Source organism: Coregonus lavaretus (assembly GCF_964263955.1).
Source record: "Coregonus lavaretus genome assembly, chromosome: 19".
Taxonomy (NCBI): Eukaryota; Metazoa; Chordata; class Actinopteri; order Salmoniformes; family Salmonidae; genus Coregonus; species Coregonus lavaretus.
The window spans coordinates 41,102,904-41,174,992 of NC_140006.1; the positions used below are offsets into that span (position 1 = coordinate 41,102,904).

At 42.9% G+C, this 72,089-nt stretch overlaps 2 protein-coding genes across 2 annotated transcripts; both read left to right on the forward strand.

Moving 5' to 3' along the window:
* Positions 1-812: 812 nt before the first annotated feature.
* Positions 813-32,790, forward strand: LOC311146223 (RNA-binding Raly-like protein; the record flags this gene model as incomplete). Its single annotated transcript, XM_084182731.1, has 7 exons — positions 813-1,068; positions 30,626-30,704; positions 31,492-31,536; positions 31,656-31,879; positions 32,156-32,269; positions 32,372-32,508; positions 32,758-32,790. 7 exons carry the CDS (start codon positions 813-815, stop codon positions 32,788-32,790), a joined length of 888 nt encoding a protein of 295 aa, XP_084038857.1.
* A 9,710-nt stretch (positions 32,791-42,500) lies between these two features.
* On the forward strand, positions 42,501-44,480 carry LOC311146732 (piggyBac transposable element-derived protein 3-like). The gene is made up of 2 exons (XM_084183293.1): positions 42,501-42,622; positions 42,795-44,480. The coding sequence occupies exons 1-2, from the start codon at positions 42,553-42,555 to the stop codon at positions 44,345-44,347; spliced, it is 1,623 nt and encodes a 540-aa protein (XP_084039419.1). The 5' UTR covers positions 42,501-42,552; the 3' UTR covers positions 44,348-44,480.
* Positions 44,481-72,089: the final 27,609 nt, after the last annotated feature.

A 72,089-nucleotide genomic window follows, 5' to 3' on the forward strand; every position in this document is an offset into this window, starting at 1 on the left:
TAGGAGTACCTATGATGAAAATTACAGGCCTCTCTCATCTTTTTAAGTGGGAGAACTTGCACAATTGGTGGCTGACTAAATACTTTTTTCCCCCACTGTAGATCACGTATTGCAAACAAATAATCTGAACGTACAAAACTCCACACATATTTGGGAATTTCTGTGCATCCTTGATAATCGCTAATCAATATCTAAAAAACAGCACACGTTTTTTTCCACGAACCTGCACATCATCATCTTCTGTCTGAGGGGTTATGTCAGGGGAAACAGTGTTGTAGTAGTCTAGTATGTGGTGCAGGAATAATGACAAGCGAACCTGGGGAGCTTTGTGTTCACATTGCCCCAAAATAGGGAACCGGACCACATAATTCAAGCGAACCGAACTCAGACCACCTCTCGAGATGGTCTCGGTTCGGTTCACTTCAGGGGCCTCTTTTGAGGGGTCTGAGTTCCTTTGGAGTGTTCACACTGCACAAACAATTAAGCGAACCGCACTGAGTTTACAAAAATTGGCTGAAAGGGACCAAGTGTGAAAACACCCTCAAATACTTGAAAGTATGGTGTTTTGTGAGAGCTTGCTTGGGTGAGCTTAGATTTCCAATGTATTCATCATGGCAAATAAACTTGAAACACTTTAACTTGACAGTATCTGGCCCTGGCTTCTCTTTTCTCTTACTTCAGCACGGTGTGGTAGGATGACTGGAAAGACTCTCTCTCTCTCTCTCCCCCCCCCCCCTCCCCCTCCCCCTCCCCCCCTCCACACTCTGACGTCTCTTCTCTCCCCCTCGGTCAGTAGGTCAGGGTACAGTAGGATGACTGGTAAGACTCCCACCAGCAACGTGACCAACAAGAATGACCCGCGTTCCCTCAACTCCAGAGTCTTCATCGGCAACCTCAACACGGCGGCGGTCACCAAGGCCGACATCGAAGCCCTCTTCGCCAAGTACGGCAGGATCGTGGGCTGCTCCGTCCACAAGGGCTTTGCCTTCGTCCAGTACGGCAGCGAGAGGAACGCACGAGTGGCTGTAGCAAGGGAGAACGCCAGGGTCGTCGCTGGACAGCCCTTGGGTAACTTTTTTTTTGGGGGGGGAGGGCAGATAGGGGTGTGTGCTCATGGATTGCAGGCAAGGAACATGTTAGGTCTATATTGTGGTAAGAAGACAACTATTAAGCTGTTGTTGATATCACGTCAGTGATTGTACTGTGCTTTTCTTCAGCTGTTCTACTAAGTGCCTTTCAATTGGACTCACTGTCGAGGCATCTTGAATAGTTGAATGAATCATTAGTTCCAAAGGACAAGCTATTTCTGAATGGATCCACTGATGCAGACTACAAGAGAGGCATACAGTACATTGAATCAAGTGCTCATATGAGTGGCGATTTTAGCATTTAAATCTTGGTGTGGCAAACTCCCCACATATTTTTTTTTTTTATCCATGCCAGCAAAACCACTACACAACACAACAAAACACTAAACAATACATGAATTGCACTATAATGGTGACAAATGGTGCCCACAAACTGTTAGGGCCTACATAAAGCTTTCTTTTCTTTACCATGGAGTGAATCCTTACCACTACTACACCTGGCTATCAGCAGAGCCTTGTCTGGCAGCGAAACAGTTAATTCAGCCTCATTTACTGCCTTTTTAAAAAACATAGCTCATATGGCTGACTTACTTAAACAAATGTTGGTTTCTACTGACAATTGAGATGTACAAACTATGGCATAAGGGGACGACGAGCGGATAAGAGGCAATCCGTAATTTCGATTAAGACATTAATGAGCGAGCTAGGACGGACTTAGTCAATATAACTATTTGTTCAGCACTTTTGAAATGTTCAGCGACAGAATTCAGAACATAGACCGTTCTTATAGTGTTCTCCCTGTACACCAAGTCAGAACCGTAGGATAAATAAAGGGGGCATATAAGCAGACAATGAAAGCTCTTACAATATTCGATTATTACATTTCTCTAAACAGGCTATAGGCTACATGTGCACCACCAAGTCAGAACAGTAGGCTAAATTATGAGGAGGAAAGGGACCAAATTATTAGGGTGAAGCACATCAGCTACTAACAGCTTACTACACAACATACACTTAGTATTACTTTCTTAGCTACAGTATATATACACAGTGAGGGAAAAAAAAGTATTTGATCCCCTGCTGATTTTGTACGTTTGCCCACTGACAATGAAATGATCAGTCTATAATTTTAATGGTAGGTTTATTTGAACAGTGAGAGACAGAATAACAACAAAAAAATCCAGAAAAACACATGTCAAAAATGTTATACATTGATTTGCATTTTAAGGAGGGAAATAAGTATATGACCCCTCTGCAAAACATGACTTAGTACTTGGTGGCAAAACCCTTGTTGGCAATCACAGAGGTCAGACGTTTCTTGTAGTTGGCCACCAGGTTTTCACACATCTCAGGAGGGATTTTGTCCCACTCTTCTTTGCAGATATTCTCCAAGTCATTAAGGTTTCGAGACTGACGTTTGGCAACTCGAACCTTCAGCTCCCTCCACAGATTTCCTATGGGATTAAGGTCTGGAGACTGGCTAGGCCACACCAGGACCTTAATGTGCTTCTTCTTGAGGCTCCTTTGTTGCTTTGGCCATGTGTTTTGGGTCATTGTCATGCTGGAATACCCATCCACGACCCATTTTCAATGCTCTGGCTGAGGGAAGGAGGTTCTCACCCAAGATTTGACGGTACATGGCCCCGTCCATCGTCCCTTTGATGCGGTGAAGTTGTCCTGTCCCCTTAGCAGAAAAACACCCCCAAAGCATAATGTTTCCACCTCCATGTTTGACGTTGGGGATGGTGTTCTTGGGGTCATAGGCAGCATTCCTCCTCCTCCAAACACGGCAAGTTGAGTTGATGCCAAAGAGCTCCATTTTGGTCTCATCTGACCACAGCACTTTCACCCAGTTCTCCTCTGAATCATTCAGATGTTCATTGGCAAACTTCAGACGGGCCTGTATATGTGCTTTCTTGAGCAGGGGGACCTTGCGGGCGCTGCAGAATTTCAGTCCTTCATGGTGTAGTGCGTTACCAATTGTTTCTTGGTGAATATGGTCCCAGCTGCCTTGAGATCATTGACAAGATCCTCCCGTGTAGTTCTGGGCTGATTCCTCACCGTTCTCATGATCATTGCAACTCCACGAGGTGAGATCTTGCATGGAGCCCCAAGCCGAGGGAGATTGACAGTTATTTTGTGTTTCTTTCATTTGCGAATAATCGCACCAACTGTTGTCACCTTCTCACCAAGCTGCTTGGCGATGGTCTTGTAGCCCATTCCAGCCTTGTGTAGGTCTACAATCTTGTCCCTGACATCCTTGGAGAGCTCTTTGGTCTTGGCCATGGTGGAGAGTTTGGAATCTGATTGATTGATTGCTTCTGTGGACAGGTGTATTTTATACAGGTAACAAACTGAGATTAGGAACACTCCCTTTAAGAGTGTGCTCCTAATCTCAGCTCGTTACCTGTATAAAAGACACCTGGGAGCCAGAAATCTTTCTGATTGAGAGGGGGTCAAATACTTATTTCCCTCATTAAAATGCAAATCAATTTATAACATTTTTGACATGCGTTTTTCAAGATTTTTTTGTTGTTATTCTGTCTCTCACTGTTCAAATAAACCTACCATAAAAACTATAGACTGATCATTTCTTTGTCAGTGGGTAAACGTACAAAATAAGCAGGGGATCAAATACTTTTTTCCCTCAATGTATCTCCCTGACATATTACATCATTTATGCAGCAGCATACAAGACATTTTTGGACTCACCTTGTTGTGCTGTGCTCACTTGAACAGGAAGGTGGAGCGGCGGTCCTTCGTGGGCAGAGTTTGTCATGAAACTTTGTCATCAAAGTCTGGCATTCTCTGGATTTATGGTGCTTTCAAGACAACTGGGAACTCTGAGAAAAGGTTGAATCATGATGTCAGTGATCTTCAGGTGGGAGCTCTAGAAAGAGGCCTGAGTTCCCGACTTGGAATTCCGAGTTGGATGACTGTTCAAAACGTATTTCCCCAGTCGGAGCTCGTTTTATTCTGAGATCTTCCAGTTCCGAGTTTCCAGTTGTTTTGAATGCAGCAGAAGTCATGCTGGATTGACAGCATGGCCAATGTATTCAACCTTTTCTGGCCCATGGCATGTGAATGTTTATCCTTTTAAGCTTAGAAAAGAGACCCTTAAACCCACATTTGGACCACACACCCACTCCACAGAATAGCAGGGTAGTGATTGCTTTGCAACTAGAGAACATTACCAACCCCTACGCCCTGTATTTTCCGCTGGCTGCCCCTCCACCACAGAAAGCACTGAGCCAGGCTAAAACACCTGTATTTTGGAGCTGCCTTACTCAAGAAAACAAAAAAGATACCATGTTTCTATGCGGCTTTATTAACACAATGATTTAATTTTTTACATTGTTTGCAAACTGATATGTGACACCTATTAATGGCACAATTACATGGGACTGTCTCTTTACGTAGTCATATACAGTGGGGAGAACAAGTATTTGATACACTGCCGATTTTGCAGGTTTTCCTACTTACAAAGCATGTAGAGGTCTGTAATTTTTATCATAGGTACACTTCAACTGTGAGAGACGGAATCTAAAACAAAAATCCAGAAAATCACATTGTATGATTTTTAAGTAATTCATTTGCAATTTATTGCATGATATAACACATATGGAATCATGTAGTAACCAAAAAAGTGTTAAGCAAATTAAAATAGATTTTATATTTGAGATTCTTCAAATAGCCACCCTTTGCCTTGATGACAGCTTTGCACACCCTTGGCATTCTCTTAACCAGCTTCATGAGGTAGTCACCTGGAATGCATTTCAATTAACACGTGTGCCTTGTTAAAAGTTAATTTGTGGAATTTATTTCCTTCTTAATGCATTTGAGCCAATCAGTTGTGTTATGACAAGGTAGGGGTGGTATACAGAAGATACCCATATTTGGTAAAAGACCAAGTCCATATTATGGCAAGAACAGCTCAAATAGGCAAAGAGAAACGACAGTCCATCATTACTTTAAGGTATGAAGGTCAGTCAATAAGGAAAATGTAAAGTACTTTGAACGTTTCTTCAAGTGCAGTCGCAAAAACCATCAAGCGCTATGATGAAACTGGCTCTCATGAGGACCGCCACAGGAAAGGAAGACCCAAAGTTACCTCTGCTGCAGAGGATAAGTTCATTAGACTTACCAGCCTCAGAAATTGCAGCCCAAATAAATGCTTCACAGAGTTCAAGTAACAGACACATCTCAACATCAACTGTTCAGAGGAGACTGTGTGAATCAGGCCTTCATGGTCAAATTTCTGCAAAGAAACCACTACTAAAGGCCACCAATAAGAAGAAGAAACCTGCTTGGGCCAAGAAACACGAGCAATGGACATTAGACCGGTGGAAATCTGTCCTTTGGTCTGATGAGTCCAAATTTGAGATTTTTGGTTCCAACCCGCCGTGTGTTTGTGAGACACAGAGTAGGTGAACGGATGATCTGCCAAGAGTGTGCAAAGCTGTCAAACTCCAAACATTTATCATAAAGGGCCATTTGAGCTACAGCATTATTAGCCTTGTAGTCATTTAAAAGCACAATCTCTCGTTTCAACAACCTGACCCCTGCTCCATTGTTTGGTAAGCTGAGGGATGAGGCTGGGGAAATGTATGCAACCACACTTTTACATATGGAGATATGGTACAGTATATAATTTGAAATTAACAGCAGAAAATATCCCAGATTGTGTATTTAATAAATCTCTGAATGAGAAGAGCACTATGGCCCATCACTGAACTTTAAATCTGGAATCCTTCATGGTGAAGCAGCCATGTCCGTTTGTGAGATTAAAACAACAAAGAAGCTACTGCAAACAACAAACACAGTGTTTTCCCCCTCTAACATCATCGCATGTGTGACAGAAGAGCCCAATATGTACAGATTGTTGTATTACCATGCTGCACGACGCTCCTCAGCTCGGCAACTAAACAATAACAACAGCGGTGGGGCGGCCAGTGGCGCTGTCTCCTCCTGCTGGGGATTCCATCTTTAAACTTGCAGACACACTGCACCCTACCACTAACATAACACTATGGCTTCAGATAGATGGTAAGCAGGATATCAGCTGCGACCTTCTGGACTCTAGTTCATATTTAATAAGAGAAGAGGACTAGACAGGTTTTCAAATTTTTCATGGAGGAAGCTGGGAGCTAATCAATAAGTAATATGGTGAAGATTTATTGTAGAGAGAGAGAGCCCAGAAGTATATGGTTTAATGCAGGGATGTGACAAATGGAAAACAAATAGTTACAAATTAAACAGCCATTTTGTTTGCAGAAAATAACATTTCGTGGTCCTCTGTAGCTCAGCTGGTAGAGCACGGCGCTTGTAACGCCAAGGTAGTGGGTTCGATCCCCGGGACCACCCATACACAAAAATATATGCACGCATGACTGTAAGTCACTTTGGATAAAAGCGTCTGCTAAATGGCATATTATTATTATTATTATTATTATAAAATTCCACATAAAATCCTATTGCGTGGTATGACCACTAGAGGGCAGTGATGTTCTACCGCAGTCAGACAATAGGCATAATCTGGAATCTGTTTCTGGCAGGTAAATTTATGCCCCGAAGACAACCGTTGAAGACAACCGTTAATTTACGTTAACTCTTGTGTCCCTCCCATTTGTTATGTGCATTAGCGGCTAACAACTAAAAAGTAACGTAGCCAGGTGATCTCTGTTCTTCTCCCTCTACACACATGCGTGCTGCGCACCTCCCATTAGACAGAAATGACTGCCTATAAAGACGTATCTAACTGATGGGATGCGCTAACAAAACTGTAGACGAGCTACATTCCTTGCCAAATCACGACAGGTTTCTCACAAATTCTAAATGGGACTGGTTGATTTGAAGTAGGGTTGTACAGTGTGTTCCAACCACGAGCTGCAGTTTGGAATACTAAATGTGTCTCGTCTGTTTTAGGCTTTTTTTGCGAACTGCGCAGCTGTAGTGTGCCATTTAGAATAGGTTACAACCCCCCCTAAACCTAGGCAGGTTCCAGACTGAAATATGCAACAAAAACATTGTTTTGATGAAGTCAGATTGCGTGTTCATTAGTCTATAGGGGCCTACTTTCTTTCATGTTTATCAAAAGCCTGCACACCAAGTTTAAGCTCACAAATCAAACACAGGGCAAAAGATACTCACATTTTGTGTGCGTTATCTACTGGTTAGAAAGGAAATAATTTTTTGCTTTCTAGTGCTGTTCAACTGTATGTCTCAACTCCCTGCTCAGAACACCGGAAGAATAATCACTGAATTATCACAGAATAATCACTGTGAATCACTGTAGTAATGTTTGTTTATGTGTCAATTAATCCCGTAAGGGATGGGTTGCCAACTGGCGATTTGACACAAAAATAAAATGTAATCTATTCATTCATAAAGGGAATAACACCCTGTTAAAACGGGAGTGAACGGTGAACAGTGATATTGATGAGAGAGACCAACTTTCCAACTGTTAGCGATGATGACGTGCAGAGCGCTTTATATCTGGCAAATCATTTGAAAGATGCTGCATATCCCCTCTTACTAATTTTACAGCATTGTTGAGTTAGGTAGGCCTATTTGTTTAAAAAAATCCCTTTATGATGATGATGATCGCGACCTGTTAGTGGTCGTTTTGTGATAACTGCACTTTGATGTGAATTTTTTTGGAGCAAAAAAACCACAGGGATATTTTCTTACTGTTAAGGTTAACATTCTGTTTAAACGTTTTAACTTTCACACCCCTCGTTTAATTTAACCATAAGATGGTCTCTGATAGAGGCGCCGCTTTAGATTACAGGTAAAACTGTCCCAGCGACCGTTAGAGGACAGAAATGACCAATAGGAGGCAGGGAAAATCCAAACAGACACACGACAAACAGGAAGAGGAGACTAGTGGTAGTAATAGTGGATTAGTGACCCACTAACACACGGTTAGGAAGTCCAGGGTGGAGGCTTGGCCTTGGAGGAAGGGTCCAGTGGTGAGTTGTGTTGAGGTGGTGCAGGGTTCTTCTGACCTGTTGTCTCTCTGGACTTCTACCTCCAACTAAAGAACAGACTGTGTTGGGGGGGGGGGGGGTTGAGAGCCCCACCAGGTACAGCCTGTGATTGGCTGACCAGGTCACATGACTCCAGGGGAGCGTGTTCCGGAAGGGCCCTTGGCAACCCCCTAGCAATGGAGTAGCCAAGGACAGAGATGTGAAACCAGGGGATGGTAGCCTCTGCTGGGGACTGAGTCCTAAAGTTTGTCTCTAACTCCCAGGGCCAGAGAGGGTTTTACACTAATCCTCTATACTTCCACTTCTCGCATCTGTCATCTCCTCATCCATCTCCTCATCCAAACACACAGATGTACAGTTGTAGAAGTTGGAAAGGGTTAAAAAAAAGAGCAAAGCTGCAAGAATAAATAGCAGATGCAGAGCACGACATTTTCCCATATCACAAAGGATGTGTGTGTGTGTGTGTGTGTAAGTGCTTATGTGTGTGATACTGCTGTGGGCCAGCAGGTAAGGAGAAGCTTGAATGCTTGAGTGAATTTAATAGCCATATGAGAGACGGAGCTCAGGCTTTCTATTCATTCACTCAGGTTAATTTCACCGGCTCCGTTTCCATCACAATGACTATAAGTGGCATATGCAAATAAAATACACACTCAATCATGCTGGGGGAGCTAACAGGAAAGGAGAATATTTTGATCCAGATAAAGATATCTACCAACTCCCGATGGGAGTTTGGCTGTGGGAGTGAGTTCTGTTGATAACATTTCCTTGACTTGAGTTGATTTGTTGACAAAATGTCTGTCTGGATTTCTGTCCTAAATACGTAGTGGATCATCCTGAACAAAGAAATAGTAAATGCTCTGGGGATGTTAATGTATTGACTTGGGTTCAAATAGTACTTGTTTTCTTTTTAAATGATTTGTGCATTTGATTGAGCCAGGTGGGTTAGTATACTGAACAAATATATAAACGCAACAAGTAAAGTGCTGGTCCCATGTTTCATGAGCTAAAATAAACAAATGAATATATATTTTATATTTGAGAATCTTCAAATAGCCACCCTTTGCCTTTATGACAGCTTTGCACACTCTTGGCATTCTCTCAACCAGCTTCACCTGGAATGCTTTTCCAACAGTATTGAAGGAGTTCCCACATATGCTGAGCACTTGTTAGCTGCTTTTCCTTCAATCTGCGGTCCGACTCATCCCAAACCATCTCAATTGGGTTGAGGTCGGGGGATTGTGGAAGCCAGGTCATTGATGCAGCACTCCATCACTCTCCTTCTTGGTAAAATAGCCCTTACACAGCCTGGACGTGTGTTGGGTCATTGTCCTGTTGAAAAACAAATTATAGTTCCACTAAGCCCAAACCAGATGGGATGGTGTTTCACTGTAGAATGCTGTGGTAGCCATGCTGGTTAAGTGTGCCTTGAATTCTAAATAAAACACAGACAGTGTCACCAGCAAAGCACCCCCACCCCAAAACACCTCCTCCTCCATGCTTTACGGTGGGAAATACACATGCGAGATCATCCATTCACCCACACCGCGTCTCATAAAGACATGGCGGTTGGAACCAAAAATCTCAAATTTGGACTCCAGACCAAAGGACACATTTCCAGCGGTGTAATGTCCATTGCTCGTGTTTCTTGCAGGTCTCTTGTTCTTATTGGTGTCCTTTACTAGTGGTTTCTTTGCAGCAATTCGACAATGAAGGCCTGATTCACACAGTCCCCTCTGAACAGTTAATGTTGAGATGTCTCTGTTACTTGAACTCTGAAAAATGTATTTGGCCTGCAATTTCTGAGGCTGGTAACTCTAATGAACTTATCCTCTGCAGCAGAGGTAACTCTGGGTCTTCCATTCCTGTCGCGGTCCTCATGAGAGCCAGTTTCATCATAGCGCTTGAGGGTTTTTGTGACTGCACTTGAAGAAACTTTCAAAGTTCTTGAAATGTTCCGAATTGACTGACCTTCATGTCTTAAAGTAATGATGGACTGTCGTTTCTCTTTGCTTATTTGAGCTGGTCTTTTACCAAATGCATTAAGAAGGAAATCAATTCCACAAATTAACTTTTAACAAGGCACACCTGTTAATTGTTAAATGCATTCCATTCCATGAAGCTGGTTGAGAGAATGCCAAGAGTGTGCAAAGCTGTCATCAAGGCAAAGGGTGGCTATTTGAAGATTTTTTAAACTATTTTTGGGTTACTACATGATTCCATATGTGTTATTTCATAGTTTTGATGTCTTCACTATTATTCTACAATGTAGAAAATAGTAAAAATAAAGAAAAACCCTGGAATGAGTACGTGTGTCCAAACTTTTGACTGATACTGTATGTTAAATATACTTATTTAGGAAAAGTCAAGGACGGAGGAGGGCATGACTTTAAAATGGCAGAAATACTTGAATTCTAAATTAATATTGAGTCTAAACGACTCACTTAAAAAAAAAAAACCTGCTCTTTGAACCCAGGTCTGATTGGAGTATGAGGTAAGATGGTGGTTGGTTTTGGTCATTTATTTCTGAAACCCAGAGGTTTTCAGCTTGCCTTGTGCCATTCTGAGACAGGAGAGGAGAGCTCTCTCTAGTGGTGCTTGAGCGCCTCCCTGTGTCTGATATTAGAACTACAGTACAGGATTGTGCATTGATTCTTCTGTATGGTTTGGATGTAGGTTAGAATGCATTTCAAGTGTATTGTCCTGATTGAGGTTTGTATATGTATGTTTTTAACAAACACATTTCCAGCGACTTATGCTGGTTTGGCAGTAATTTATAGCACTTTGAATCTTGAACCAGACCAGAGAAAGTATAATAATTGTATGCATATTCTTTCAACCCTTGCATATGTAATCATGAAAATGTTACTTAAATAGTTCTCTGCATCCGTAAGATCAAGTTGATAGTTATTATTCTGGATAACATACATTTTAATTAATTGTAATTTAAATACGTCGTTTAAAATCAATAGGAAGATAATATAGTATCTATCTCTACAAGTCAGTCCACTCTGACATGGTGAATGATTTTTAGTATTACTGATTTTACAGTTATATACTAGCCTGGTCCCAGATCTGTTTGTGCTGTTTTGCCATATAAATTATACAGCACAAACAGATCTGGAACCAGACTACAGTTATACTTACATAAGTGGACTGCACTTTCCTAATGTGAACACTAGGTGGTGCTAACGGAGTAGTTATGGAGGCTACAACAGCACTGGTCTCAGTTGTGAAGCACATCTTCAAATCAAATCAAATCAAATCAAATTTTATTGGTCACATGCGCCGAATACAACAGGTGCAGACATTACAGTGAAATGCTTACTTACAGCCCTTAACCAACAGTGCATTTATTTTAAACAAAAAAAGTAAGAATAAAACAACAACAAAAAAAGTGTTTAGAAAAAAAACAGCAGAAGTAAAATAAAGTGACAGTAGGGAGGCTATATATACAGTAAAATAAAGTGACAGTAGGGAGGCTATATATACAGGGGGGTACCGTTGCAGAGTCAATGTGCGGGGGCACCGGCTAGTTGAGGTAGTTGAGGTAATATGTACATGTGGGTAGAGTTAAAGTGACTATGCATAAATACTTACTTAACAGAGTAGCAGCAGCGTAAAAAGGATGGGGTGGGGGGGCAGTGCAAATAGTCCGGGTAGCCATGATTAGCTGTTCAGGAGTCTTATGGCTTGGGGGTAGAAGCTGTTGAGAAGTCTTTTGGACCTAGACTTGGCACTCCGGTACCGCTTGCCGTGCGGTAGCAGAGAGAACAGTCTATGACTAGGGTGGCTGGAGTCTTTGACAATTTTGAGGGCCTTCCTCTGACACCGCCTGGTATAGAGGTTCTGGATGGCAGGGAGCTTTGCCCCAGTGATGTACTGGGCCGTACGCACTACCCTCTGTAGTGCCTTGCGGTCAGAGGCCAAGCAGTTGCCATACCAGGCGGTGATGCAACCAGTCAGGATGCTCTCGATGGTGCAGCTGTATAATTTTTTGAGGATCTGAGGACCCATGCCAAATCTTTTTAGTCTCCTGAGGGGGAATAGGCTTTGTCGTGCCCTCTTCACGACTGTCTTGGTGTGTTTGGACCATGATAGTTCGTTGGTGATGTGGACACCAAGGAACTTGAAGCTCTCAACCTGTTCCACTACAGCCCCGTCGATGAGAATGGGGGCGTGCTCAGTCCTCTTTTTTTTCCTGTAGTCCACAATCATCTCCTTTGTCTTGGTCACGTTGAGGGAGAGGTTGTTGTCCTGGCACCACACGGCCAGATCTCTGACCTCCTCCCTATAGGCTGACTCATCGTTGTCGGTGATCAGGCCTACCACTGTTGTGTCGTCGGCAAACTTAATGATGGTGTTGGAGTCGTGCCTGGCCATGCAGTCATGGGTGAACAGAGAGTACAGGAGGGGACTGAGCACGCACCCCTGAGGGGCCCCCGTGTTGAGGATCAGTGTGGCAGATGTGTTGTTACCTACCCTTACCACCTGGGGGCGGCCCGTCAGGAAGTCCAGGATCCAGTTGCAGAGGGAGGTGTTTAGTCCCAGGATCCTTAGCTTAGTGATGAGCTTAGAGGGCACTATGGTGTTGAATGCTGAGCTGTAGTCAATGAATAGCATTCTCACGTAGGTGTTCCTCTTGTCCAGGTGGGAAAGGGCAGTGTGGAGTGCGATAGAGATTGCATCATCTGTGGATCTGTTGGGGCGGTATGCAAATTGGAGTGGGTCTAGGGTTTCTGGGATTATGCTGTTGATGTGAGCCATGACCAGTCTTTCAAAGCACTTCATGGCTACAGACGTCAGTGCTACGGGTCGGTAGTCATTTAGGCAGGTTATCTTAGAGTTCTTGGGCACGGGGACTATGGTGGTCTGCTTGAAACATGTTGGTATTACAGACTCAGTCAGGGACATGTTGAAAATGTCAGTGGAGACACTTGCCAGTTGGTCAGCACATGCTCGGAGTACACGTCCTGGTAATCCGTCTGGCCCTGCGGCCTTGTGAATGTTGACCTGCTTAAAAGTCTTACTCACATCGGCTACGGAGAGCGTGATCACATAGTCGTCCGGAACAGCTGGTGCTCTCATGCATGCTTCAGTGTTGCTTGCCTCGAAGCGAGCATAGAAGTGGTTTAGCTCGTCTGGTAGGCTTGTGTCACTGGGCAGCTCGCGGCTGTGCTTCCCTTTGTAGTCTGTAATAGTTTTCAAGCCCTGCCACATCCGACGAGCGTCAGAGCCAGTGTAGTATGATTCAATCTTAGACCTGTATTGACTCTTTGCCTGTTTGATGGTTCGTCGGAGGTCATAGCGGGATTTCTTATAAGCGTCCGGGTTAGAGTCCCGTTCCTTGAAAGCGGCAGCTCTACCCTTTAGCTCAGTGCGGATGTTTCCTGTAATCCATGGCTTCTGGTTGGGGTATGTACGTACGGTCACTGTGGGGACGACATCATCGATGCACTTATTGATGAAGCCAGTGACTGATGTGGTGTACTCCTCAATGCTGTCTGAAGAATCCCGGAACATTCAACAGCTTCATGTTATGTTCCTGAGAAGGAATCGTGATATCTTGTATTCTTACTTTATAGCTGGAATCCTTCATTGTGAAACTGCCACGTCTGTTTGAGATATTACAACAACAAAGAAGTTACTGCAAACAACAAGTTTATTTTTATTTTTCTACCTCTGACATCATTACACCCGCGGTAGAACAGCAGAAGATGTACTGCAATTTCTTTCACTGCGTTGTGCGACGCTCCTCACCTCCGCTTTGTCAACAAAACACAGCAGACTCCATCTTTAACTGTAACTCAACTGAATCTCATGTTGTTGTGAATGAGGTGGATTCCCCAGTCTGCAGTATTAGTGTTATAATGCATCTGATAATATTTAAGGTATCCTCTCTTAAAATGTATAGAAAGATTAGAAATGTATCGGTCTAGGGGGGGAAAACGTTTGTGCAATGATGCATGAATGTCAGGATAGTCTAACTGAAAAGTGATGCTACTTCAAGAGAATACACATTGACAGGGGTAAAGTCAGTGGGCTATTGAAAGAGAAGGTGAGCCTCTTTTCTTGTGTGGAAAAAAGGGTCAGACAATGAAGAAGTATTTCCTTTCCTTTCATTCAGGAGAGAGAGAGAGAGAGAGAGCGAGAGAGAGACAGAGGGAGAGAGAGAGAGAGAAAGAGAGAGAGAGAGAGAGAGAGAGAGAGAGAATAGATAGAACAGCAGCTGCTGAAAAAATGAGCTCCTACAAATATTGACATTTACATGGTTTTTAGAGTGAAGTACATCGGAATGAAAAACAATAGAAAACTGCAAGACTGAATAAGAGACAAAACAAGCAACAAACAAAAGAAAGGCTTTTGAAAAAGTAACTATTTTTTATAAAATTGTACAGTTCTCTTAGCTAGCTGAATTGTTTACCAGTTGCTAAGCAGTTGCTAGGGACTCTCCTGGAAGAAGCTAGCTAGCTAACAAAGAATATCTACATTTACATTTTAGTCATTTAGCAGACGCTCTTATCCAGAGCGACTTACAGTTAGTGAGTGCATACATTATTTTTAAAATTTTTCATACTGGCCCCCCGTGGGAATCGAACCCACAACCCTGGCATGGCAAACGCCATGCTCTACCAACTGAGCTACATCCCTGCCGGCCATTCCCTCCCCTACCCTGGATGACGCTGGGCCAATTGTGCGCCACCCCATGGGTCTCCCGGTCGCGAACCAGGATCTCTAGTGGCACAGCTAGCACTGCGATGCACAAAATAAGGACAGAAGACAAAGGACATCAAAGTAAAACAGTCCTCTAAAAGACACAAGAGAGAATAATACAAGAACCAACGCTTCTAACATTGTGTACAGCGTTGCTATGGAAATTGTTTACCCACCAGACATCCAGACGGAGAAAGCTAAGAAAAGTTTCAAAGGTTTGATGATGGGACAGAACCATGAATGCCTGTTTCCAGATCTTACCAGTTGCAAAACAAGAGCAAATTTTATATTTAATACCAAACGAGGGCACATATGGAAAAGGGTTATTTGCAACAATTTCCCTTTCTCAAAAAAGAGAGGCATCAGCCAAGGATGTCAGATCCGCATTTTTTAAGAAGCTGACCAGAGCAACATGTATCCCCAATGGTGGAACAAGCTCCCCCACGACGCCAGGACAGCAGAGTCACTGACCACCTTCCATTATATAAAAAAAAAGGTGGTTGTCCCACTGGCTATCCTAAGTTGAATGCACCAATTTGTAAGTCACTAAATGACTTAAATGTTAAATGTATCAAACAGTAAACGTATATAATAATGGAACTGTATTGATACAAGGCAATGATTCAAGCCTCCAGGCTTTTGAGAATATGTTTGCTACCCTAAAAGGAGAAGCTGAACTCATCTAAGAAACTGAGGAAAAGATCAAGGAGGGAGATGGAGAAAAGCAGGCCCCAACGGTCTCTGTGACCCAGCAAGAAGCCCTCAGTGTCCCTCTACCTACCTCACCTGCAGCAGACAAAGCCAAGGACATGCCTACGACACCAAGAACACCTGCTATGCAACTTTTCCACAACAGCCTCTCTCTCGTCGAAGCAGAGGTCACAGAACTCAGAGAGAACAAGCTTCAAGAGGAGGACACTGTCCAGAAACTAAAAGAAGAGATTAAACAGTTCAGGGAGGAGAGCAGAGCATCTATTACTAAATTATAAAGCAGAACGGACAAACTGAGTCAGACAAATGATGACCTCAGAGACCATCTGAGCACAACAAGAAAGGAGCTAGAACAAAGAGAGAGGTACATTGACCCCATCAACCAGCAGCTAGTCAATATGTCCTCTGCATGTCGAGAACATGTCCACCAGCCTGGTACAACACAAGCAGAACCTGAGACCAGCATGGCCTCCACCACACAGCCTGATGACACTGCACCCGCCTACCAGTCTGCTCCAGCCCAGATCAGCCAACCAGCGTCCCAGTCTGCTCTAGCCCAGGTCAGCCTACCTGCTTCCCAGTCTGCTCCAGCACAGTGTGCTCCAGCCCAGGTCAACCTACCAGCCTCCCAGTCTGCTCCAGCCCAGGTCAGCCAACCAGCCACCCAGTCTGCTCCAGCCCAGGTCAGCCAACCAGCCTCCCAGTCTTCTCCAGCCCAGGTCAGCCAACCAGCCTCCCAGTCTGCTCCAGCCCGGGTCAGCCAACCAGCCACCCAGTCTGCTCCAGCCCAGGTCAGCCAACCAGCCTCCCAGTCTGCTCCAGCCCAGGTCAGAATACCAGTCTCCCAGTCTGCTCCACCCAGACAGTCACCCACAACTGCAATCCTTATTGATTCAAATAGGAAGTTGTTAGTCCAGGAAAGATTATTCCCTAGACACCAGGTGTATAAATTCTGGTGTCCTACAACCGACAATGCAATGCAGCTACTCAGTCAGACCAGGATTGACACCCCCGCCAACATCATCATCCACACTGGCACAAACAACCTTCATGCCAAAGGTGAAAATGTATCTGGGGCAGTGAGAAGAGTGGCAGAACGGGCACAGGCTATGTTCCCAACAACCAATATAGTTGTGTCCACCCTCCTACCAAGAATATACTTCCCAGGAAAGTTGATCGGAAAAATGAACAGATCACTGTGGACTGTGCCTCACTGCTCAACGTCAGAACGGCTCACCACCCCACTCTGACATGTGAACATTTATACGATAATGTACATCTTGATCAGGACAGTATCAGAACCTTTGCCAAGGACCTAAAGGATGCAACACTTGGCAGGGACCCACACACCCATCACCCCAGCAACAGAGCCCCCCCCCCCGCCCCACCTTCTGAAACAACAGTACCCCCACCATCCCCAGGAGAGAAGAGCCAGACACGGCTTATTACAGCACAGCTCTACAAGACCAGGCCCAACACAGCACAGACCACTAATCCAGGGTCGGGCAGAACACTGTCCTTCAGAGAAGTACACCACATGATGCAGTCCACACCATGTATCATTCAGATCATCAGCCTACATATGCTGAGGTAACCTCTGGCAAAAGACACCTAGAACAATCAGAGAGAGGAGAGGTGCTCCAACTACTGCATCTAATATGCAGAATATCCAGGGCCTGTACTCTTCACATTTTGTTTATAAAACAACAAATCCAGAATTGATTAAAAACATCAAGGGACAGGACATCATAATCCTACTGGAAACATGGTGTCGTGGAGACATAGATACTCAGTGTCCCTCAGGCTATAGAGAAAGTTTACTACCATCAATCAAATGTTAAATGGGGCCGAGACTCAGGAGGAATCATCATTTGGCATAAGCAGGACTTAGCACTGAATGAAATGAAAAAAGGTACTAATCACATTTGGCTAAAACTGAACAAAGTTACAATCTATTGTGACAATGATGTATACATATGTGCAGCTTATGCTCCTCCTTCAGATTCATCATATTATGATTATCAGTTTTTAGACAATCTCCATACAGAAATCATTCAATTTCAGGCAGAGGGTAAAGTGCTTCTTTGTGGAGATTTCAATGCAAGAACAGGTTCTGAGCCTGACTACACTGATGCGGGAGGTAACCACCACATATTTGGACACCCCTCCTTGTACAGTAGCCTAATTATAAATAATAGAAACAGTCCTGACCAAATACTGAACAAAAATGGGAAGGAGTTAGTGCATCTCTGCCGAGCCTTAGGCCTATACATGCTTAATGGTAGAATCAGAGGGGACTCTTTAGGTCAGTTTACTTACTGCTCAGCTCTTGGGACAAGTGTAGTCGATTATGCCATCACTGACATTGACCCCTCCTCCATTAGTGCATTCACTGTCAGACCACAGACACCATTGTCAGATCACAGTCAGATCAACGTGTTTCTGAAGAAATTAACCGGCAATACTCATTCAAAAAAACAGCCCAATAAACTCTACAGCATGAACCAATCGTACAGATGGGCTCAAAACAGTGCAGAGAGATTCATAGAAACATTGAACTCAAATGAAATGATGAACTCTATACAGTTTTTCAATAACTCACAATACCAAAACAATAAAGAAGGTGTCAATTCGGCTACTCAAAACATCAATTACATTTTCCAAAAAGCAGCATCGAAAGCAAATTTGAGAAAACCAAAGAAATGCAACATCAGAAACAAAAAACAAAATGTTTCTGAAAAATGGTTTGATAACGAATGTAAAACAATTAGAAAACACCTAAGACAAATGTCAAATGAAAAACATAAGCAGCAAAACAACCCAGATCTACGCTATGAATACTTTGAAACTCTGAAACAGTATAAACATACACTGAAATGCAAGAAATTGAATTATACCAACAAGACACTTGATGAAATTGAAAGTGCAATTGACCAAAATCAGTTCTGGGACATGTGGAACAATTTAAGCACGACAAAGCCACAAGAATTAGCCATACAAGATGAAGGAATTTGGAAAACTTATTTTGATAATCTATACAAAAACATCCCACAAAAAGACTTACAACAGAACCAATTAGAAATTCAAGAAAAATTTAACATCCTTGAATCAGTCATTAAAAACAACCTAAATCAATTAGATTACCCAATAACCCAACAAGAACTAAATGAAAAGCTCAAATCTATAAAATCAAAGAAGGCTTGTGGTCTAGATAACATCAGAAATTAAATGTTGAAAAACAGCACACCTGAGTTGCAAAATGCTATGCTTAAATTGTTCAACATAGTTTTAACTTCTGGCTGCTTCCCTGATGTCTGGAACCAGGGGCTCATCTCCCCTGTCCACAAAAGTGGAGACAAATCAGACCCCAATAATTACAGGGGAATTTGCGTAAACAGCAACTTGGAAAAGGTTTGTAGCATTTTGAATTCAAGAATTCAAACCTTTCTTCAAGAAAAAAATGTAATAAGTAAATGTCAAATTGGCTTTCTCCCTAACCATCACACTACTGACCATATATACACCTTACACACACTAATTAATAAACACGTCCACCAAAAAAAAGAGGGCAAAATCTTCGCTTGCTTTATTGAAAAAGCATTTGATTCTATTTGGCACGAAGGGCTATTCTACAAAATTCTCCAAAGTGGGCTTGGTGGTAAGGTGTATGACGTAATAAAATGTATGTACACAGAAAACAAGTGTGCAATAAAAATCAAAAACCAAAGAACATAATTATTTTCACAACGTCGAGATGTGAGACAAGGCTGCAGTTTGAGTCCAAATCTTTTCAACATTTATATAAATGAATTAGCAGACATGTTGGACCATTCTCCAGCCCCAGGACTCACACTATTTGACACAGAGGTAAAATACCTGCTATATGCTGATGACTTGGTACTTCTATCACCAACCAAAGAAGGTCTTCAACAGAACCTTAACATTCTAGAGCAATATTGCCATAATTGGGCCCTGGCAGTAAAAAAAAAAAAAACTAAAATCATGATTCTCCAAAAAAATAACATGTCAGAAACCCAAATATAAATTCCCTGAACAACACCATAATTAAACACACAAAAAATTCCACATACCTTGGTCTGACCATATCTGCATCGGGAAACTTTAATATGGCAGTGATTGCACTCAAAGAAAAAGCCTGCAGAGCATTGTATGCAATAAAAATTAGAATTTGGACCAAAATATTTGACAGTGTAATCCTACCAATAGCTCTTTACGGAAGTGAGGTTTGGGGGCCACTCAATAAACTGGACTTTAAAATGTGGGATAAATATTCAATTGAAGCCCTACATGCAGAATTCTGTTGGAAAATTCTACAAGTCCAGAGAAATACACCAACTAATGCATGTAGGGCAGAATTGGGCCGCTTTCCAAATTTTGGCTACATCTAAATTCAAATCCAAATTCAAGTCTGCATTTTAAAGCACTTCAAACCTAAGAGCTGAGCACAGAAACGAGCCCTCTCAGTCAGCTGGTGTTGGACCTAACCAACCAAGCTGACACCAGCACTGCTTCAAAAGAAGGAATTCCAATGAACAAAATCATGAACCAATCAAAGGACTCATACTTACAACATTGGAAAAACGAAACAAAATCCCAAAGCCGACTAAATTGCTATCTGACCCTAAACAGAGAATATTAATTGACTGATTATCTCTACTCTGTCCGAGATACGAAGCAGAGACAGATCCTTACCAAGTACAGGCTCAGAGACCATCAATTGGCAATAGAAACCGGCAGACATAAAAAGACATGGCTACCCAAAGAAGAGCGTATATGTGGTCACTGCACGACAGGGGAGGTAGAAACAGAAATGCACTTTCTCCTTTACTGTGAGAAATATTCCTCACAAAGAGATTCATTATTCACAGAAATGACTACATTTATTCCAAATTGTAACTTATTAAACCCAGAGGAAAAACGGGCGAAGGAGCAACGGCTCCTCTTGCAGCCAAATTTGTATTTGCCTGCCATAGCCTGAGGGACACTGAATAATAACATCTGCATAGTAAATATTAACTTACTTATTATTATTGTTATTGCTATTATTGTTATTACCATTATTATTGTTTATCATTCCAAATAGTAGTGGTATGGGTGGTAATGGTAATGATGGCAGTTTAATGATGGTGGTTGTAGTAGTGGTAGTAATGATGATGGTACTTGTAGTACTGATGTAATGGTGAAGATGACCATTATTTAGTTATAAGTTAGTTATAGTTTCATTTTCCATATTTATATTTTTATATTTATTACATTTCTACTATTGACTGTTACCATTTTATTGTTATTATTTTTGTATTTAATTTTGATTATTATTTACTACCATCTTATATTATTATTTGTTATTGTTTATAATTGTATTATTGTATACATTGTTGCTTTGGCAATATTGACACAATGTTTTTCATGCCAATAAAGCAGCTTGAATTTGAATTTGAGAGAGAGAGAGAGAGAGAGAGAGAGAGACAGAGGTTCTATCTGCAGCAGGATTCAATGTTCTTTCTGTGTGATGCTGAAATGAGCCTGGATTTGAATCAATTGCAATTTGGAAAATGTGACAGTTATTAGTAGGTAGAGATGGTCTCGATACACTGGGTACACTGAGTCTCCAAAGGTGTGGTTTGGGTATAGTCGGTTTCAAGGGGTCTGATCGTGGTCTGAAACTGGGTCTTGAGAGCTCTAGACAACTACAGACATGTGACCACCTTCTATTGAAGACCTTTGTTGGATGGTGTGACCGCTCCTACTTGGAACTGACTGTTAAGAAAACCAAGCATATGGCTATTGACGTCGACCAAGCATATGGCTATTGACTTCTACCAAGCATATGGCTATTGACTTCTACCAAGCATATGGCTATTGACTTCTACCAAGCATATGGCTATTGACTTCTACCAAGCATATGGCTATTGACTTCTACCAAGCATATGGCTATTGACTTCTACCAAGCATATGGCTATTGACTTCTACCAAGCATATGGCTATTGACTTCTACCAAGCATATGGCTATTGACTTCTACCAAGCATATGGCTATTGACTTCTACCAAGCATATGGCTATTGACTTCTGGAGGAGCTCACTGCCACCAATGAAGAATCTTATCAATGGTGAGCCAGTGGAGACCGTTGATCAGTACAAATATCTTGGCATTTTCCTTGACAGTACAACTACGTTTTTAGGCCGATGTGGATGCTCTCTGTGCAAAGGAAAATCGGCGCTTGTTCTTCCTGAGGAATGTCTGCAGTTTCAGAGTGGATAAGACGCTGACGACCATTTTCTACAGATTGTTCATTGAATCCATTTTAACATCCAACATGATCTGCTGGTTCGTTAATATAGACCTAAAGAGTAAGAACAGGTAACAGGTAGCAGTATCAGACACGATCCATTCTGAGGGACTCCCAGAATCCCCTGTTTGATTAATTTATTTTCCCTCAGAGCGCAGATACAGGCTCCGTAGGTTTAAAACTAGGTCACAACTCTCCTGCTGCTATCAGCAGTAGTACTGTTTAGGTACAGACTGACCCTTTTCATGTCTGGTTTAGAGGTCTACATTTTCTTTCTCTGAACACTATTCAGTTTTGATTTCTATTTGCCATATATTTTTCAACTGTTGTTTCTACACATTGTTTCTACAGATTGGAAATTGAAAATATTTTTTGGGGCTAAAAGTATTATTATATTATTGATCGATTGACAATGACTTTTCAGATCACCCAGTAGTGCTATGTGCAGGGTTAGCTCCAGGTAAATATTGCAATTCTTCAGCCATTCCTGGACCTGTGACCAAAAACAAGCTACATATGGACAGTACCAAAACAAATGATCTAATGATTCTGTCTCTTCGCAGCAAAATCTGCAGAGCTGGGATGGTTGTATCCCCCATATATATAACATTCTATTGGTTGCAAGAATTTTCTATAATAATTTAAAATGAAAAACTAAGTTTTGTATCCGGCGTCGTTTTGTGTATCAGTTCATAAGCCATGTGTCATAGAATCGGTACATCGAAAATCTCTTCCCAACTATTTTGAAATCTATATGGCACAGCTGTCAATGTTTTGGTCCTTAAATGAAACTGGTATACTTTTTTATTTATCACAGTTTTCTTTAACCAATTTCGGTCTTTAATTCAGGGCCGACAGACAAGTTCCTTACTTTCTCCCCCTTCCACTTGCCTCTTCCATTTTTGCGGTAATTCTGCAATTAGTTGGTTGTAATTTTGGGTAGAGCAGACATTTCCATATATTTTTGTTAGCTGCATATGTGACATAACTCCACTGGTCCTATTTATGTTATCATTTACAAATATTATACAGATTTTTAAAATCAATGAGTATATTTGAGTCTAACCATAATATTTGTTGTAATATTTGTTCTGTCTTTTCTGGTGGATTAAACAGAAATTGCAACCAACTTTCTATGGCTTGTTTAAAAAAAAGCTATTTTTAGGAGATTATTTCATTTTCAAATAACCGAAAGTGAGAGGTTGTAATCTGAAAACAGGGGAAAAGGCCATTCTTGAACATGATCTAGATCCTCTATGAGGCTGTGGAGTGATCCAAATTGTGGATTTAAAAGAAAACATGAATCATCAGTGTACAATGACACCTTTGTTTTTAAGCCCTGGATTTCTAGCCCCTTAATATTATTGTTGGATCTGATTTTAATAGCTAACATTTCGATAGCCATAATAAAAAGATATGCTGATAGTGGAAAACCTTGTTTTACTCCTCTTGACAGTTAAACATTTTCTGAGAAGTAGCCATTATTTACTATTTTACACGTAGGGTTACTATACATAACTTTAACCCATTGTAAAAGAGATTCTCAAAAATTTAAATATTCCAGGTATTTATATATACGTTCCTGTCATAGTTTATCAAAAGCCTTTTCAAAGTCAGCTATGAATAACAGGCTTGGTTTCCCATATTTTTCATAGTGTTCTATTGTTTCCAGTACTTGTCTTATATTATATCCAATGTATCGTCCATTTTTTAAATGGACTGGATCTTTATATTTACCACTTGGATCCTGTTTCAGTAATAATTAAATCAGATCTTCTTGTTGAGTATCTGATAATCTACCATTTATATAGGAGTGGTTAAGACATGCTAATAATGGTCCTCTGAGTACATCAAAAAAGGTTTGGTATACCTCAACTGGTATGCCACCCAGCTCTGGAACTGGTATGCCACCCAGCTCTGGAGTTTTCCCGGACTTTAGTCTTTAATTGCATCCAGAAGTTCCTCCTCTGTAATTTCACCTTCACATGAGTCTTTCTGTACAGCTGTTAATTTTACATTATTCATAGAAAAAAAATCCTTACAATTAACTTCGGTTAGTGGAGATTAAGGAGACTGAAACGAAAACATATGCAAGTACTTTGCTTCCTCTTTCAAAAATATAGTTTGGTGAATCATGGCTGATTCTGTAATTTGTAACAAGTTTCAGTAAGTTCATTTTGGTAGCATTTCTATGTTTCTATGCCTTTGTGTATATTGATTATCATGTGCCCATTGTGTTTTTACTATGTGCTGCAAAATGAATTCCCCCCGGGGACAATAACACTCTACTCTACTCTACTCCCCACAAAAGCACTCAGACTTTGTGTGAGTGATGCTGTAGTCCTTTTATTATATATTGTTTTGTCAGATTTAGATCCATTACATTTGGAATAGCTGAAGCGGCAGCCTCCCCCTGGATCGGTTGTGCCATGGTACGGTCCAGGGAGGCTCTGTGAGTCCTGCCTAGTACTGTCGATGTACGGGGCAGTCTATTTTTGGGACTCCGACTAGAACAGAGCATCTCTACTTGCGTGAAACCGTTTCCAGTTCGTCATGGCAATGTATAATAAGGGCAGACGCCGCAATCAAAGATGTGAGTAGTTAGTCATGTTTCTATGTAAAGATGTGAGTAGTTAGTCATGTTTCTATGTAATGATGTGAGTAGTTAGTCATGTTTCTATGTAATGATGTGAGTAGTTAGTCATGTTTCTATGTAATGATGTGAGTAGTTAGTCATGTTTCTATGTAATGATGTGAGTAGTTAATCATGTTTCTATGTAAAGATGTATTACATCATTATTGTATTTACAGTATTACATTATCTATAGTAGAATTGTGTCAGCGATCAATCAGTCAATGGACTTAACAGATCCTTGAGTCTTCGCAGCAGATCTTGTTATGAAAGTTCATGTTTTTTTTAGTTGATGTTGTTGAATTTCAGCTGAATCATTCGGGACGAAAGTGTCAATGAGCTGCTGAGTATATCTGATCATATGGAAACAACATCTTATTAGTGTATGGGCAGCAGGTAGCTTAATGGTTAAGAGCGTTGTGCCAGTAACCGAAAGGTTGCTGGTTCTAATCCCCGAGCCAACTAGGTGAAAAATCTGTCGATGTGCCCTTGAGCAAGGCACTTAACCCTAATTGCTCCTGTAAGTCGCTCTGGATAAGAGCATCTGCTAAATGACAAAAATGTAAAAATTTAAAATAGTATTACTACCTGGAGCATACTTGTAGAGCTACACCACAGATGGGTCGGGTTAGCTATAAAAGTCTGTCTACACTAGTCAATCATGTGTAGGTTAGTCATTACTGTAACAGATCTGTGTTCCACTTTTGTGGTTGTTATGAAAGTTCCCCACACATAAAACAAAACAAAAATGAAATTGATGTTGTGATTTTGCACAATTTGTGCTTCTCACATTCGGCTTATATATAAATTTTTTTTACCAACCAACCAACCAACCGACCAACAGCAAATCACTATGAAGATGTGTTGTGTATGAGGAGGAGGAGGAGGAGGAAGAAAAGAGGAGGAGAAACACATTAAACCCCAGACTTCTAAGATCTCTCTCTCTCTCTCTACAATAAATCTTCACCAAATTACTTATTGATTATCTCCCTGCTTCCTCCATGAGAAATGAGAAACCCTGTCTAGTCCTCTTTTCATTATTAGAGAGGGTAGATTAGTTGTTGATAATAAATAACAGGCTAATACTAATAAAATGAACAAACAAATCAACCAAATATGCATACCACGGCTGACCTGTCCTGATAACTGTCCACTCCAGCCCACAGACAGACCAACACACTCCTGTATGAATGACAAGGGCTTTTCACACTACTGAGCCGAGCCGTACTGAGCTGGCCAGGTTACGCATCCACCATAGTTGCTGGAACTGAAAAAGACAATCTAAGAAGAAAATATTTAAAGAGGCACAGTTGAAAGGTCCACAGTGATGTGTTTCATAGACAGATGTGTGACAACAGCTCAGAATAACACGTTAGAGGCTAGCATGAACGGGATGGACCTCCTCCAAAGGGACAGACAGAGTATCGCAGATGGTTGCATGCCCCAGTCCCTCAGTTACATCATTAAAGTGAGGATAAGAAAAATGAAAAGGACGACGTCATAAAATGTTGGGTGAAAGATTATAAAAGGAGGTTATATGTCCTCTGTCTGTACCTCAGGCAGTTGATTTCAAATAAAACTGAAATGGAGACAACAGCAAGTCAACAGTAATAGCAAACTAGACAATAACAAGGATTGTGTATGTACGTAAGGCAGGGGTTCACAAACGTTGTTGGCCCGCGATCCCATTTTCATATCCATGTAAAGAAAGTGATGTAATCAGCGGCCAATGTTTACTTTTTTAATGGGGGCTATGACAGTCTGTTACAAATCAGTCTGCCAGTATTTCTTGACAGTATTTCAATCTGAAGGAAGTATGGTTTGAAGTGACTGAAATGTATCAGAATGGTATTGGGAAGTTCAGAAGATCATTGACGACGTTCTTTTCCCCCCAGTCTGATTTAGTGCCTGGTCTTGTCCACTCCGTTCTAATGAATCCTTGTGGGCATTGTAAAGGGAAACTGAGTCTTATATTTCAGTGATGGGTCATAATATTTTGTAGCTTAAACCGTTAGAGAGATAGAGCCACATTTGTAGGAAGAAAACAGAAACTGCTCTGTTTATTACAAACGCATCTAGCGGAGGTTACCGACATTAGGGTTCGGTTCTATGAGCACTATTTTATTTTCCCTTTTTCCCCACGTGGGGTCGCAAACCCTGCACCACATGGGTGATGTAAGGAGTGTGTTGGATTGACATCATATGCCTTTGATAATGCCTTGGAAGCCTAATTGCAGTTATAGTATATAGACTGTGTTTTGGAGTTGAAATGCCATAATATGCTTTAAAATGCCTAGGTAGTGGGCAGCCTAAGGCAGGGATTCAATCTGTATAGCGATGTCGACAATGCGGCTTTAAAAGGCAATATTCCTGCGTTCGTGAAGACCATGGTAAACGGTGTATATGTCAGCTCAATCGGAAATGACCTTTAAATGGTGCATTGTCGAATAAAGGGCGATCGGATTGCAGTTACAGTGTTGACTATAGAGTCATATTGTGCGAAGCCAGCAGCCTTTTGCCTGGTATCTATAGGTCGCTAAAACAATGCATTTAGTATGGATACTAGGCAAAGAAGCCTTAGCTAGAAGTTATTTTATCTATTAAATCCAAGGCGCATTATCGACAAACACATTTCACTTGACTTTTAAAGGTGATTTACACTTCAGCCGTTTATCGGGAATGCAATCTCCGCAAATGTTGGGTAAAATGCCTTTAAAAGGCGCATTGTTGGCTATCTAGTGCACTGCCCTATAACGCACCTTGGATTGAATCCCGGGCTGTCTTGGCTCAGCAGCAGGGGGGCTATACACACTTAGGAAAAAAGGTGCTATCTAGAACCTAAAATGGTTATTCGGCGGTCCCCATAGGAGAACCCTTTGAAGAACCCTTGTTGGTTCCAGGTGGAACCCATTTGGTTCCAAGTAGAACCGTTTTTGGTTCAATGTAGAACCCTTTCCACAGAGGGTTCTACATGGAACCCAAAATGGTTCTACATGGAACCGAAAAGTTTTTTTTACCTGGAAACAAAAAGGGTTCTCCTATGGGGACTGTCAAAGAACCCTTTTGGAACCCTTTTTTTGGGGTTTAGTTTTTAATGTAGGAGAGGCTCTTTCTGGCAGGTATGAGGTGCCAAACCTCTGTGCCAAAAAAACACAAGTTTGCTCATCGCCATTAGCTATTTGGAGAAAAGACGTGTAGGGAGCGCTGATGGATACACATAGAATATCAAATAGTTAAAAAAAGTATACATTTATGTTTACCAAAAACAATAAAAACATTTGATTAAAAAAACAAAAAATGCTCCATTCTGTCAGTCTCCTGCCTGAGAAAGCCATATACCGAACCGTAGATATTAGCCATGCCCTTAAACAAAGATAAGAGAACTCATACCTGTCTCTCCCAGACATTAAAAGCACAGTTATTATCTGATGGTATCTGTTACCAACGACGAGAGGTCTCTCACATTTAAAATTCAAGACACACCGAAACTCTCAATCATGCACACAACCTGCTGTTCACTCGCTCAACCATACTTTATTGTACGTAGACAAGAGGACATAGCTAGTCCAATAGAGGACTGTCGTTTCTTAAAAGGGAGGCATAGACCAAGTGACTGTGAGTGCTCTCAGCAGCAGCTTTCTAGTCTCTGAAACACAGGCTGTTCCTCCATCAAAGCCTGTGGACAGGGATGAGAACGGTTTAAAGAGAGGAGAAATGCTAATGCTGTACACTCTGCTAAATGGGGATGGCTAGCACTTCATATGTCCTTTGATATCCTTTTAGCCAAAATAGAACATTGTAAAAGTTCAGAGTTCAAATCATATTTATGTGCATGTTCTTAAGTCGTGGTCATTGCTTAGCAACACATTATTCATGTGCTCTCTCTCTCTCTCTCTCTCTCTCTCTCTCTCTCTCTCTCTCTCTCTCTCTCTCTCTCTCTCTCTCTCTCTCTCTCTCTCTCTCTCTCTCTCTCTCTCTCTCTCTCTCTCTCTCTCTCTCTCTCTCTCTCTCTCTCTCTCTCTCTCTCTCTCTCTCTCTCTCTCTCTCTCTCTCTCTCTCTCTCTCTCTCTCTCTCTCTCTCTCTCTCTCTCTCTCTCTCTCTCTCTCTCCACCCCAAAGCACACAATTATATGATTAGTATAATGACTGACATTAATCACAGTACTGTGTTCCCTGGCTGAACGGCACAGTGTTCACTTAAGAGTCCCACTCTTGTCATTAGTGACCTCAGCAGGAGTCCAGGGGAGAGTGTCTTTTGTAGAATGGTTGAGTTGTTCATCAAGTCCTTCACAGACTATGAATGTAAGAAAGGCACTGTGTGATCTATTGTATCTGTGATGGACTACATTATCCAGAAACAATGCCCTCCTAAGTTAATGGGAGCTGTGTGTGTGTGTGTGTGTTTGCTGTGTGTGTGTGTGTGTTTGCTGTATGTGTGTGTGTTTGCTGTATGTGTATGTGTGTGTTGTATGTGTGTGTGTGTGTGTGTGTGTGTGTGTGTTTGCTGTATGTGTGTGTGTGTGTTTGCTGAATGTGTGTGTGTGTGTGTGTTTGCTGTATGTGTGTGTGTTTGCTGTATGTGTGTGTGTGTGTTTGCTGTATGTGTGTGTGTGTGTGTTTACTGTATGTATGTGTGTTTGCTGTATGTGTGTGTGTTTGCTGTATGTGTGTGTGTGTGTGTTTACTGTATGTGTGTGTGTTTGCTGTATGTGTGTGTGTTTGCTGTGTGTGTGTGTGTTTGCTGTGTGTGTGTCCTATTACCTTGAGAGCTCAGGGCTCACAGGGTTGAGCAGACAGACAGACAGACAGACAGACGCTTCAACACTGATATCATCTCACTCCCCCGACCAGTGTTCTGGGCAGCTGCCACTCTGAATGGGACAGGAATGAGGTGCGAGTCAGTGGTGTCAGTGTGTGTGCAGATGTTTCCTTATCGGTTGTATTATTCTGTATTTATTCAGGGAAAACCCATTGAGACCAGGGTCTCATTCCCAAGTGTGCCCTGATCACAACAATAAGACAACCAATACAATGTAAAACAGAACAGCAATCAATACAAAACAGTTCCATTCCTAAGCTACTAGGCCCTCAATCACCACCCTAAACTGCCCGAACACCAGAACATCCAATTGTAATGAGTAAAATGCAAATTCTTCCAGCAGTGAGGCGCATTAAAACTAAAAGCGGATTTACCTAATATGGTGGAGACCTGAGGAAGTTAACCAACCCTGTGAACGGGTTTGGTAACTCATGTCTTTATACTTCAATAACGAAGTTATGTAAGTCGGAAGCTTGTGTAGTAGAGCTTTGTAAACCAAAAGGGGATTTTAATGAGGACCAGCCAACCTTCTGATGCAGTGGTGAGTATTAAAACTGTCACCTGTGATAAAGCGAAGGGCGTTACGGTAGACAGCATCCACAGGTTTAAGAGTAGTGGCTGTTGCATTCTGGTAAATGGAGTCACCATAGTCAAGAACTGACAGGAAAGTTGACTGTACAATCTGCTTCCTGCTGTTCAGGGACAGGCAAGATATATTTCTAAAAAAGAAGCCCACTTTAAATCTTAGCTTTTTAACTAGTTCATCAGTGTTTTTTAAAAATTAAATCCTTGTCAATCCAAAAGGCCAGATATTTTTATAGGCGGGAACCCGATTGAAGGGAGAATCATTCAATGAATAAATATGTAGTACATCAGATTTTTTTTGTGCAAGAATTAGAGAACAACACATTTTTTGTGCCCACATTACGTACAAGTTTTAAACCAAGTAGGGCTCTTTGTAAGGCAACAAAGTCAGATTGCAGCTCTACCAACACCTTGACAACATCAGAAATCACACATTGCGTCCTGTCTGACCACTTGCAAGAAGCCTGGTCCAGGCCTATTTCAGTCAACCTTTGAATGAGAGTGTGATTGTCAAAAGTGTCAAAGGCCTTGGAAAGGTTTATAAACAGGGCAGCACAATTATTTTTTATCATCTAAGCAATTTAACACATTATCTAAAACAAGCGTAGCTGCTGAAACTGTGTTATGTTCAGGTCTAAAACTGGATTGGTGCACATTAAGAATAGAGTGAGAATTTAAAAAGGTTCTTAGCTGACAGTTGGCCAGGGATTCTAAAACTGTGTGTGGTCTGTGTGAAGTGTTCAGACAGTGATCCTGAAGCTGCTGTGTTTGTATTCCAGACATCAACATGGCGGGAGAGCCCAGACCCTACAGGCCAAAGTTGGTGGGCTCCAAGAGGCCCCTCTCCTCTCTCTACAGGTCAGGGTCATAGCATGACCATAGAAATAGAATGTCACGGCCTCCCGAGTGGCGCAGTGCAAGAGGCGTCACAACAGACCCGGATTCGATCCCAGGCTGTGTCGCAGCTGGCCGCGACTGGGAGACCCATGAGGCGGCGCACAATTGGCCCAGCGTCATCCGGGTTAGGGGAGGGTTTGGCCGGCCGGGATGTCCTTGTCCCATCGTGCTCTAGCGACTCCTTGTGACGGGCCGGGCGCATGCACGCTGATTTCAGTCGTCAGTTGTATGGTGTTTCCTTCGACACATTGGCACTGCTCGCTTAACCCGTAAGCCAGCCACAGGGTCGTGTTTCAGAGGACGCATGGCTCTCGACCTTCGCCTCTCCCGAGTCTGTACGAGAGTTGCAGCGATGGGACAAGACTGTAACTACCAATTGGGGAGAAAAAGGGGTAGAAAGTACCAAAATAGAGCATGAAAATCATAGAAACATTTTGTACTACTCTATAAATAGAGTTGGCTAAAAGAGCATTTCTCAACCGTTTTTTGTGCCAGCTATGGCCACTTCCTTCTTGGAAGAGCACTTTCTTTAAAACCACTTACATTAATAAAACCACTTACATTAATCAAAACCACTTACACTAAAACCCACTTACATTAATAAAACCACTTACACTAAAACTATCCCTTGAGTAGGGACAAAATCAGTGTCATCCAACCATCCCAGGGACTGATCAACATCCTTTTTATTGTTTTGGCACCGTATCAGTGGCTTATTGTAGGTACATCTCTATTTCTGTCTTTACAGTGGCTATGAGTTTGACTACGACTACAGAGAGGATTTCTACAGCAGGTATGGAAATCATTCTGCTCGGTTCTTTTCTAGTATTTCCTTTGGAAAACAATGTATTCTGCTTTACCTATTTAACTCTGCTACTTCCTGAAACTTCTGCCACTCTCTCCTCTCCTCAGATTATTTGAGTACCATGGGCGCATGGTGGCACCCCCCATTCGGGCGCCAATACCCGCCAAACGCTCTCGTGTTGTGGTTCCGTCCCTGCGGCGAATCAAATCTTCGTTCCCTGTCAGGACCTGCTCTGACTCTTCCTCCTCCTTTTCTTCATCCAGACCTCTTCCTCCGTCCTCGCATCTACCTCTTCCGCTCACTTCTGTGTCTTCGGCTGCAGGACCTCAGTGTATGTCTAGTACTCTATTCTCTCTGCCTCTGTCCAATCCTCCACTCCTCTCTTCTCCCCCTGTCCCATCTCTAATCTCTCTGCCTCTGTCCAATCCTCGACTCCTCTCTCCTCCCCCTGTCCTATCTCTGTCCTCCCCTCTCTCCCCTTCTGCACCGCTCTGTCTCCTACTCTCTGACAGAACTGTTTTGGTGAAGTCACAGTTATGAAGCATATTCTTTTCAAGAAACATCATGTGTCTCTGTTGTTTTTCTTATCCGTTTTGTATATTCCCAGTAAAGACCGACCAGTTGGTAACCATCAAACGGGAGCTGTCCCAGATCAAGACCAAGATCGACTCTCTACTGGGGCGTCTGGAGAGGATTGAGAGACAGCATCGCACAGAGGCAGGTAAGAGTGGGAAAGCTGTGTGTGTCCTGTTGTGTGACCTCTAACCTGACCTCGTCTTCTCTCTCTCTCTCTCTCTCTCTCTCTCATCCCCTCTTACCCCAGCAGTCCAGAGGAAACAGAGAGGTGTGTATAAGTGTCTCCATGCCGAGACAGCGGACCTCTCCGGAGACGGGGAGGCGGGAGAGATGACAGACGAAGGCCACGAGGATGTCTTTGATGATGAAGGCACTAACGATATGGTGAGGAGGCCAAGCGGTCATCGTACATCTGAAGGCTGAATGGGGTCAAATGTCACCCTATTCCCTATGTAGTGCACTACTTTTGCCCAGAGCCCCATGTGGATGATACCTAAGCAGCATTATGAGTAAGCCACTGTGTGTTGTTAAACAATATACAATGGGGTGGGTCTAATCCTGAATGTTGATTAGTTAAAACGTCAGTGGTGTTAAACAGTATCACTGCTTACTATGTTGTTTTCTTCTTTTCAGATAGAAAACCACTTATCAGACATTGACAACTGAGAGAGGTCAGTTATCCCTCAGGTGACATGTTTGGTTCAATTTAAATGAGTTAATTAGAAGTGTTTATTATAAGTGTCCGTGTAAGGACCAGTGTGGGTGGAGGCTTTTGTTCCAACCAAGCAGTAGCGACCGGCATTCCAAATCTTTTGGCTCCGCTCACCTAAATGAGCTGTCCATTTGGATGAAAAAACATGAAAAATAGCACATTTCATAGCAAAAAAAAAATACATAGCAAAAATTGAGGGTGGACCAGAATGAGGCTCTCTTCCGACTACCTATTGTTCCGGCAGTGACTCAGGAATCACCATCTTCAGAGAATGCTTTTACAATTGATCTACAGATAATCATTGTCTGGAGCTCATAAAGCAGGATCGTTCCACCAATTCGGTGCCTTTTGAGAAGTGTAACTTGGTGTAAATTGAAATACTTATTAATTTCAGCTAATTTCTACATTCTGTCATAAAGAGCACATGTTCGACTTAATAAAAAACACATTTTCAATGTGCAATTGAATGCAGTTTAACAGGGTTAACAGGGTTAACAGGGTTGACGTGTTATGCTCGACCCGCTCAGTTTTCCACCACAAAACACCAGAAAAATTGCCAAAAAGAGTAGAACCAGCTCACCTGCTTTTACAATATGATAACTATTTTGAAAAAAATATTGAAAAAGGAATAGTTTCACCATATTCAAACGAGAGTTCAGTTCACGTAACAGGGTTGACTTTAAAATGAGGGACAGACGTAAACAAATCACTAAATCACATGAAATAAATAATAATCTTCAGAAATGACTTTGTCAAAGCAAACAAATAACTACGGCTTTACAATGATGGGGAAAACTTTGGGGTTAAGTGGGTTAAAATCTTCCTAGAAGTCACAGCGGGTGCATGGAGTGACATGTAAAAATACTTAATTTTGGCACTTTAGCAAGTCTTTATTCATATTGAAAATCTGATTTATTTAATTATCTGTGTGGTCTATATTAAAGGGCACTTCATTTAACAAAATCAAATCAAATGTTATTTGTCACATACACGTGTTTAGCAGATGTTATTGCGGGTGTAGCGAAATGCTTGTGCTTCTAGCTCCGACAGTGCAGTAATATCTAACAAGTAGTATCTAACAATTTCACAACATATACCCAATACACACAAAAGTAGTAAGGAATGGGATTTAAGAATATATACATATATTGAAAAAGCAATGACAGAGCGGCATGGACTAAGATACAGTAGAATATTATAGAATAGAATGCAGTATATACATATGAGATGAGTAGTGCAAGATATGTAAACATTATTAAAGTGACTAGTGTTGTCAAGCACCCAAGCTAACTGGCTAACATTGGCTAGCTTGCTATTTACTTTCAGACACAAAATTGGGATTATGGTTAATTGTTTACCTCTGGATAACATGAAAACAGCCTAACCAGCTCTGCTGGCAACAATTTAATTACACTTTTTTGCCGAAATTAACTGACACCGGCCATATTCAACGGGTGTTGTGCGTTCGTAAATTAATCAGTTATTCTGCGCTCTGGCATACTCAACACTGAATTTACGAACGCACCCGAAATGGTTACTTGCATAGTGGCGTCTTTTGTTAAGACGTGCAGTTGAAGTAGGAAGTTTACATTCACCTTAGCAAAATACATTTAAACTCAGTTTTTTTACAATTCCTGACATTTAATCCTAGTAAAAATTCCCTGTTTTAGGTCAGTTAGGATCATCACTTTATTTTAAGAATGTAAAATGTCAGAATAATAGTAGAGATATTGATTTATTTCCGCTTTTATTTCTTTCATCACATTCCCAGTGGGTCAGAAGTTTACATACACTCAATTAGTATTTGGTAGCATTGCCTTTAAATTGTTTAACTTCGATCAAACGTTTCGGGTAACCTTCCACAAGCTTCCCACAATAAGTTGGGTGAATTTTGGCCCATTCCTCCTGACAGAGCTGGTGTAACTGAGTCAGGTTTGTAGGCCTCCTTGCTCGCACGCGCTTTTTCAGTTCTGTCCACAAATGTTCTATAGGATTGAGGTCAGGGCTTTGTGATGGCCACTCCAATACCTTGACTTTGTTGTCCTTAAGCCATTTTGCCACAACTTTGGAAGTATACTTGGGGTCGTTGTCCATTTGGAAGACCCATTTGCGACCAAGCTTTAACTTCCTGACTGATGTCGAGATGTTGCTTCAATATATCCACTTGTTTTCCTTCTTCATGATGCCATCTATTTTGTGAAGTGCACCAGTCCCTCCTGCAGCAAAGCACCCCCACAGCATGATGCTGCCACCCCCGTGCTTCACGGTTGGGATGGTGTTCTTCGGCTTGCAAGGTTCCCCCTTTTTTCTCCAAACATAACGATGGTCATTATGGCCAAACAGTTCTATTTTTATTTCATCAGACCAGAGGACATTTCTCCAAAAAGTACAATCTTTGTCCCCATGTGCAGTTGCAAACCGTAGTCTGGCTTTTTTATGGCAGTTTTGGAGCAGTGGCTTCTTCCTTGCTGAGCGGCCTTTCAGGTTATGTCGATATAAGACTCGTTTTACTGTGGATATAGATCATTTTGTACCTGTTTCCTCCAGCATCTTCACATCCTTTGCTGTTGTTCTGGGATTGATTTGCACTTTCGCACCAAAGTACGTTAATCTCTAGGAGACAGAACGCGTCTCCTTCCTGAGCGGTATGACAGCTGCGTGGTCCCATGGTGTTTATACTTGCGTACTATTGTTTGTACAGATGAACGTGGTACCTTAAGGCGTTTGGAAATTGCTCCCAAGGATGAACCAGACTTGTGGAGGTCTACCATTTTTTTCTGAGGTCTTGGCTGATTTATTTAGATTTTCCCATGATGTCAAGCAAAGAGGCACTGAGTTTGAAGGTAGGCCTTGAAATACATCCACAGGTACACCTCCAATTGACTGAAATGATGTCAATTAGCCTATCAGAAGCTTCTAAAGACATGACATCATTTTCTGGAATTTTCCAAGCTGTTTAAAGGTACAGTCAACTTAGTGTATGTACATTTCTGACCCACTGGAATGTGTGATACAGTGAATTATAAGTGAAATAATCTGTCTGTAAACACTTGTTGGCAAAATTACTTGTGTCATGCACAAAGTAGATGTCCTAACCGACTTGCCAAAACTGTAGTTTGTTAACAAGAAATGTGTGGAGTGGTTGAAAAATGAGTTTTAAAGACTCCAACCTAAGTGTATGTAAACTTCCGACTTCAACTGTAGCTAGCTAGGTAAACAATGTACCTAGCTAGGTAAACAATGCACCTAGCTAGGTAAACAACGTGTAAGATCGTACACGTTACGTAACGTTAGCTAGCGAGCCAGCCAGCTAACGTTAACTATTTAAACAATGAACCATAGTGCCAACTCATGTCGTTACTACCCTGCATGAATCTGCTGGTAGCTAACCAACCAGGTTCAATGGCATTAGGCTCTAACTAGCAAAGCAAATGGCTCTGAGATACGAATAATAACATCATACACGTAACGTTAACTAGCCAGCCAGCCAGCAAACGTTAGCTAGTTAAACAATTAACCATAGTGCCAGCTCATTATGTTACTACCCTGCATGAATGTGCTGGTCGCTAACCAACCAGGTTCAATGTTAGCTAGCTAACATTAGGCTCTAATTAGCCAAGCAAACGGCTCTAAGATACGAATAATAACATCATACACGTAACGTTAGCTAGCGAGCCAGCCAGCTAACGTTAGCTAGCTAACAGTACACTTTAATTTGAAATGAAACCACTTTATGTCAAAATTAGAAATGTGTATTATTTCAACATGTATCTAGCTAGACTATCTTACTTGTATACATCATTCATGATGGGCGAGTCTCCCTGTCACGGATGCCATGGTTGCCCTTAGTTTGAAGATGTAATCTGGAGACAGGGGTTTTCTCGATCGCTTTAGCTATCATACTCTAATTCCACTGATTTATTTGTTGATTTGCTGATTGTATCTCCCGAGTGGCGCAGTGGTCTAAGGCACTGCATCGCAGTGCTAGCTGTGCCACTAGAGATCCTGGTTCAAATCCAGGCTCTGTCGTAGCCGGCCGTTACCGGGAGACCCATGGGGTGGCGCACAATTGGCCCAGCGTCGTCCAGGGTAGGGGAGGGAATGTCTGGCAGGGATGTAGCTCAGTTGGTAGAGCATGGCGTTTGCAACGCCAGGGTTGTGGGTTCGATTCCCACGGGTGGCCAGTATGAAAAAATAAAATAAAAAATGTATGCACTCACTAACTGTAAGTCGCTCTGGATAAGAGTGTCTGCTAAATGACTAAAATGTAAATGTAATTTCAAAACTAGATCCTCCAAAAAGTGGAGAGCAACACTTATGCAGCTCCACTACACGATACATTTAAAAAAATCTGCGTTAGACAGGATTACCTACACCTACTGACCAGCTCAAATAGACAGAAGCGTTCTATATGGCAGATCAATCCAAACTCCTCTCTTGGCTTGTCCAGCCCACTCATTATCTCAGCCAACCATGGCTAGTGGGAAGGTTGCTGTCTTTTTCTGTGGCTCGTAATTTAACCATTTTATTTGTATTTACAGATGGCATGCACATTTGTTATTAAAGGCACATGAAAGTTCACATGTTCCAGAAGGCATTTCTGCCAAAAAAACACATTTTGATTAAAAAAAAACGTTTATGTTCAAATGTCTCTCCTGTGAAGTAGTGACTCCTAGTTTCCTGAAACGAGTCACAGATTGGGAAAACTCCCATTCTAAGGTTCTCCCTCTTCTGAAGAACCTAGTTTCAACCATTGCTTTCAGTACTGTTGATTAGGATGTTGACGATGACAATAATAATGAATATTATTTTGTCTTTTACGGATCATGACGATGACGACAATAAGGTTGACAATTAATATAATTCATCTTATTGTGTGTTATGCTTCTTGTTCACAGGGTGGTAAAATTAAGCCTTATTGGTGGTTTGAAGAACAAATAGTGAAGGTCAGGACCTGAAAGACCAATCAATGGAATAAAGGAAAAGACGGTCAAGGGAAAGACTCTCATGGACTCCAGTGTGCTTGATTGCCCATCAAGACACAACACTGTGCATATTGCTGCGGCACTACAATGTTGTACTTTCATTTCATACAATACATGTACCAGATCCTGTACGCCGACTACTGTGTTTTATTCTAGTAATCTCAGAAATGAGTTGATGCAGGGTGAAAAGGAGTCACTCTCATTGAGTGCGGTTACATGCACACAATAATGCGACTATTGTGGATAGTCAGATTAATATAATAGTTCGATTAAAACGTTTACATGCTTTGCAAGCGGAACGATTTCTCTTAGAATCCTGTTTACATGGTGGACACATCTGAAATCAGGCTACCTGATGGCACTCTGATAAATGCCAAAAATCGCCAATCAAAATAAACGTTCTAGTCTTTTTGATTCCGAGTTCAGACATATAAAGTTTGTATTTGAAAACTACTTCTATTACGCATAGATTGTTGTTCCGAACTCACTTCACTTGTGTTTAAGAGGGAGGCTCGCTTGGCTGGTGCTTGAAAATGCACATATCAAATACTCCGCTGGAACGCTAATTACAGTTTTTTCTGAATGCTTAAGCGCTAATCGTGATTCTTGTAGCACAATTTCTAAAACTATTAATACGTATAGCAAAACCACTCACTGAGTTTGCAAAACTAAAAGCACAAACACTGCTTTGCACTCAGTTTACAATTTTGTAACACACACTTTGCAAAACTTTAGGCACAATTCACTGCACAACACTCTTTTTGCAGAACTTTAAACACAACTCACTGCTTACACTCAATTACCAAATTTCCAACACACTCCTAGCAAAATTATACACATGTATGGCTATCATTAACACTATTTTGCCAACTGTCTGGCACACTTGCACATGTGAAAAGTGTTGAAGATAATTAGTTCACTTTGCAATCAGCCTAAGCACTATAAATAAGCCACAGGTAAGCTGTCTGTGTGGAGTACAATGGAAGGAGCAGTAAGAGGGAGAAGAGTGAGAATCAGAGGAGGCCGAGGAGGCCGAGGGAGAGGACGTGGAGTTGAAGAAGTTGGAGGAAGAGGACGTGGAGTTGAAGAAGCGAGAGGGTTAGAGGAAGTTAGAGGAAGAGGACAAGGAGGAGCAAGAAGAGGACGAGGAGGGGAAAGAGGAAGGGTAAGAAGAGTAAGAAATAGAATAACTGATGACATCAGAGCTACAATAGTGGACCATGTCATCAACCATGGGATGACCCTGAGGGAAGCTGGCCAACGGGTTCAGCCTAATTTGAGCCGCTACACTGTGGCAAGCATCATTAGGGCATTTCGAAATGAGAATCGGTAACTACTTTGTAGCACTGCCATACTCTAATGAGAAACACAACAGTACCATACATGCAAAAATACTGAAATTGTTACTTTACAGAATTGCTAGACGTCCAGATGTTGGGGGCAGAGGAAGAATGTTCACTCCAGAGCAAGAGACCCATATAGTGAACATGGTGATTGCCAATAATGCAATAAGACTGCCCGAAATACAGCAGCGCATAATTGATAATGACACCATCTTTCAAAATATACACAGTGTAAGTATTTCTGCACTAAGTCGTGTACTTGCGCGCCACAGAATAAGAATGAAGCAAATGTACAGAGTTCCTTTCGAGAGAAACACAGAACGTGTAAAGCAACTGCGATATGACTATGTGCAGGTAAGCTATAGTGTCATTGGTTCTGAATTTGGAAGTGCATACTGTAGTGCTGTGCATGGGCCTGATGTGTTGCATTTGTTTTGTCTTGTCCAGAGAGTGATGGAACTAGAAGCAGATGCCATGGGACATGAGCCACTTTTTGTAGATGAGGCCGGTTTTAACCTCAGTAAAACCAGGAGACGTGGCAGGAACATTATTGGACACCGTGCCATCATCAATGTCCCAGGACAACGTGGTGGTAACATAACCATGTGTGCAGCTATAAGCCAAAATGGTTTAGTTTACCATCATGCAACCTTAGGCCCATACAACACTGCACACATTATTGCATTCCTGGACACCTTACATGACATGCTCACTGTTCAGAGACCAGAGCATACCCGATATGTCATCATATGGGACAATGTTAGTTTCCATAGGGCTGCTTTGGTCCGCAACTGGTTTACAGACCACCCATGGCACTCAACCTCCCTCCATACTCTCCATTCTTAAATCCCATCGAGGAGTTCTTCTCTGCCTGGCGCTGGAAAGTGTACGACCGTCCTCCTCATCAACAGGTAGCCCTTTTACAGGCAATGGAGGAGGCATGTGGAGATATTGACCAGGCATCATGTCAGGCCTGGATACGGCATTCAAGGAGATATTTTCCCCGGTGCCTTGGACTGGAGGATATCGCATGCGATGTGGACGAAATTTTGTGGCCGGACCCAGAAAGACGACATGATGTAGGCTGATTGTTTTTCTTTTTTTTGTGAAATTACTATTTTGTGTTCTGACTTTGTCTTGGTTTTGATGAGTGTGAATAAACACCAATACTTGAAGTTTGGATCCTTGTATGTTTACATGACACTATGACAAAAGTATGACCTCAAATTGACATCTGTACACAGAGAAAGCAAAAGCCAGATGTGTTTTGTATTCATACCATCAGTGTGTAGTTGGCACATTGTGTGCTTAGTAGATGATGGCTTGTGTTTACTGTTTGATACGAAAACACCATTTTTAAGAAGGTGTGAAGAGTTAATCTAGCTGTGTTCGCTTTTGCAAGAGAACTACAATGTTTTGATAATTGGGTGAAAGGTTTTCTTATTTGTGTGTAGAGTTTTGCAAAAATAGCCAATAGTTACAAAAAATGTGCTTAACCAATCAGAAAAAACTGTAATAAGGTGTTTACATGTCCTAATAATTTGAAAGATTGCTCAGAAAACCAGGTGTTTTAATCGGCGTATGCTTACTTTGATTTTGACCTTACATCAATTTAAGATAAGCAGAGGAAGGTGGTTACGTTACTATTGCATAATCTGTCTACTGCCATAATCAGTTTAATATTGAATTATTTGTGTGCATGTAAACATACTCATTGTTCTCAGACTGATAGTTCTGGTTTCAAGGTATTACCGTCTAAAATGTGAATGGCAAAACTCAGAAGAAATCTTTTATGTTGGAATTGTGACTACTTAGCGTTTTAATGTATTTGTTGCAACTGTTGTATGGCCATCTACGAAATGGGTTAGGGGACAAGACAAAGGCTTAATATTGGCACTAAAATATGTGTTATTTAATAAAGGATATATTCCATTTGATTTGATAAAAATATTGACATAAAAGCATTACATGCCATGGATGTGAATATAATATTTTTAGCATTACATGCCATGGACATGAATGGAATTATTAAATTGTGTATACCTTTAAAAGAGTAGTTCACTATTTTACAACTTGATGTTAGATGGTTTCTCACCCTGAAAGTAGTCTATGGGCCAGGAGAAACTGTAATCCATGGTTCAGTTTCTTTAAACAGCCATTACGAACTTCAGCTAACTTGAGCCACCCACCGCTAGCTAAAAATCAATGGAAGTGATTGGGCATGTGAGCATGTTTAATTTATTTTTCTTCTAAATCACCTGAAATCAACTCCATATTTGGTTTGATGTTACTTAAAACCTCCTAGGGCTTAGTGGTCACATACGTGGACAGCACTTTTTAGCTCTTATGTCCACAATTGTGTTCACTGCTGAATTGGTGGTGTTACGGACACGTATGGGGGTACTTACACTGCCATCTGGTGGTGTCAGAAGTTTATAAATTCAAAATGGCGGCGAACACAAGGGAAGATTCAAGTGGTAGCTCCATACACAAACGTCGACCAGGTAAGAAGTTCTGTCATATTTCATGGCTTATTCTGATTTAGATATTTATAAAAGCCTTGTATATTTGTCATGACATGCAAATTTGAAAAAAAAAGTGTAAAACTAGCAACTTTGTAGGTCGCTAAACATGAAGTACACGTAAGTGTACTTATGGACTGAGGCTCCTTGAAACAGCTAATATGCTTGTAAACATGCACACACGTAAAATGGGAAAAAAGCTAGCTCTGATGCAGCTAAAAAGCTGTACATGGTCCCAATGAAATAAATAACAATTAAATCACTAAATACATACATACATACATACTTAAATTAGTTGTGTTGAAAATGTTAGTAAAAATGTAATATGCTAGTAAAAATGTGCACATGTAAATTAGCTTGCATATTATCCCATTGGAATAAATAACAAATTAATAATGCAAACCTACATACATAAATGAAATTAATTTGTATTTGATTTTATCATGTTTTTATTTCCAGAGCGTTTTTCTCTGCAAAGAGCATTGGAGCTACTTGGGTTAATTGATGGAAACAACTCAGATTTGGACGTGTCTGACAACGATGATCCTATCCTGGATGGCAATTACCAACCATCACCACAGGAGGAAAGCAGCAGTGAGCACAGTAGTGATGATGAGGACCCCATTCCTGAGCCCACTGACCACAGTGCAGATAATGGTTAGCCAAGACCCAGTAGATATTTGTTTATTTTATGCAGTTAGGGCCTTAGGGCTATGTGAAGGATTGGAAGCAAAATGCTTATTTACAAAACTTGTTGACAGGTTCATGGACAGGGACAGAGACAGGTACAGGCACAGGCACAGGTTCATCCCGCACTCTCAGACGTCGCCGTCAAAGTCAAGAGATTGAGGCTGATAGCTCAGAAGATGACTTGGAAGAGCCAACACCAAGACCAAGCCAAACAAAAAAAAAAGAAAAAGGGAGACTCTGAACAAGGTAATTGTTATTAGTTTTGGCCTTCACAACTTGAGGGTAAATCTTCAAATTTCATATAAACTTCCACACAGATTCAAGTATTTTATGCACCAATATACCTCAATTGCTTACATGGGTAAAAATGTAACTTCCTACAATAAATACTATTTTTATTCTGATTCTGGTTGTGCAGGACGTGGACTACGCTGGAAGGCTACTCCATTGACGCCAAACCTGGCAGAGTATCAGCATCAGGACCAAACTGATCTAGACAGACATGGCTGGACCCCACTAGACTATTTTGAACAGTACATAGATAGAGATTTGATGATGACGATTGCAGAATGCTCTAATATTATGTCACTGTATAAGAGTGGGGAGCCACTTAACATGACAGTAGATGAGGTTTACCACTTTTTTGGTGCCTGTATTTTGATGTCCTGCATCCGATACCCAACCATTAGGATGTACTGGTCCAAAGCCTTGAAAATCACTGCCATCACTGACAAATTCACACGTGCCAGATTCTTCAAACTGAGGGGAGCAATAAAAGTGGTTATTGATCATGATGTGCCAGAAGACCTGAGAATGTTGGACAAATTCTGGAAGGTGAGGCCTTTTCTGGATCGGATTCTGCAAGGCTGCTTGTCTCTGAATCGACCTGATTGCGCATCTATTGATGAGCAGATGATTCCTTTCACAGGAGCCTGTCCGTGCAGACAATATCTGCCAATGAAGCCAAACCCAGTTGGCATAAAGAACTTTGTTTGTGCTACAGCAGATGGCATTGTGCTTGACTTTGAGCTGTATCAAGGCACAGGTTCACTGATTGAGAAGGTCGAAGAACCAGAGGGCCTGAGTTTGGGAAGCTTAGTCATCGAGCGTCTGTGCCAAACTCTGCATCGTGGCACAAAGGTGTATTGTGACCGGTTCTTCACCACCATCAAAGGTGCGCAACGAATGATGGAGAAAGAGCTGTACATGACTGGTACAATAATGAAGAACCGACTCGCTGAAGCGAAGCATAAGTTACCCAGTGACAAAGCCATGAAAAACGCAGGAAGAGGTACCTCATCAGAAGTTTCCGCTGAAGATGGAAAGTTGTGTGTAGTGAAGTGGTACGACAACAAACCAGTATTGCTGATGTCTGTTGTTCATGGTACACAGCCTGAAGACACCTGCCAGCGCTGGGACAAGAAAGTGAAACAATATGTCACTGTCTCGCGACCAAGCATTGTCCGTGAGTACAACATCAAGATGGGTGGAGTTGATTTGATGGATAGAATGATAAGTTACTATCGCATGAGCACCCGTACTAAGAAGTGGACAATGCGGATGGTAATGCACTTCACGGATCTGGCTTTAGCCAACAGCTGGCTACTCTACCGAAAAGACCATGCAATATGTGCTGGACCAAAGACAAGACCCATCCAGTTCCTTCAGTTCCGCATGGAAGTGGCTAAGATCCTCTTGGCCCAGCATCACGGTGCAGATGCAGACCTTTCGACACAGTCAGAGGAAGAAGAAGATTCAAACCAGGGAGTGAAACGTCACGTGACAGAGTTGCCCCATGTCTCGGTCCGTAGGAGGGCTAATGCCCACCTCCCAGAGATGATCGGCCTGAAGAATGCAATGCGCTGCAGACAACTAGGCTGCACTGGAAGAACCCGAGTGCGTTGTATGACCTGCAAAGTGTTCTTGTGCTTGCAAACCGAGCGCAACTGTTACTCAGCCTTTCACACATAAGTGATGGCAGTGATTCTCAAGGTGTGTACATGTTCCTTGGTTCCTCCATGTTCTCCGACTCCGTGAAGGTCAATCAATCAGGTGACCTCTGGGCCTCTGAAAGCAGGCCTGGTCCTTCAGTGCTCAGTTATCGCAGCCTTTAACATGTTCATTTTTTTCATTACCAATGCAAAATGTCACATGAGCTACTCACCTACTATTTTTTCTTTTTTTCACTATGATGTTCAAAACACATTAGTAGCCTAATGCAAGAGTGACTATTTAAAATGCTTTGAATGTTTTATATTTTGTTACAGACATACAATGTCATCCTGCAACTATTTTGCAGCATATCAAATGTTCCAAACACTATTTTTAACTGTCCAAAATGGGCAAAAATGCAATGTTTCCATATTATTTTTACTCTCCGATAGTCAAAACATGTTCAAAAAATATGTGTTATTAATACATTAAAAAACAGTCAGGAAAAAAACTGCTGTGTTCAAGGCAGAAATGAAGAGTTTTTCATTCTATTACACAAAGGTGACTTTATTGTGTTTTATGGAAATTCGGACCATGAATCCACATATGTGGACATCATTTTTCTCTAAAAGTACATCATATCAAAAGATGATACTTATTTTTTATTCTAATTAGGTTCCAATAAGCCCAAATAGCAAAGAGAAATAAAAAATGCATGTAAAAAAACAGCTTGGGCCTTAAGAGGTTAAAAGGTGATTTGGCCATTTTAAGACAAAAACATGCTCACATTCCCCATCATTTTCATTTAGGCTAATTTAATAAATCTAATAAAGTCTAGGCTATTGCAAATTGGAATATCCTATACTGTCAAATTGGATTGACGTTTCTATCTTACACCACCAATCTTCAGTATCATTATATCTGTAATCTTTAGGCCTACATTGTAAAATGCTTTCCATTTGTTATACAAATGTAAAATGTTACAGGTCACTATGATGTTCATGTAGGCCTAATCTTCTGTTAGGCTAGCCTGAACATTTTAAAGTTTAAAGTTGGTTTGATGTTATAGCTTAAATGGTTAAGAGTTCTGTTAATTTACATATTATCCTAATTAATGGATATCAAACTATTATTGCACAAAGTTTAATTAATTAATCAAAGTTCTGATGAAAGACCTCTTTTTTTAGGGCTAACTGGAAGATCTCCAAAAACAAGGTTGGGCTAACCTGACCTACTGTATTTCATTCTGGACAAATGAAGTCATTGAGAGATTGCTATCAATGATAGGAAATTGGAAGCCCTATGTAGGATACAGAGTGGCCAAGACTAACGAAATACACTGTAATCAAGTTATTTAACACTAATATTAACATTTTATTCTGCAAAATAACCATCATCTCATAACTTTTATGTTGTAACTATATGAAGAACTCTATGTTAACCTGTGAGCCACAATATTTTGCCTTTGGAATAGTGCACCGAGGTTTGATTTCGGGACAGCTAGCCAGCGCTCTGAAGGATAGTTCAGAACCACAGCAGTGCGCCTCTACAGCGGCCAGGCCCCAAGCTCATAACAAGATGACCTGTGGAGACCATTGAGAGCTAGAAGGCTTGGCAGGAGCAGGCCAAAGCCCTATACTACGGATCAGATTTGAGGAGTTAGCGAGGCAACTTTGGTCAACTGAGTTCAACTCGGGATAACCAGTGACACAAAAGTGGCTCACCTTTTAGCCTGGTAAAATTCTATGGTAATGAATCCTTCACAAATAACCTGCTCTGGGGCTCCGTTTATTCTGAATGAAGAGTCTGAGCCGCGATTTGAGGACCAATGTTATCAGATTCCCTCCCTCTCGCAAAGATTGCGTCATCATCCCCTTAATTTGAGGAAGACGACTGAGGGCTATATTAAAATCAGATTGACATCCGCATAGCCTTGTTTTGGCGGTGGTACTGCTTTACAGCCAGTGGTGATTTTAGCATGTAAATCTTCGTGGGGCACATAAAAAAACAAAAATTGGGGATGCATGCTAGCAAAGCCACTACACAACACAAAACTAAACAATACATTAATTGCACTATAACGGTGACAAACGGTGCCCACAAACTGTTAGGGACTACATAAAGCTGTCCCAACAGCACAGTCCCAACAGCAGCCCCAACACATTACCACTGCTACACCTGGCTATCAGCGGAGCCTTGTCTGGCAGCGAAACAGTTCATTCAGCTTTATTTACACAAATGTGGTTTCTACTGACAATGTACAAAATATGGCATAAGGGGACGAGAAGCGGATAAGAGGCAATCCGTAATTTCGATGAAGACATTATGAGCGAGCCAGGACGGACGTAGTGAATATAACTATTTGTTCAGCACTTTTGAAATGTACAGCAACAAAATTCAGAACATGGGCCGTTCTTACAGAGTTCTCCCTGTACACCAAGTCAGAACCGTAGGATAAATAAAGGGGGCATATAAGCAGACAATGAAAGCTCTTACAATATTCGATGATTACATTTCTCTAAAACAGGTTATGGACAACATGTGCACCACCAAGTCAGAACAGTAGGAGAAATGAAGAGGGGAAAATAGACAAAATTATTAGGGTGAGGCACATGGGCTACTAACAGCTTACTACACAACATACACTTAGTATTACTTTCTTAGCTACAATATACATATCTTCCTGGCATATTACATAATTTATGCAGCAGCATACAATAAATTTTTGGACTCACCTTGATATGTTGTGCTCACTTGAACAGGAAGGTGGCGCAGCGGTCTTTCGTGGGCAAATTTTGTCATGAAACTTTGTCATCAAAGTCTGTCATTCTCTGGATTTATGGTGCTTTCAAGACAACTGGGAACTCTGAAAAAATCAAGGTCGAATCATGATGACGTCAGTGATCTTCAGGTCGTAGCTCTAGAAAGAGGCCAGAGTTCCCGACTTACAATTCCGTGTAAAACATATTTTCCCAGGCAGAGCTAGTTTTTTCCAGAGTTCCCAGTTGTCTTGAATTCACTGAAGTCAGATTTTCCCAGTTCTGAGTAAACAGTTGTTTTGAGCGCGGCATAAATCATGCTGGATTGATAGCATGGCCAATGTTGAATGTTTATCATTTTAAGATTGGAAAAGAGACCCTTAAACCCACACTTGGACCACACACCCACTCCACTGAATAGCAGGCTAGTGCAGTTAGCCACGGATCCCTTCCAAACCACTCATTGTTGAATTTGCAATTTCCAACTTTTTGTGTAATGTTTATGTCCAGTAGCCGATGAGCACCGATACATTTTATCTATAATTTCTCTTCATATGACAAGGATTAAAAAGGATTTGCCAGTAGATTGTCGACTTGATTCATGATGATGACGACTGCTAGCTAAGATTTTGAAAGTATGATGTTGACATGATCAGTCCAATCAAAACTACTGTAGATATAACGTGATTTGACGTCATTTTATCTGTGGCCAATGACCTTGAGCCTTCTTGGATGGGCACTTCTAATGTACTGTAACTCTATGGCAGCACCCAAGGGGCTTGAATATTCAAGTTCTACCCTGAGATTTGGCAGTGACGTAGTGTCCCCATGAGTGACAGAACACTGAGCCAATCACAGCGCAACTAGAGGATATTACCAACACTCTGTATTTTCCGCTGGCTGCCCCAACACCACCACACAAAGCACTAAGCTAGGCTGAAACATCTGCATTTTGGAGCTGCCTTACTCAAGAAAGCAAAAAAGAGACCATGTTTGTATGGAGGCTTTATTGACTCAATTATTACTTATTTGTTTTTTTACATTGTTTGCAAACTGATATGTGACACATATTAATGCCAAAATAACATGCAAAACAGCAACCACCCCCCAAAAAAACATATCAGTTTGAATGACGGGTCGCCACTCTTTACAGCTGTCAAATCCACAAGCGGCTCGTTGCGTTACCTTATCGCAGACACTGCCATTCGATGCAACGAAACCACACCTGACTATAATCCGACAAATCCCATGCAGCCGCGTTACAAAGTCATGCAGCATCTCGTTACAAGTTCAAACACTCTAAATAGACTGACAGACATAAATCCCCCAATTCAAATTAACATGAAAACATACATTAGCCTAACATCAATGGTTTGACATTTGGGAGTCATTCCTATTATCGATAGAGCCTACACTTTCTAGCGCCATTTTGAACTTCTAACACAGTAGGAATAATAAGGAAGGGAGTGGTTTTTGAAACACGAGCAGCCGCTCACTGATATGTCAGCTCATACCGCAGTTACACCTCCAAAACATCTGCTATTTGGATGTCAGACAATGTTGGTTAACGCTCGATGTGATTGAATCCAAGCCAGAGTTCATGTTTTTTTGTGTGTAAATTTTTTTTTTTTAATACCTACATCACATTAGAGAATGCATTTCAAACTTCACGCACAGTAAAACCTTTTTTAGGACTTAATACTCAAGTATTTTATCGATAGGAGTGGTAAAAAAGGTCCTTGTGCATTGATAAGCAAACCAAAGATGGCATTAACGATACGCAATAAAATAAAGACAGCACTTCTAAAAGCCTATTTCACACCATAGCCTGATGAATTTTCAAGGAAACTTTTCTTTCATTTTGATTTCAGCACAAATAAAAAAAGTGCCACTGATTCGCCCATGGATTAGAGCTCAGAGCGGCCGCAGTTACAAGCCCAGCTCAAGTAGGCGGCGGGTGCACGATAAACATCGACCTTCATAACACGGATGAGCTGGAATGTGAAGCTAACTGAAGCTGGCTAGCGTTATAAAACCCTGAGTAGATCTAGCTTGCATCATAGTATACCCCTCTGCAGGGTGAGAGAATGCCACTATTTTTAAACCTTGATATTATTTGATATTATTTATTTGCTCCAGACTCTTGGCTGCTACCTTAGTTTTATTTTTTACATGATCCGTTGTGTTGGTGGCTCGCAGATGCCACATAAGAATATTTACAGAAAAGGTCCGACATTAAAAGATTGCCCGCTGGCCAGGGGCCAGTGAAAAGTAACGCTGGGCTAATAAGCCAAGATAGTAATAAGCCAACTCTCCTGAGTGGCGCAGTGGTCTAAGGCACTGCATCGCAGTGCTAACTGTGCCACTAGAGATCGTGGTTCGAATCCAGGCTCTGTTGCAGCCGGCCGCGACCGGGAGACTCATGGGCGGCGCACAATTGGCCCAGCGTCGTCCAGGGTAGGAGAGGGAATGGCCGGCAGGGATGTAGCTCAGTTGATAGAGCATGGTGTTTGCAATGCCAGGGTTGTGGGTTTGATTCCCACGGGGGGGCAGTATAAAAAAAAAGATGTATTCACTAACTGTAAGTCGCTCTGGATAAGAGCGTCTGCTAAATGACTAAAATGTAAATGTATAGTCACTAGGGCCAGTCCTCCATTTTCGCATTTCGGTTCATGATCTGATATTGAAATGTACCATCTGCCCTCTGTACCGCTGCCTATGTGTGTGTCACAAGATCAAGAGGCGTGTTTAGAGGCTTGTCATTATTTTGACCAATCATACTTGCGTATGCAGATTTGTGTGTTGTCACCATTCTGCCGCCTTGTAGAGCGCACGCTTTTGAAATGGCTGCGAACCCCAGAGCGAACGAGAGCGTTCCTTCAGGTCATTGGAGTCAGCAATACAAATGGGTCGAAAATGACCCAGCAAAAGGACAGATGCACTGTGTGCTCTGTCACACCTTCCCGACAAAAATTTACAAAACCGCCTATATAGGAACAAAGAACTACAGAAAGTATGCACTGGACAGCCACCCTAAGTCCTGGCACCATGTAGCCTGTGTCGTGTCTAAAAGACTAGCTGACATCCCCACGGCTGGTCCAACCGACATCTGGGGGCTAATTCTAATTTTCAAGTGGAAGAACTAATAGCCACCGCATGTGTACCTTTTCATCAAACGGGAGAAACTGTGCAGCTTTCCCTCATGACATTAAGATTCAGCAGAAGAATGGAGTGGACCTGTGCTCCAAATACCAGATCGATGTAGCATGCCAAAGGTAAGACCGACATAACTTTAACTAGCTAGCCAGCTGGATTTGAAGTGGCATGTGATCCACTGAAAATATTTACAAAACCTAAAGATAAACAGTTGTTGTTTTGTGTGTGAAAGAGAGACAGAAGGAGAGGAGGAAGACCCGAGAAGGGTACCTACGGTGTTAACAGCCCAGCCTACGTCTGCCCCAAGTCCCACCATGCACCACACAGCCTGGGTCTAAAATAACAGTGGCAGGGTATTTGGAGTTGCTTTTAAAAGTGTTTTTTTTTTTTTTTTCCCAGATCTGGTGTTTAACACTAACTTTTCCGCCACCACGTCCAATGCCTCCCCATCATGGTTCGGCACATTTGAAGAAGAGTTCTATATCGTGGAGCTCCGCCCCATAGGGGAGCTATGCTCCTAGTGGTTTACCCTCTGCCCTAGGGCAGAACAGCCTGAAGCAAAATTATGCACACACCTGTCAGCCAATGGGAGCACAGGTGCCCCTATATAAAGGGACCCGTTCCCTCAATCTGCCTCCCATTATCTTCAGCGACTGGACTAGGGTGAAGAAGCCTACGAAGACTCAGGAAGAATTTCGTCGTTGACATCCAGCCGTCAACGTCTTCCCAGAATGAGCACACCAGGGAATTTCCCACCCCCAAAGGCCCTTTTAAGGGCCCTGTGTCGGTGCACCACCATGGCAACCACGGACCCCCACGACCTTTGTTTCGTGTGTTTGGGGCCGCAGCATGCCAAGGAAGGTCTCGACAACCCTCCTAACTGCGCCTCCTGCGCCCTCCTTCCTATGAAGGAGAGGAAGCAGCGATGGGCGTTTTTTAAGGAGGACGTCCCTCTTGACAACGTACTGTCCACACTCGCCTCTGCTTCAGAGGCATCGTCGGACAGTGCGGAATCGGAGGATGACAAAGAGGGCGCCGAGATGGATATCCCAGTGGGACAATCCAGAGCTCTGGCGCCAGCCTTTAAGACCCCCTTTCCATCGGAAAGCGCGAGGTCCGAGGGTTCTTTGTGCGAAGACGACATGGGCTCTGTTAGGTCAGAAGCCCTGTCCTTCGCGGCAGCCTCTCTGCGTTCGGACTTTCCCGAACTCATTGAGAAGGCGGCCACCCGACTGGAGATTGCGCTGCCCCCAGCTCCCCTCCCAATGGAGGTGGACCTGATGGAAGGCGGCCCCTACTCCAAGCCGAGGAGAGCAGCTGAGCCAATGGCTCCAGCCTTGCCCTCTCTTGGCAAGTATGTCGAGGGCTCGTGGGGGGCACCTCTGGCGGCGCGTTCGCCGGCCAGAGCGTACACCCCATTCACCAGAGTGACCGGATACGAGTGGGCAGCTAAGGGAATCACTAGGCTCGAAGGCGCCATGACGGCGTTCTTAGTGCCAGGTTCGAGTCCCTGGGCAGCCTCCAAGAAGGCCACCCTGCCGGCGCAGAAGGACAGGTTCACAGCACAATTGGCTGAGAAATCCTTCACGCTGGGAGCCCAGAGCGTAGCAGCGGCAAACAACATCGCCCTCCTCGCGGCCTCCCTATCCCGTCTCACAACGGGTAGGTCTGAGATGACCAGCGAGGAAGTGGAGGAGGCCTCTAGGATTTCCGGAGCCATCCTCCACCTGACGCAGGCGGTAGCCATATGCGCGGGCAGGACCATGGCCACCTCGGTGGTCACGGAACGGCACCTCTGGCTGTCAATGACAGCCATGAAGGAGACCGATAGGGAATCACTGCTCAACGCCCCCGTCTCCAGCGAGGGCCTATTTGGCCTCGCTGTGAAGGACGCAACCGAGCGAATCGCCAAGTTGGACGAGGAGAGGAGGCACCTGGCAAAACATCTGCCTCTGGCGATGAAGGCCAGCAGAGCCCCAGCCAATCCATCCACCTCGAACGCCCCCAGTAAGGCTACAGGGAGGCGACGGGCCAGGCGACAGACGCCCACCACAGGCGGCAGGAGAGCGGGCTCGGCCCCTCCAGCAGCGACAGTGGCAGCGACGGTCCCGCCGGCAAGAGAGGTCGTCACCAAGCCAGCCTGGCAGCACCAGAAGGTCTCCCACAAAAGGCGGCACCTATGACGAGGCGAGGGGGAGAGAACGGAAGATGGCCCGGCGCGTGACGCAGATGAGCCTACTGTTCCCCCCCACCCCACTGTTCAGGGCGTGGAGGGTGTTTTTGATTATGTGAATAAAGAGCTGGTTCTCACTGACATTGTCAAAGAAGGACATTTATTCCATAAGGTACAGAACACTTCACGTTCTATGTTTCTCCCTCACCATCCTGAGTGTAGCTCAACCCACCAAGAGTGCGTAGCTGAGCGCGCTCAGGAGAGGAAAAGGGTAAAGGTAGCAAGGCGCAGCCTTAGCTCACCTAATAAAGATCTCTTACTACAGACTCCTAGGAGCTCTGTAGTAAAGGTCTCACATAGCAGGCAGTCGTCTCTGTCCCAATGCGACATGAAGGCGCAGCCGCTAGCCGGGAATGACGCCTTGCTGCAGGCTAATGCCTCAGTCAGCGCAGATCAGACCCGTGCGACGTTCACGGAGAGCGGGAATACCAGGGTTACAGGTATAACCAAGGTACGGACGCCTCCGGCTAATTCTGAACGTATCAATGCCCATGGCTCTGAGCGCAGCTCACCACACATTGAGTGTGTCGTTGAACAGCCGCTTAAGACCAGTGAAGAGGCATTGTGGCACCACCGTGTGGTATCAGTCAGAGATCACACCTTTCAGATTCTGTTGAGTTCTGTAAGGGATGAGTCTCATTCCAAGCGGCAGTCTCAGTCAGACAATGACATGATGACGCAATCGCTTTCCGGGGAGAGCGCTCTATCTCAGGCCAATGCCTCAGCCAGTGCAGTTCAGAACCGTGCTGCGTTCACGGAGGGCAAGATTACTGGAGTTACGGTCGTAACTAACGTATCAAAGCCCCCGACTCACCCAGAACGAGCTGATGTGTCCTCTCCCTTTCGAGGGGGGCCCGCCTTGGGCTATTCCACCAACCCAGTGCTGGGGAATAGCGGCGGCGAGGGCCATAGAGGAATACAGGTCCTTCCTACTGGACGCACCACAGCTTCGTGCGCACCCGCTTTCTCTGCATTGCTGGCAGTGGCAACGAAGCTGTACCCTCTCACGCTGGCTAGAACAGACGTTAGAGAAGGGTTATGCCCTCCAATTCCATCGGACCCCACCCCCGTTCAGGGGAGTGGTGGAAACGGTGATGAAAACGCCAGACAAAGTAGCCGCTCTGAGGTCAGAGATTACGGAACTTTTGGCGAAGGAGGCGGTCACAGTAGTTCCCCGAGAGCAAAGGAACAAGGGGCTGTACTCGCCCTATTTCCTAGTGCCCAAAAAGATGGGGGGAGTGAGGCCGATTTTGGATTTACGCATTCTCAACGAGAGCATAACCAAAACGGCCCTTCCGAATGCTGACGACAAAACGCCTACTGGAATGTGTCCAGAAGGGAGACTTTTGTACAAGCATAGACCTAAAGGACGCGTACTTTCATGTGCCGATACAATCACGCCACAGAAAGTTTCTGCGGTTCGCCTTTCAAGGGGTGGCGTACGAGTTCACGAGGATGCCGTTTGGGTACGCCCTGGCACCTCGAACATTTTCCGGCATTGGAACCGCTGCGTCGTCAAGGGATAAGGATATTAGCCTACCTAGACGACCTGCTGGTTCTCGCCCCGTCAGCAGAGCTGGCGTTCACACACACGACACAGACAGTGACTCATCTCACGCGTCTGGGGTTCGCTGTGAATTGGAAAAAGAGCGCACCCTGGCCCAGTCATCAGATTGTCTACCTGGGACTACAGCTAGACACTGTAATGATGAGGGCGCGAATTTCGGACCCTCGAAGGGCAGCATTGTTACTAGCCCTGAGGAAGTGTCGTCCGAATCACACAGTAACGGCGCTATCGATCATGTCACTTTTGGGTCTCATGTCGGCAGCCCACTCTGTGGTCCCGCTAGGGCTTCTGCATATGCGCAGAACACAGCGGTGGTTCGCCCAACTAAGACTAGACCCAGTGCGTCAACGTCATCGGTTGGTGGTGGTTCCTCTCTCGCTAAGAGCAGACCTGGACTATTGGCGGAATCCGTGCGTCCCGATGGGCAAGGTGTCATCCTACATTCCAGTGTTTACAGATGCCTCTCTGACTGGATGGGGAGGGACATGTCAGTCTCAAGCGATAGGAGGTGCATGGCCTCAATCAGGTCGTCACATCAACCTCCTAGAGTTGGAAACGGTTCGACTGGTCTTGACCCACTTCGCGTCTACCCTTCGGGGTCGCGATGTGTTGGTCTGGTCAGACAACCGAACCACAGTGGCTCACATAAACCGCCAGGGAGGGGTCAGGTCTCCTGCCCTTCATCGGGCGGCAGTGGAATTGTGGCTGTGGGCTCACAAGCACCTTCGCTCGTTGAGAGCAGCACACATTCCGGGCTACTTGAACGTAGGGGCAGACCTCATGTCAAGAGGGGGTCCTCGAGACGACGAGTGGTGTCTGCACCCGGACATTGTTCTACAAATTTGGGAACAATTCGGGAGAGCCGAGGTGGACCTGTTCGCGTCACGTGTGAACGTGCAGTGTCTCCTATGGTTCTCTCTGAGAAACCAGGACGAACCGCCATTGGGAAGAGACGCATTCGCGCACTACCCGTGGCCGAAAGTTCTCCTGTACGCATTCCCTCCGCTGTCTTGCATTCTCCCACTGTTAGCCAGGGTGAGGTCAGAGGAGCTGGCAGTGATACTGATAGCGCCCGATCGCCCGGGGGCTCCGTGGTTTGCAGAGATGAGTCAGATGTTGATTGCGCCACCCTGGCCAATTCCACATCGACGAGACGCGTTGACTCAGGCGGGAGGCTCGATAGGGCAATGGCCCATAATCGGCCAACCACTGAAGGCTTGGTTCCTGAATGGGACAGGTTGAAGCGCCGTGGGTTGTCTGATGCAGTGATCAGAACAATACAGGGCGCAAGAGCCGGTTCCACTTCTAGGGTGTGTACCAGCAGATGGAACGTTTTCTCACGATGGTGTGATACACAGGACGTGGACCCCATGAGCTGTCAGGTGGAGAGTGTGCTCTCATTCCTACAGTCTATGTTTGATAAGCAGAAATCGCCCTCCACCATTCGAGTGTTTGCAGCGGCAATTTCAGCTGGTCATGAAGGGTTTAACGGAAAAGGTGTGTTCAGTCACCCATTAGTGAAACGTTTCCTATTGGGAACGCAACGGCTTAGGCCAAGGCCTAGAGCTACGCTGCCCAAATGGGATTTGGCACTGGTTCTCGAAGCGCTATGTAAGTCGCCGTTCGAGCCATTGAATCAAATACCCCTCAAGATGCTGTCTATCAAGACGGCGCTGTTGCTCGCCTTGACTACCGCTAAACGAGTCAGTGATTTGTGTGCACTGTCGACGAGACCCGACTGCCTTGCCATTAATGGCGATCTGAGCAGAGCGGTGTTACGTCCTAACCCGGCATTTGTGCCGAAGGTTATTAACAGTGCATATAGATCACAGATCGTGGAATTGTGGGCTTTTCATCCCCCTCCCCATGGGGAGAGGAGTGAGGAAAAGCTTCACTGTCTGTGCCCAGTACGCGCTTTGGCGTGTTACGTTAGGCGCACAGCGGCGGTTAGGTCATCGCCTCAGCTGTTTGTGTGTCACGGTGCGGCTGCATTGGGTAGACCACTTTCAAAACAGCGATTGTCTCATTGGCTTTGTGAAGGCATTGAGACGGCGTACGAGGCGGCGGGGCAACAACCGCCTCAGGGTATTAGAGCGCACTCCACTCGTGGAGTGGCAGCTTCTACTGCCCTCTCTTTAGAGGAACAGAGGTAGAGGATATTTGTAGAGCAGCGTCATGGTCGACACCGTCTCCTTTTATCCGTTTCTATCTGTTGGATATGTCTTCTAACTCTTTGGCTCGGTCTGTACTCAGCGTGGCTGAAGGGAGATCATGAGCAGGACAGAGAAAGAAAGCAGGATTGTGACCATGTTCATAAGTCCGCTTTTATTAGAAGTAACATATTATGGACATGTTTTCTAACTCTTTTGTTCGGTCGACTTTCAGCAGAGCTGAAAGGCGTTCTTGAGCTAGAAAGAGAGGACAAAGCAGGACCTTGGACAGGTTCCAATCAGGTCCGCTTTGGTTAGGAAGACTTATGTCAAGGATAAGCCTTTTAACTCCAATCTCGATTGCACTCAGCGCAGCTGAAGGAGAATCTTGAGATAGAGGAGAGAGAAGCAGGACGATAGACAGGTCTCTCTCAGGTCCGCTTTGGATAAAGAGCATATTCTGTGGCATCTCTTCTGGCTGACAGTGTCAGCATGTAGAGACATGTATTGAGTGGACAGAATGTGAGGTCATTTATCTGATGGTTCAGTTTAGTATGACTGGTATATTTTGTCCCTGCCTACTAATCTCTGGGTTCCATTGAGTGAGTAAGGCGGGCTATTGGACACATAATGTAGAGTGACATTTTATGTCATTCCATTAGTGGATAATAGTGTTGTCATAGAATATTGAGGCACAGCTATCTGCTAGTACAGATTAGCATGGCGTCTATTCTATTGATCTGCCCAATAGCCATTGACATTGTCATTGAGCTAGATGGGGCGGGTCTATAACCGATGACGCGGTATATTGTGACGCCCTGATGGGTTTTTTAGTCGCAGTACTGCGGGAATTGGTTGCAGCCATTGCTGGGCTTGACCTTTTTCATTTTTTAATGAGAAGTGTTAGGCTCGGCAGGGAGTACATTTTGGAGCGTTTCGCTCCGCCTTAAACCACTAGGAGCATAGCTCCCCTATGGGGCGGAGCTCCACGATATAGAACGACTAGTTACCGGAGTGTAACTCCAGTTCTATGAGTGGAGCGGAGCCCCATAGGACTTAAGGCCCTGCCGACCCTCTCTAGTCTCGCTGAAGATAATATCTCGGGAGGCAGATTGAGGGAACGGGTCCCTTTATATAGGGGCACCTGTGCTCCCATTGGCTGACAGGTGTGTGCATAATTTTGCTTCAGGCTGTTCTGCCCTAGGGCAGAGGGTAAACCACTAGGAGCATAGCTCCCCTATGGGGCTCCGCTCCACTCATAGAACTGGAGTTACACTCCGGTAACTAGTCGTTTAAATGCTTCATAGGCATCAATATTCGTGCAACGTTTACCTTCTCTGATAGATTACTGGTCTACTGATGCCACTCTTAGGGTACCATACATAGCTAGCAAAATGCCACACAATCAAGAGTATGCAAGCGCAGAGAGGAGCGTGCCCAATTTGACTGGAGTGCAGTCAAATACATTTGTATTTATTATTACGCCGATTTGGTAGGCTTATATTAAGCGTAGTCTGGTTACAGTGCATTCAGAAAGTATTCAGAGGGGAGAAAAAAGGGGGTAATTTTTAAAACAAAATTAACATACATTTGCACAATGAGCACTTGTTGTCTCAAATATATCGTTGCGGTTGTTGGTTTGCTAGCTAGCGACTTTTTGCCATATTAACATAGACACAGTCAAAACACCTCTAAACAACACATGGTATCAAGACCAAGATAAAACTTGATACATACGATTCCCCACAGCTTCCTGTCATTGTTTCTAACTATCTGGCCATCCAGAATGACAACAACACACGGCCTTCTGCCTCATTGAAGCGCACACATCGTTGTCAGTTAACCTGTCTATTCTACTGAGCCATAGGTCTTTCTCTCGTTTCCGGATATCCGATTTGGGAAAATCTGGGGAATGCTATATCCGGTCCTAGGTTTTTTCTCAACAGAAATGCCGCAAACCAAGAGCAAGTCCTGTTGTAGCGTACCTCTGTTCGAATTCGAGAAAAAACCAGCCGTATCTAAAGCCTCGTACTTTTGAACTCAACCCGGGTTGGGCTAGCTCAAATTGAATTTCCACTGCCTCCAGAATATTAATGATGTCAAGTTGCTAGCTAGCAAATGTGACTTTGCCGCTAGCTTCGCTAATGTTGCATGCTAGCTAGAAATTGTAAAAAGTCATTTGTAGAAAGTCAGTTAGCGAGCAAAAGGTTGAAGAAATAAGTTAATTAATCCTCACCACGCTTTAACTAATGTTACCCCATACTCCCGATGACAGGCTAGCTAGCTTAATTCCTAACTTTGCTTGCCCTGGCATTGGCTACAAGTTAGCAGGCTAACCCAACACACCAGATCACAGGTTTGATAGAATGTAGCTAGTTAGCTTGTTTAAACTCTGATTTGCAAGCGAACGTTAGTTGAATCCTTCATTTTATTTTTGCAGAACAGAATGCAATCTAACTATGTTGGTACTTTGTGTCATGTCTAGCTTGTCCATGTGCTAGCTAATAGCAACAAACCCAGACGAGCTAAACGTGAAAGCATCCAGCAGAGATCAGCTTCTCATTAGCTATCTAAAGTTATTATATTTACTGTTCTTTTGAAATAACATATATCATTGATTGGTCTTAGCAAGCTCTCTGGTAGCAAGCGAAGATTTTTTTCCTGTAATATTTAGCTATCTAGCTATGCAAACATTTGCCTACACTTGAAGCTAGCTAGCTGGGCTATGTAGAAAACAGCTCTAGCTTAGTTTCGAAGAGAGTAACGTTTATTTTTGATGCACTGTAGCAAAGATTTGTATAACTAGCTCCTTGTTCTATCTGTACCCATAGTGTACAGCAGAAACAGTAATCCCTCTGTGTGAGAGAAAGCCTACTTACTACTTTGTTAGTATTCTTATTTTTTATTGTTGTTGCATTGTTGAGAATTTACTTGCAAATAAGCATTTTGTGTATACCATGTACATACGACTAATACAACTTGATAGTGTTAGCCAGATAGAGTGGGCACGTTAGCCCGACGTATCACCACACAGGCTACGTTTTCTACTGTGATTGGTCATCAACGACGGCACCTCGGCTTAATTAATTGTGAAATAATTGAAAGCCTTAGTTTCACTGTCTAATCATTCATAAAACTTGCTTGATATGAGCACGTTAACCCAATGTAGCCAGTGAGCTATATAGCTACACTTCAGTCATTTAGCAATCCTCCTAAATGCAGTGGTCAGTGGATAAACTAACTGATTCGAACATATTTGTCTGAAAACAAACTAGTCACCAGTTTTTGTTGCCCATGGTGTTAACATGTCTAACCAGTTGGCTATTGTAGACCGTGTGCCCACATGACCTCCGGAGTTTGGCCAGTGTGAGCCAGCATGCTAGCTAGCTACATTTAATTCTGTACTCAGTAGCTATCCTTCTTAATGCGGTGGTCACTGGATAAACTAGCTACGAGTTGGAACACATTTTGGTGAAAAATAACTTGTTGCCCATGGTGGAATACATCACTGTGGCCCCAAAAATTGTCAAAGACTTCAGTCACCCAAGTCATAGACTGTTCTCTCTGCTACCGCATACCCCCAAGCCATAAGACTGCTGAACAATTAATCAACATGGTCACCCAGACTATTTACATTGACCCCCTTTGACATTGACCCCCCTTTGTTTTTACACTGCTGCTACTTGCTGTTTATTATCTATGAATAGTCACTTTTTCCCTACCAACATACATGTACAAATTACCTCGACTAACCTGTACCCCCGCACATTGACTCAAATACAAATAATTAAAGAGCAGCAGTAAAATAAAATAACAGTAGGGAGGATATATACAGGGGGTACCAGTACAGAGTCAATGTGCGGGGGTACAGGTTAGCCAAAGTAATATGTACATGTGGGTAGAGTTAAAGTGACTATGCACAGTGTTGCCAACTCCTCAGTAAGGAAAGTAGCTATTGGCTGTCCTAAAAGTTGCTAGAAGTCGCTAAATGACGTCATCACCGAATTTGCATAATTGGCCATGTGCATGTAATTGTGATGGACGCTGTAGGAGAGAGGAATAACGTCGTGGGAGAGACAAAGTGAGTAAAAAACACCCTAAATATGTTTAGAACTACAAATGAACTTTCTTTTGTCGATAGTAAAAAAAAAAAAAATACATTTACATCCCGCCCCCCGCATGCGCGATTCATTTGCAGTCTGGACGCGGAGGGGTGAACATCTCCTGCGAGGACTGCTGTGCGAGGACTGGGCCGCCTGTTCGTTTAGAAGAGTAAGAACGATACGTGCTTTCACGTCTGTTAAGTTGCGTCAATTCAAATTTGGTATAGGCACAAAAAGAGGTGAACACACGTCTTTTAAGATATACTAGTATTTTAATTAATGCAAACACTTGAATGGTAAATATGATGTTCGTATATACGGGCCCACTGAAAAACCACGCAGGGCAGACAGAGAACTGAGCTATTGTTATAAGTTCTTCTTTAAATACTCTGACAGAGATAGTTCCCGCTCCCTGCTGGGCCTGTCAGAATAGAGATTGGGTGTGGTTTAAACTTACCCAACCTATCGTTGGCGCTCAGGTTGGTCCCAGCCCCTTGGCGCTTCACTGTTGCCGGGCATTAGTTGTTATCTTTACAACTTGTCTCGAGTCAGCAACCTCAGACATAGTTTGTTCTTCTTCATTGTAGCAGTACACATGTCCTTGAGCAGTTTAACAAAGAGGCAGTGTGTGTGAGTCACAAGTCTGTCTCAGCCTACCCCCTAACGGTTCCTCACATTAATCACAGCTTGTTATGTTAAACAATCTATATCAGTACAGCACAAACGTTTAATCATTAATGTATTCTTTCTAAGCTAGGCATCACATCTAGTTATAAGAAAATAGATCCCCACACGTCTGTCTCCAAAAGTCTCCAATAACACCAGAAAAAGTTGATAGATTTGTCGCTAGTCGCTTTTTTGAAAATGTGTTGCCAGAGGAGTCTGAATACTCGCTACAGTGGGGAAAAAAAGTATTTAGTCAGCCGCCAATTGTGCAAGTTCTCCCACTTAAAAAGATGGGAGAGGCCTCTAATTTTCATCATAGGTACACGTCAACTATGACAGACAAAATGAGAGAAAAAAATCCAGAAAATCACATTGTAGGATTTTTTATGAATTTATTTGCAAATTATGGTGGAAAATAAGTATTTGGTCAATAACAAAAGTTTCTCAATACTTTGTTATATACCCTTTGTTGGCAATGAGACAGGTCAAACGTTTTCTGTAAGTCTTCACAAGGTTTTCACACACTGTTGCTGGTATTTTGGCCCATTCCTCAATGCAGATCTCCTCTAGAGCAGTGATGTTTTGGGGCTGACGCTGGGCAACACGGACTTTCAACTCCCTACAAAGATTTTCTATGGGGTTGAGATCTGGAGACTGGCTAGGCCACTCCAGAACCTTGAAATGCTTCTTACGAAGCCACTCCTTCGTTGCCCGGGCGGTGTGTTTGGGATCATTGTCATGCTGAAAGACCCAGCCACGTTTCATCTTCAATGCCCTTGCTGATGGAAGGAGGTTTTCACTCAAAATCTCACGATACATGGCCCCATTCATTCTTTCCTTTACACGGATCAGTTGTCCAGGTCCCTTTGCAGAAAAACAGCCCCAAAGCATGATGTTTCCACCCCCATGCTTCACAGTAGGTATGGTGTTCTTTGGATGCAACTCAGCATTCTTTGTCCTCCAAACACGACGAGTTTAGTTTGAACCAAAAAGTTCTATTTTGGTTTCATCTGACCATATGACATTCTCCCAATCCTCTTCTGGATCATCCAAATGCACTCTAGCAAACTTCAGACGGGCCTGGACATGTACTGGCTTAAACAGGGGGACACGTCTGGCACTGCATGATTTGAGTCCCTGGCGGCGTAGTGTGTTACTGATGGTAGGCTTTGTTACTTTGGTCCCAGCTCTCTGCAGGTCATTCACTAGGTCCCCACGTGTGGTTCTGGGATTTTTGCTCACCGTTCTTGTAATCATTTTGACCGCACGGGGTGAGATCTTGCGTGGAGCCCCAGATCGAGGGAGATTATCAGTGGTCTTGTATGTCTTCCATTTCCTAATAATTGCTCCCACAGTTGATTTCTTCAAACCAAGCTGCTTACCTATTGCAGATTCAGTCTTCCCAGCCTAGTGCAGGTCTACAATTTTGTTTCTGGTGTCCATTGACAGCTCTTTGGTCTTGGCCATAGTGGAGTTTGGAGTGTGACTGTTTGAGGTTGTGGACAGGTGTCTTTTATACTGATAACGAGTGGAGGACACAAGAGCCTCTTAAAGAAGAAGTTACAGGTCTGTGAGAGCCAGAAATCTTGCTTGTTTGTAGTTGACCAAATACTTATTTTCCACCATAATTTGCAAATAAATTCATTAAAAATCCTACAATGTGATTTTCTGAATTTTTTCCCCTCAATTTGTCTGTCATAGTTGACGTGTACCTATGATGAAAATTACAGGCCTTTCTCATCTTTTAAGTGGGAGAACTTGCACAATTGGTGGCTGACTAAATACTTTTTCCCCCCACTGTATATATAGCGACAAAGTCGCTAAGTTGGCAACACTGTATGCATAGATAATAAACAGAGAGTAGCAGCAGCGTAAAAGAGGGAGTGGGGTGACAATGCAAATCTTAGTCTTATGGCTTGGGGGTAGAAGCTGTTAAGAAGCCTTTTGGACCTAGACTTGGCGCTCCGGTACCGCTTACCGTGCGGTAGCAGAGAGAACAGTCTATGACTAGGGTTACAAGTAAAAAGAACACTAGCATAGGCTAGCATTATGCCTGTTGTGACTGTATTATTGACAAGTCCTTCGTGAGCTAGCCACCTAGTTGACGTTAGCTCATGGTTTGAGTAGTCATACTTTTTCACGCGATGACATGCTAGCTAGCTAACGTTAGCCCACCAGGGCAGGAAATTAGCTAGCTACATCTCACCTGGTCGGCTCTAGTTAGGCCCCTTGGTTGGCTACATTAGCTAACGTTGCACCGTAGCTCACCGTGTAATAGTCAGACTTTCCCAACAGGCAGTGACATGCTAGCGAATATGCCTAACGTTAGCGATTAGCACTAACTAGCGAATGTTAAATATCCCTGCCCTGGTGGGCTAACATTAGCTAGCATGTCACCACGTATAAATTACACGAACAGTGAGCTAACGTTGGCTGGTTAGCTCACAAAGGACTTGAGAGTTCAATGTTTTCCTCATACAAAACACAGAACGGTTTTGTTCCACGAGTGCATCTTTTGTACATGACTCATCAAATGACCTGTAAAGTAAGTTAGAAATGTCAGCAGGGATGGAAATGAAGCTAGCCCGAGGCTAGTACTTTTCAGACTGGGCTAGTAAGACAATGTGCCAAACTAGCCTGACCCAGCAGTGAAATGTAATTACTGTTTTTAGAAGGGCATTTGGGAATCTGCTACTTAATAGCTACGAAAAAGCGTCTTGCTTCTGACCAGCAGCTTTAATGTCTTCTGACCAGCAGCTTTAATGTCTTCTGACCAGCAGCTTTAATGTCGCCTTTCGGTTTGGAGAAGGGCGGGTTGGCTGTGTGAGAAAAACGTCCACTAGAACGGCGCTTGATAAAGCAGAATATCACGGCTGCCCAGTGAATGAGGCGATTGGCAAAAAAAGCTCTAGAGGTTGTTGCAGAGAAAAAGGTCACAATGTAGAACTGGCGCCAGCGCAGGATGCAGCGTTGTCTTTTCCCTTTCATGTGGCTCTTCAACGCCGATTCACCCATTCTTGCAATGTCAAAATCTGACGCATTTTATAAGTATAATTTATATTACATGACTTTTCTATTGTCTGAAATTGCATTATCACATTGACAGTCCTGTTTGCTCGCTGGAGGAATCTTGTTAGTAAATTAGAATAACACATTTCACATTGAAAGGATATTATGCGTGTCCCAATCACAAATTAGATAGGGACCATAAATCACATTTCTATAGCTGCATGGATTATTTGGAACAGGGGAATTATTTTCCAAGGGTATAATAGCTGTCAAGTGTTCCCTTGCGGTGGGAAAGATAGACTAATGAAAAATAGGTGTAAACTATGTGTCATCCTATGAAGTGAACGTTATGTTGCATATCCCTATCTGATATAATTTATTTTTGCACAGAGTTTTTAAACCCAGAGGCCCAACAGGCCGATACTTCCAGGAACGCATAGCGAAACAGACTCAACAGACCAGACCAGGGTTTGGAAATTCTATGGGAGGTGTTACAGGCTTTGGTTGGTGTTACACCTGTGCTGCCTTGTCATCTCGTTAGTCAGAAGGTGTTTTCACCTGTGCTGGCACTGAGGATATTTAAGAGCGGCTGGCCCAGTGCTCCAGTTGACTTGAGAGATGTGGAGGGTTAACACCTTTAGTTGGCTCTCCCTATTTTAAACAGTCCTTTATCTGTCCTTCCTATTTTAAACAGTCCTTTATCTGACCTTCCTATTTTAAACAGTCCTTTATCTGAACTTCCTATTTTAAACAGTCCTTTATCTGACCTTCCTATTTTAAACAGTCCTTTATCTGAACTTCCTATTTTAAACAGTCCTTTATCTGACCTTCCTATTTTAAACAGTCCTTTATCTGACCTTCCTTGACTTTGTTTTACTAAACTTTTTGGTTTGCGTCCTATTTTTAAGTTTGTGGGTTTTTATTTTATTTCCCTCTTGGGGAAATTTAGTGGGCTCTCATGGTGGGTGTCTTTCAGGTCCCAGTTGTTGGTAGTCAACTATCAGTGGACACCCCCATGAGTGTCTTTCAGAACTCCTTCTAGAACCCCTTTGTTCCCCCTTCTGGTTTCTTGCTGGGGAACGTAACAAAATGGGGGCTTGTTTAACATGAGTATGGTAGTCGCTCTAATCACCTACTCTGAAGCTCTGCTGTGCCCAGATGAGTGCTCAAAAGACACTTGTGGTAGTGGTGTACGACTCTTGGATCTTTGGAGTCGTCTCAGACTCGTGGTTGGAGTTGAAAGGAATTTTACTCTTGCTCGACTCCCAAAACACGCTGAAACGGCCTCGCCAGCCTTTCGCCCTTTTGCCACAAGGTCAAGCCCTTCTCCTCCTCACTCGGCTTGACCCAGTCGAGGAGGCGAAGGAGATCTGTTAGGGATCTCCCTGGCGATGGCTCCTGGACACGCTGCTTGGTCACATCTTGGTGGGATTTTCTGTCACGATCGTTGACACATGATGAAGCGGACCAAGGCGCAGCGTTGAACGTGAACATATTTATTTAATAAATGATCACACGACCAAAACGATGACGTGACAGTCAATGGTCAATAAACAAACCAAACACGAACAAAATCCCACAAACCCGAATGAAAAACAGACAGTTTAAATATGGCTCCCAATCAGAGACAACCAACGAACAGCTGACACTCGTTGCCTCTGATTGGGAGTCACTAAGGCAAACATAGAAAACAACAAACCAGAACCCCCAACATAGAAACACACCACATAGAACAAACACACCCTGGCTCAACAACTAGAGTCCCCTAGCCAGGGTGTGACAACTAGGAAGACTACATCATTCTAGAGGACTGACATGAACATGACGCTGCCCATTTGCTCATCAATTTAATCCTAGGTGATTTGTAGGAACTACAATATCTTAAAAGGATCCCATGGCATGATGCGGCGCAATCTACGCTGATAAGCCTATTCTTTGCCATGTAGCCCTATTCAGACGGGTATTACTAGAGACATTGGTTCTGGAATTATTATAGAGGATGATTCACACAGGCTGTCTTTCCAAACTGCCCCCTGTCATTCATTTTTTTCGAATTGAATTGACCCTTATGACGGAAGCCTGGAGGTTTTTATTCTAGGCGTGAAGATATTTCAACGTCATGTCCAGACGATAATAGGCTACACTGATAACTCGTGCTAGGCTGCCAAATGTACAGGTCTCCCCATAATATTTAAATTGATGTGCGATAATCATTATTTTAGCGATCCATGGTAGACGTCCTTCCTAATAACAATGCCCCCCCACCCTGCTGATTTTGATCTGCTGAACTGTATTTGCACTTGACTGTTTATGGATGAGAAGGTGAACTTGCCACTTCCAGAAAGTTTAGTGGGGATGCTGCTTTGCCATTTATTGCTTAGATCCTATAGGTTCACTCCAACCCTAATCTAGTGCATCTGTTTTAATAATTAGCTGGTTGATAAGCAAATCCGGTTAGGTACAGCTGGGGTTGGAGAGCCCTGACCTAGGACATCAACAGCCAGCCAGGGTTTTATTAAATAAGCTTATAGATGGGCACAATACTTTTTCTTGCACGTTTAGGGCTAATTAAACTGACACATTTGGCGACGTTAAACTTCACTGGCGCCAGGAAGAATAGCTTAGCGATACTCATTGATAGCCTGCCTAATACTGTAGTTTCCTTACAAGTTTTGCACGTTATTTGATACTAAAAACAAGCGTAAGCACATGGAATTTGTGTCAATGAGGCATTCACCCATAGGCTTTAAACCGTGAACATGCTTGAACTAAATGAATGGAAAATAACTCATTACATAGTACATTTACAGAAGCCAATAACAATTAGCCTAGACGTCAATTAAAGTCAAGTTATCATCAGGGTGGGAAAAATTTAAACTGAAATGTGTGCAGGGCTGTGGGTGCGTCACGCTCGTTGATAGACTGCTCGGACCAAGGTGCAGCGTGGTATGCGAACATTTTAATATAACTGAATACAGATCAAAACAAACGAACGTAAAGTTCTGCATGCTACACAGCTGCTAACCAGAAACAAGATCCCACAAACTAAGGTATCCCAATCAGAGACAATGATCGACAGCTGCCTCTGATTAGGAACCACACCCGGCCAACATAGAAACACAAAACCTAGAATGGACACCCCAAATCACACCCTGACCTAACCAACTAGAGAATAACAGGGATCTCCAAGGTCAGGGCGTGACAGGGTGTGAGGATTGTCCGACTGATAAAAAATGGTAAGATGACAGACTACTACAGTCAGGATAGTATAGCTGTTATCCTAACATACCTAAGACATTTAGCACAGTCTTCAATACATTAGATTAATCAAGAGTCAATGACTTGACACCATTATGGTAATTGAAACTGCCATTTCCTATCAGGAAAAGCTGCAGAGTAAGGCTTTGTCTTAATGCCACTGATGATAAACACCGTTTTGTGTCAATTCCTTTGTCGTCAATATAATTGTTAACATTGTCTGTAGAAGTTGCAGAAACAAAGACCTACTGTAGCTATGTAGGCTACCAATTGTCACTCATCAAATAACAAAAAAACAGACTGACGGTATGAGAATACATTGGTCATATTATAAATTAAACTACCAGATGCATTTCTCTAAGAAATGTGAAAACAAAGATATAGAGTTAGGCTGCAAATGGGCTTGACAGGCCTGGAGTTACATTTCAACAGTCAGACCACCTACAACAAAAGAAACCCCACAAAAGAAACCCCAACCAAACATAATGATAGTTACCGGAGTTGTAACTCCAGTTCTATGAGTGTAGGTCTGCTCCTATTGGTTTACCCCGCTGCCTAGGCAGTGAACAGCCTGAGACCACACTGCACACACCTGCAGCCAATAGGAGTACAGGTGTCCCTATAAGAGGGGACGCTTCCCCTCCAGTGTTGCCAATTTAGCGACTTTGTCGCTATATTTAGCGAGTATTCAGACCCCTCTAGTGACACATTTTTCAAAAAATCGACTAGCACCATAACTTTTTCTGGTGTTTATAGGAGACTTTTGGAGACTGTGACGTGAAAACACGTATCGTTCTTACTCTTCTCAACGAGCAGCCGGTGCTGCCGTGTGCCCCACCCCCGTCCCAAAGCACTCACAGGCGGCCCAGTCCTCGCGCTGCAGTCGGAGCAGGAGATGTTCACCCCTCCGCGTCCAGACTGCAAATTAATTGTACATGCGGGAAGCCGCCGCTGGCTGAACCCGCCCTGGCTTACATTCAGGGCGGGATGTAAATGTAAAATGTGGTCTAAAATAAATCACTGCATTTGACTCACACAGCCTCAGTCACTTACTCACCTCGTCCACTGTGTGTGTGTGCCTCTCTGACATAAGCTAAACATCTAGCTGGCTAGTTCATCCTGTCTCAGTCTAAACTAACTAAGTCGCTCTGACTAAACTGTACACTCAAATACAGAAAGTTGGCATCAAAACCTGAATTCAAAGGCTGGTTGAAGCCATTTATTGGAGATGATACACGGGCATACTGCCTGTATTGTAAGGCTGATTTCAATGCCGAACTTAGTGATGTAAAAAAACATGACAACTCAAAAACATACTCAAAAGGCAAAGCCTTATAACGATAGTTACCGGAGTGTAAGTCCAGTTCTATGAGTGGAGCGGAGCCCCATAGGGGAGCTACGTTCCAATTGGTTTACCCACTGCCCTAAGGCAGCATCAGCCTGAGACAAAATGATGCACACACCTGCAGCCAATAGGAGTACAGGTGGCCCTATAAGAGGGGATGCCTCCCCTCAATCAGCCTCCAGAGATATTTATCTTCACCTAGACTACACAGCAAAAAGTCCAGTGTTGAATTAACTCCCACAGAGTTGATTTCAACACTTTATGAGGGTTTATATAGGTCCACACTCTACAGAGTTAAATTAACACTTTCAAAATAGTTAAACATTTAACACTCTGCAGAGTTCCCCTTTTAACTTGCAAAATAGTAAAAAAGTAACACTAAGGGATTAGACAACTAACACTGTTCAGAGTTAATTTTTAAAAACAATTTGTGTAGTGTTAATTTCACTCCCTAAAGTGTCAGTTATCAACACTGAAAACATTTTAAAATTAATTAATTTAATATATACTTATATTAATAAGAATTAATCACAAACAATCGTTGTCAAACATTTATTTGTGCCTTTTCTCCCTTGCAGTCAGTTGAATTAAAACATTGTGAATGAAGGTATAACGTACGTACTTTCATCTGAAACATTGTATGAGCTTTGAATATCAAACGGTTTATGAAATTTAAGCTCACATTTTTAGTAGACGTCTTTACGCACTTCGTAATACTCTGAATGCATGAGGTCATCATAATTCTCTGTAAATAGCTTGTTTGTCAAAAAAAAAAATTGATCTTCAACCAAAAGTAGACTTGCATGTCTTCTTCATTACACTGCAAATAACTAGTCCAGCTTTATTATCTACACCATCTACTTTAACCCAACTAGTTGAGAAAACATATTTTGACAAGATCGTTTCAAGCATTTCATTGTTGACGACGTTCTCATCTCTGAAGAGAAAATATTTTAATTGGCCCATACTCATTTTGTTTGAGGGTGAAGGTTTCCCAGTGATAAGCAATGGCCATCTGATGCTTTTTTAGCAAGTGATTTGGTTATGTTTTTGAAATGTTTAAAACAATCTTTAAACAGCTTGTGTTTGGCCTCAAACCTCATACACCACATATCTAATAAGTGGCCAATTTCCCTTATAGAAGATGGGTAATGGATCATAAAATGATGCTTAGGTATCAAGTTTCTATGTGGATACAAGTGCTTAAATAGTTTGTGGTGGTCAACAATCAAATGCTTTAAATAAATTGTCATACCTAGAGTGAGAGCAACCGTAACAAATTCCAGGTTTTGTTTCTTGCAGGGGATGTTTTTCACAAGACACAATGTCTGAATAGAATTCAAACCAATGCCATTGCCAACACTCTCCAAAATAATCTGTAGGACGATTTTTTCATTCTAAAAATCCACAATCAAAACCATAAATCCTGGAAAACAAGTCCTGTTCTGACAAGGTGTTGTGTGAGATATCCAAAAAGCAATTTGATCTCATACTGAACCACACCCTCAAGAAGATCATGCATGATATCAAATGAATAGTTATTACAAACATGGAAATACTTCAATGAATTAAGTGTAGATCTTTTTTTCAAACCATAAAGTGACTTCAATTGTGGGTTTCCCTGGAGAGACTGGCAATGCATTTCTAACATATCTTTTCCACGAAGGATCACCTTAGGATCATCCTCACTGTATACCGTTTGACAATCATTCTTCACAATCAAACAAAGGCGACAGAAATGACGGCTACTGAATGACTCATTAAATCCAAGAATTGTGTGCATCCCTAGATTATCTCCAGTGATCTGACAGATTGTACCATATACCTGCTCATCTGAAAATGGAAGACTTAGCCCTTGGCTTTCTAGTTTTTTCAAATCATTTATCAACGGTTCTAGTATAACATCAAAACCATACTTGTGCAGATATTGTGTGTGGAAAGTGTTACCAAATGAATGTTCATCAAAACATAATTTAATTTTTTGGGAAAGTTTCATACAACAAAATAAAGAGCCAATTTTGTGAATTCCACGTTTGGAGCCAGTCGCTTTTTTGAAAATGTGTTGCCAGAGGAGTCTGAATACTGGCTAAATATAGCGACAAAGTCGCTAAGTTAACAACACTGTATGCATAGATAATAAACAGAGAGTAGCAGCAGTGTAAAAGAGGGAGTGGGGTGACAATGCAAATAGTCAGGGTAGCCATGATTAGCTGTTCAGGAGTCTTATGGCTTTGGGGTAGAAGCTGTTAAGAAGCCTTTTGGACCTAGACTTGGCGCTCCGGTACCGCTTACCGTGCGGTAGCAGAGAGAACGATTTAGTTACCGGAGTGTAACTCCAGTTCTATGAGTGGAGTGGAGCCTGCTCCTAGTGGTTTACCCTCTGACCTACGGCAGAAACAGCCTGAAGCAAAATTATGCACACACCTACAGCCAATGGGAGCATAGGTGCCCCCTATATACAGGGACCCGTTCCCTCAATCTGCCTCCCGAGATATTATCTTCAGCGAGACTAGAGAGGGTCGGCAGGGCCTTAAGTCCTATGGGGCTCCGCTCCACTCATAGAACTGGATTTACACTCCGGTAACTAGTCGTTCTATATCGTGGAGTTCCGCCCCATAGGGGAGCTCTGCTCCTAGTGGTTTAAGGCGGAGCGAAACGCTCCAAAATGTACTCCCTGCCGAGCCTAACACTTCCCATTAAAAAATGAAAAAAGGTCAAGCCCAGCAATGGCTGCAACCAATTCCCGCAGTACTGCGACTAAAAAACCCATCCGGGCGTCACAATATACCGCGTCATCGGTTATAGACCCGCCCCATCTAGCTCAATGGCAATACCAATGGCTAGTGGGCAGACCATCAGAATAGAAGCCATGCTAATCTGTACTAGCAGATAGCCGTGCCTCAATATTCTATAACAACATTATCGTCCACTAATGGAATGACATAAAATGTCACTCTACATTATGTGTCCAATAGACCGCCTTACTCACTCAATGGAACCCAGAGATTAGTAGGCAGGAACAAAATATACTAGTCATACTAACTGAACCATCAGATAGATGACCTCACATTCTGTCCACTCAATACATGTCTCTACCATACTGATACTGTCAGTCAGGAGACATGCCACAAGAAATGCTTTTCATCCAAAGCGGACCTGATAGAGACCTGTCTATCATCCTGCTTCTCTCTCCTCCAACTCAAGATTCTCCTTCAGCTGTGCTGAGTACAATCGAGCTTGAGAGTTAAAAGCTTGTCCTAGACATAACAAGTTTTCCTAACCAAAGCGGACCTGGTTGGAACCTGTCCGAAGTCCTGCTTTGTCCATTCTTTCCTAGCTCAAAATCGCCTTTCAGCTCTGCTGAATGCCGACCGAACTAAAGAATTAGAAAACATGTCCATCCATAATGTCTCTTCTAATAAAAAGCGGACTTATGAGCATGGTCACAATCCTGCTTTCTTTCTCTGTTTTTCTCAAGATCTCCCTTCAGCCACGCTGAGTACAGACCGAGCCAAAGAGTTAGAAGACATATCCA

What these genes read in the sequence shown, in the direction of transcription:
- LOC311146732 (XM_084183293.1), top strand. Translation starts at nt 42,553, where the DNA reads ATGACTTGGAAGAGCCAACACCAAGACCAAGCCAAACAAAAAAAAAAG. An exon ending in AAAGGGAGACTCTGAACAAG is followed by an intron (nt 42,623 to 42,794) that starts GTAATTGTTATT and finishes CTGGTTGTGCAG; the next exon opens with GACGTGGACTACGCTGGAAG.